Source organism: Moschus berezovskii, chromosome 22, assembly GCF_049115385.1.
Source record: "Moschus berezovskii isolate FMDL1 chromosome 22, NW_MosBer_1.0, whole genome shotgun sequence".
Taxonomy (NCBI): domain Eukaryota; kingdom Metazoa; phylum Chordata; class Mammalia; order Artiodactyla; family Moschidae; genus Moschus; species Moschus berezovskii.
In genome coordinates this window covers 4,942,592-5,013,660 of record NC_142481.1, presented here as the reverse complement: position 1 = coordinate 5,013,660, position 71,069 = coordinate 4,942,592, and the positions used below count along the sequence as shown (strand labels likewise).

Here is a 71,069-nt window from a genome sequence, read left to right as displayed (position 1 = left end):
TTCTTCTTTGGGTGGGTGTTGGGTTGGAAATGAAGCTGATAAACTTTAATGCAAGTCGTTATAGATTTGTATTTGTCTAGTGAATAATGCAGATGCTATAAAATCAGTTCTAAGACGTAATTATTTAAAGAATGAAAGACAAAGCTTCTCAGCTTTTAAAACAAAAAGTTATTTACAAATTAAAAAAAATATCATTTAAAACACAGTTCGTATTCACATTCTTCCAATTTACTCAAACACATTTTATTGGGTTTTGTTTGGTAGGTTTTTGAGCCAGGATTTAAACAAAATTCCTATATTAAAGCTACTTCTTGTAACTTATGAAGTGGTATAATCTGTCTGAAAATATCATTAAAACCAGTTATAAAATGGAAGCACACTATTCAGAAAGAAATTGTAGCCACATATAGAAATTTTTTTTCTATCAATTCCAAACAAAAGGAAAGCGATTCACAATCAATTGGAAAAAAATTGAAAAAACAACTTACAGGTTAATAAACTCATATGATGAATACTATGTTACATTGTATACAGCATTGCTAATAACAAAGTAATTGCAAATAAAAACATCACCATGATTTCATGTGCAAGTAAAAATTCAAAAGTTACCCAGTATGACTATGAAGTGGGAACTGGAGATTCTCCTCTAAAGTTAGAGTATTTTGTCTTAACCAGTTCACAGGAACTGAACCTGCAGATTCATGAAAAAGATGTTTGAGCAATTCAACTCCTCATTTTCTGTTTAATACTGCAGGGAGTGTGTTCATGGGAGCATTGATAGTGGAAGAAGTGAAGTGAAGTGAAGTCGCTCAGTCGTGTCCGACTCTTTGCGACCCCATGGACTGTAGCCTACCAGGCTCCTTCATCTATGGGATTCTCCAGGCAAGAGTATTGGAGTGGGTTACCGTTTCCTTCTCCAGGAGGTCTTCCCAACCCAGGGATCGAACCCGGGTCTCCCACATTGCAGGCAGATGCTTTACCCTCTGAGCCGCCAGGAGAAAAACATAAATGTTCAACAATAGGCTCAGAAATTAAAACCAAACAGTCTAGCGCATTGACACAAATGAATTACAAACAGTGGTTTGAATTCTGCTGTCTGAAACCCAGTGCTATGCTTTGGAACCAACAACATCTAGGACCTAATGGGTAGTATAGACTGTAAGAGATTGTCCCATAGTAAGCTTGGAAGCCTCCTTTGGTAATAACTCTGCTGAGGCACAAACTGTGCAACAAGGAACCAGGTGACTCGGGCATGAAAAGATAGGAAAGAAAGAGATTCCTGGAATCAGCTGGGTGACTCACTGTTTGGCTATTTCCTGAAACGTGGGAGGACTCTTTGGGATGACTCTGAGGCACCTCCTAGGCCACTGGAAGTCAATTCAGATTGAGGGAGTACAAATGCCCAATGATGTTCTGCTCCGGGAGTGCCTTTGAAGAGAGAGAAAGGGTAAGTTACAAAATAAATAGAATCTAATGAAAATACAATACAAACACAATCAACAGAAAAATATTGCACAGATGGCAAAAAAAATGATCATAATAGATATTAAGAGACAGAAAAGAGAATTCTGCCATAAATAGGAAAGAAACTGCCAACATATCCTATGTCTATCTGCTGTTGTTGTGTTTAGTCCCAACACTCCATCAGATCTAGAATCTACTGGTGAGCTGTCCCATAGTTTGGAAGTCTCCAAAGAGGAGAGTGAAAAGGTTGGCTTGAAGCTCAACATTCAGAAAACAAAGATCATGGCATCTGGTCCCATCACTTCATGGGAAATAGATGGAAAAACAGTGGAAACAGTTTCAGACTTTGTTTTCTTGGGCTCCAAAATCACTGCAGATGCTGATTGCAGCCAGGAAATTAAAAGACGCTTGCTCCTTGGAAGGAAAGTTATGACCAACCTTGATAGTATATTAAAAAGCAGAGACATTACTTTGCCAACCAAGGTCCGTCTAGTCAAGGCAATGGTTTTTCCTGTTGTCATGTATGGATGTGAGAGTTGGACTGTGAAGAAGGCTGACCGCCGAAGAATCGATGCTTTTGAACTGTGGTGTTGGAGAAGACTCTTTAGAGTCCCTTATACTGCAAGGAGATCCAACCAGTCCATTCTAGAGGAGATCAATCCTGGATGTTCATTGGAGGGACTGATGCTAAAGATGAAACTGCAATACTTTGGCCACCTCATGCGACGAGTTGACTCACTGGAAAAGACTCTGATGCTGGGAAAGGTTGGGGGCGGGAGGAGAAGGGGACGACGGAGAATGAGATGGCTGGATGGCATCACCGACTCTGTGGACATGAGTTTGAGTGTACTCCGGGAGTTGGTGATGGACAGGGAGGCCTGGCGTGCTGTGATTCATGGGGTCGCGGAGAGTCGGACACGACTGAGCAACTGAACTGAACTGAACTGAAGGAAAAACCCTGGGACAAGGCACAATTCCACTTGAGCAGGAAAAGAAAGGAAAGAGATTCCTGGAACCAACCCAGTGATTCACCGTTCAGTGATTCCCTGAAACTGGGAAGGACTCTTTCAGATGACTCAAAGGTCATTCCTAGGCCATCAGAAATAAAAAAAATACAGTTAGATTTCTGGAAGCTTCTGACTCAATATTTTCACACTCATGCTATACCTTCCATGTAGTTGCCCAGTAAAACACGAGCCAGACAAAAATAAAATTATATAAAAAGAAAAGTTCATGGAGACTCATTGAACATGAGTTGACTTCTTCCCATTGCCCTCTTAAGAACCCAAACAACCCCAAGATCTAGGACCACCTGAACCCCTATGAAATCTTACATGGAAGACTCATTCTGAGGACAGCTTCCTGGGTCGATCCAGAAACTCTCTATCAGGTTCAATATCTCCCAGTGTTAGAATGAACCCTAAAAAATATATGGAAATATCAAGACCAGAACCCCAAACCTGACTTGGTTTCTCAGAGACATCTGAAAGATTACTAGGTGTTAATTGGGTATATGTTACACCTCTTCCACAGGACCAGAAGCTGTTAAGCTTGACCTGGAAGTGGCCACACCAAGTCCTAGTGACCTCCCCCACGGCGGCAAAGGCCCAAGGTTTCAGCCCCTGGATTCACCCAACCAGACTGAAAAGAGCTCCTCCTCCTGAGGAACAAAACTCCAATGAAACAGAATGATCACGGGCCCCAGCATACAGCTGTGAACCCTGTAAGGCCTCTGTTTCTTTTTCAGAAAACAATCCAGTGATATCCCCTCCTTATGTTCGTAGATCTTGAAAAACTGATTTTCAGTTTTGCCATTTTCCTTGTATTTGGCTGGGTGATTTCTCTCCTGTTGGCACTTATCACCATTTCTGGTACTGTGACTTGGTCCCCTGATATTCCAGAGATCACCTCACTAGGGCATTTTGGGCATTTCAGAAGTGGCCCGGATCTGACTCCAGTAAGCTCACTTCCTACTAATAAGTGTACAGCTTAAGATGACTCCTAAAGCTGCTCTTCCGAGGCACCCCTATACACCACCTTTTCATTTCCCCTTCTGGGTTTGACTTCTATTGAGCACTCCTGTAAGACATAAATCACCTGGAACCTCAGTTACTCCTGAGGTCCCTACACTACCAGAGAAAATACATATTAGAACTAACCTGGGACAAAGTCCTCCTAGGGACTCTCAAGACTGTTCACCGCAAGAAGTCCGTCAGTTGTTGAACTTAGACCCTATAGAGTCTTAGTTCACTAGGCCTGCTGTATCTCCTGATCTTTCTCATTGTGCTTGCCCACCTTCTGTTCTGCATATTGTCACAAAATGAACTCACATCCTGCCTCTCCTTCCCCGAATGTGACATTCTTCCTTATAGTTACTGGACTCTGCTTTTTTCCTTTCATTTCTCCATATCCCCACCATCCACTGACACTCACTATAAATCAGGTTGCAAAACTAACTAGTACAACTAATGGTTGGATATCCCCCAAGGGAACTCCAGACCTAGAGGAACTCTACCTCTTAGCTGTCCCCTTCTCTGTCAAACAATTATACAATCTATCAGGCCAATATTCTGAGAAGGTTATCTTTGCTCCAGAAGTCAAAAGCAGGTGGACCCTTACTCATTTGCCTCAGGTCTAGCTGGCCATGTAGCCAAAACCTCCAAGCTCTTGGGAAAGGCACAACTTTGTTTTATAAACCTGTATGGATGGAGACATATCTTGGGCTGGTTAAATGACTCTTTTCGTAACTATACTCTCAATTTCAATCAGAATTGCCAGGAATGGGGTCCCCAGTCAGAAGGAAAGGAACGTTATGTACATAAAGGTAATTTTACTTTGTGTTAGGAAAGTTGGGGAAAATGCAACAAAATACTGTGTTTATGAGGCCCACCTCCCAATAAACAGCTCCACTCTGGGAACTAAGTATGAAGACACTGGTATGACTGCTGAATTCCTACATAGCTTATTCTCCCAAAGAGTTTCTCCCCCAAACATGATATAGTCCAATTAATATTCAGAAATCTGTCATGCCAATCCCCCATCACACTCATAATGAGTCAGAACCCAGATTCTCCCCTTTGTGTATAGATGATTGTTTCTTTGGAGTTTAGCCTTCACAATGTAATCCTAGACCCTGTGATCCCAGCCTATTTCCAGAGGAAAGCTCCCAACAAGTCAAGATCTGGCTCTGGGGACACACAAAGGGGATATCCTTAAGGGGCATGGAATTCTCATTTCTATGTGATAGTGAGGTATATATAGATCTTCCCATGTACTGGAGGGGCACCGGCAAAGATTATTCCTGGGGTCCCAAAAGCATCTATTTGTGACTCCAAAGGACTTGCCTCCTCAGGGAACATTCCCAATCTTGGATCATTCCTTGAGGAAGCCCTATGTCCTATCTAGGAGAGACAGAGAGGAGCCACTGATTGCTGGAGGCATGGTGGTGGTATATGCTCATGATAACCCTCTTCTTGAAAGGCCTGAAATAATCCATAGTTTGTCTGGTTTGCAGGCATACCCCTCTTGGAGAGGCGCATTCTCAATTTGACCATCTTGGTCCAGGAATCTTGGAAGGCCACGGAGGCAAAACAGTTGTCCCAGGCTCCCTAGTGAAGGTACAAAATAGAAGGGCCCTTGATGTTATGCCCCCAGCTGAGGCCAGGTGAGTCTGTGTGCTAGTAACTGAGACTTGCTTTTATTTTAGTACCTCCAACTCAGTTGAAGAAGATCTTCAAATTCTAAAGAAAAGCATCAGATTGAAAGAGGATTTAAACGGAGAGCAGTCAGAGCCCCAGCTGGCATTTGAGCCTCATCTCGTTTATAAGCTTAAAGCCCATGGACATGGGCAGTTGCCCTTTTTGGGACCATTAGTTCTGATAGCCTTTGTTTATTATTTGGCTCCTGCAGCATTAACACATTATCTAACTTCATCTCCCAACAGATTCAAAGGATTCATGCAGCCACATGATGCTACAAGGATACCAGCTGGTTTGCACCCGGAAGATGCTGGAACAAGCCACCTTATCATCCCGTGGACACTGTCTACCTCCCTAAACGCTCCCTGACAGAGAACGGGCGTTGGGACCCAGGCCCCCACGTTGCCCCTGCCCAGACTGAAGAAGACAGAGCGGTCACTGCCCCTTTCCCCAATGACCTGGGTCCTCATGACCCAAGATGGGGATAGTCAGTCAGTCAGATATGAGCAGGATGTTAAGGAGCAAGAAGAGAGGAGCACGTGGAGCCCTGTGCCAAGGGCAAAGATGCTGAGCCTGAACCACAGTCATCTCCGGAACTAACTGAGCCCCGCTATAACTCTTCCCAAGAGCTGTCCTGATTCATACCAGCCAGCTCCCTGACCCCATATGAAGGAAAAATAACCACCCCAGTGCTCATCCTATAGCTCCCTAACCAGTCCCCTTATGCCACCCTTTCAGGAGGAATTTTTTTTTGTCTCGAGACTATAAAAATTTTCTCTTAACCCGGGAAAAGCACCAACTCTCCCTGGTCTGACAGGAGGTCAGCCTGCTATGTTTGCAGTCCCCACATTATCTCTGCTGTTTCTTCTTAATAAACTGATTCCCTTATGAAATACTTGGTCTGGAAATCCTTTATACATCCTGCGCTCTGACCACGACATTTTAGATGTAAAATATATTGTTGAAATTACATAGTCACACACTTCCCTGGCAGTCCAGTGGTTAAGAGTCTGCCAATGCAGGGGAGGAAGGTTCCATCCGTGGCCTGGGAAGATTCCACACGCCCGGGAATGGGAATGGGGTGAGGTGGTGGTGTGGAGTGGGGTGGGGTATGGAGTAGAAAGAGTAATTAACCTGGAGCACCAAAACTACTGCAGCTCATGAGCCTAGAGGCCCTGCCAGCAACTGGAGAAGCCACCACAGTGAGAAGCACCACAACCTCAACTGGAGAAGCTGATGCAGCAATGAGAACCAAAACAGATACAATTAAATAAATAAATAAAAATCACACAGTTAAACTTGTATTGTTTTAATATCGTGTATGTGTTGTGCTACGTTGCTTCAGTCATCTCTGACTCTTTGCAACCCCATGGACTATAGTCTGCCAGCCTCCTCTGTTCATGGGATTTTCCAGGCAAGAATATTGGCATGGGTTGCCATTTCCTACTCCATGGAATCTTCCCAACCCAGGGATCGAAACTTCGGCTCTTAGGTCTCCATTATTGGCAGTCAGGTTCTGTACCACTAGTGCCACCAGGGAAGCTATGGTCTTAAATATTATAGAAATTGGCAAAACCTAATTGGAGCAGATGTATACATTTGAGAGAAAAGTATGAAGGAATGGTAAGCACCTATAAAACATTCCATCCCATCAGGGGGGCGGGATTGGTGATTAGGTTAGGATGGTGGGTTTATCTGGAGGGCCAGCGGGTCCTGAGACGGTATAAAGTCCAACAGAAGAAGGAATTCTAGTCTTCAGTTGCTTCTCCAGTCATCTTGCGGAACACTCTGTCTCCAGTGGTTTTGTGCAGTGTCCACATATTTGATCGGCTCAGGACAGAGGGCAAAGACACAGTTTAGTTCTGATTTCTCCCTGAAAACTCAGGGAATCCCTCAGAGAATTGCTGAATGGGACAAATCTATTGAGGACCAATTTGAATGTTGGGGTGAGGATTAGTTAATTGTTAAACAGCATTTCTTGACACCGTACCTGATTCACAAAATACTTCTAAAATGTTAAATTTTAGTTGGAAGTCAAACTTTTTAAAGAATGGTTACTCGTAGGCTAATTTGTGTGTGTGTATTGAGTTGGGGGTTGGATTATCAGTTATGGAGCCCTGTTGTCTTTGAGCAAGGACTTTTAAAAACTGTGAGTTATTAACTTCTCTTTAGCCAGGAAAACTAGTTTGCAGCTGATTTAAATTCAGGACCCTGAACATTTTTAATGCATAAGGTTTTTGTTTTTGTTTTCAAACAGGATCTATTTTTATAGCAGTTTTTAGCTCACACCAAAAATGAGCAGAAAGCTCAAATATTTCCATGTACCCCCTCCCCCACTCATGCAGATTGTCTCCCATTGGCAACATAGGCTTAAGTATTTTAAACAGTATATATTCTCAAAGTTGTATGGTCATATGTCTATCTTTCTAAGATCATAGGGAATGCCAAAGACTGAATTATATCATATTTCTTCATTTCTATACATTGGATATAATTTGGAGTGTGACGGAATGGTTAACAACCACTAGAACATTCCATCCAATCAGGGGAGGTGGGCGGGGCTCTGTTACCTCGTGATTAGATTAGGATGATGGAGTTACCTGAAGGGTCTGGCTAGGGGGTCCCATGGTTAAGACTCTGTGCTTCCATGCTGCTGCTAAGTCGCTTCAGTCGTGTCCGACTCTGTGAGACCCCATAGACGGCAGCCCACCAGGCTCCCCCATCCCTGGGATTCTCCAGGCAAGAACACTGGAATGGGTTGCCATTTCCTTCTCCAGGGCATGAAAGTGAAAAGTGAAAGTGAAGTCGCTCAGTCGTGTCCGACTCTTCTCTTTTTGGGAGAAGGCCAAAAAATAAAGATGTGAAATACTGAGTTACTCATTTATTTTTATCCATAGTGTTTAGCAGAACATATTTGGAGCTGGTTGAAATTCAGGACCCTGACCATAAACCCGTAAGCAAAACGGAGCCGCACATCAGGGGCTGTTGTGGAGGCCAGAGTTACTTTTTCCTTTTAGAAATTTTATTTTATATTTTTGTTTTTTTGACCTCTCCCCATGGAAGTGCAGAGTCTTAACCATTGGACTGCCAGGAAGTCCCAGAGATGAGTTATTCTAACTTAATTTGTGTTTGGGAAGTGCTTCATCAGTACTTGAAATCGGTCATTGAAAATATGAAGAGGAAAACACACTTTATTCTAGACCATCAAATATGCCAGTCCCATGATCAGATATACCATGTGCTGACCCTTTCTTTCCTGTTCCTGGCAGAACTGTCTTCTTTTTCTTAATATAATCCGTTATGGTAAATTTTATTTACTTCTTATGACAGCTTGTGGAATAAGATATTTTCCCACTGCAATCTATTTGTATTTCCGTTAGATCCTATTAATTTTTTAGTCAACCCATTCCATCTTTTCAAAGAAGTTCCCCGACTGAGGGGCTTCCAAGGAGACTCAAGGGTAAAGAATCCACCTGCAATGCAGGAGACATGGGTTTGATCCTGGGTTGGGAAGATCCCCTGAAGGAGGAAAGGGCAACCCACTCCGGTATTCTCCCCTGGAGAAACCCATGGACAGAGGAGCCTCACAGGCTACAGCCTATGGGTCAGAAGAGTCCGAGAACACTGAGAGACTAACACTTTCACTATATTGTTTAAATGAAGTAGTTATACATGTATCTTTCTAAAGTCATAGGGAATGGCAAAGACCAAATTAGACTGTATTTTTTCAGATTTATACTTCGAAATAAAGTGGGAGTGTGAAAGAATGGTAAAAACGCAATACAACATTCTATCCAATCAGGTTAGGTGGGCGGGGCTTTGTCACGTGATTAGGTAAAGGCGATAGGGTTATTGGGTAGGCGTGGTCAAGGAGGGGAGGTTTCTAAGACAGTATAAAGGCCCCCAGAAGCCACTGTGGTCAGTGGTCTCTTCTTTCGTCATCCCGGTAACCGCTCTGACTCCAGTGGTTTTGACCAGTGTCCACGTATCTGAGCGACTCTGGACAGACGGCAAAAACAGTTGAATTCTTTTCTTATTAGGGGCCTGAGTTTGTCCTCAGCAAACTAGGAGATTGGGAAAACTCTGAAGAGGTCCATTTTCAGGCATTGAGGTAAGGATTAGTTAATTCTTTGATAGAATTTCTAGCACAGTGCTGATTCACTAAATACTTCCGAAGTGTTAATTTTTAGATGAAGGTCAAAATTTCCGTGCACTGTTGTGTTAATGTCGTGTATACAGTACGATGTTTCAGTTATATAAATTTATATGCATTCTTTTTTCATATCCCTTTCCCTTACGATTTGTAATAGGATATTGAATATATTTTCCTGTACTATACAGTAGGATCTTGTTTATCCATTTTATATATAATAGTTTGCATCTGCTAACTCCAATCTGTCACTTCATCCCTCCCTCACCCCTCGTCAGCCTTGGCAACCACAATCTGTTCTTGATGTCTGTGAGTCAGTTTCATAGATAAGTTCACTTGTGTCGTATTTTAGATTCCACATATAAGTGAAATCATAAGATATTTGTCTTTCTGATTTACTTCACTTATTTATATGAGTATCTCTAGGTCCATCCATATTGCTACAAATGGCATTATTTCATTCTTTTTTGTGCTTGAGTAATACTCATAAGCCTCTTGATGAAAGTGAAAGAGGAGAGTGAAAAGGTTGGCTTGAAGCTCAACATTCAGAAAACAAAGATCATGGCATCTGGTCCCATCACTTCATGGGAAATAGATGGAAAAACAGTGGAAACAGTGTCACACTTTATTTTGGGGGGCTCCAAAATCACTGTGGATGCTGATTGCAGCAATGAAATTAAAAGACGCTTACTCCTTGGAAGGAAAGTTATGACCAACCTAGATAGCATATTAAAAAGCAGAGACATTACTTTGCCAACAAAGGTCCATCTAGTCAAGGCTATGGTTTTACCCGTGGTCATGTATGGATGTGAGAGTTGGACTGTGAAGAAGGCTGATCACCGAAGAATTGATGCTTTTGAACTATGGTGCTGGAGAAGACTCTTGAGAGTCCCTTGGACTGCAAGGAGATCCAACCAGTCCATTCTAAAGGAGATCAATCCTGGGTGTTCATTGGAAGGACTGATGCTGAAGCTGAAACTCCAATACTATGGCTACCTCATGTGAAGAGTTGACTCACTGGAAAAGACTCTGATGCTGGGAAGCATTGGGGGCGGGAGGAAAAGGGGACGACAGAGAATGAGATGGCTGTATGGCATTACCGACTCGATGGACATGAGTTTGGGTGAACTCCGGGAGTTGGTGATGGACAGGGAGGCCTGGCGTGCTGTGGTTCATGGGGTCGCAAAGAGTCAAACACGACTGAGCGACTGAACTGAACTGAATACTCATATTTACCACATCTTCTGTATCCATTCATCTGTGGATGAGCATTTAGGTTGTTTCCATGTCTTGGCTATTGTAAATAGTATCACCTTATTTTTCATTAATTGTCTGTTCCTAGTAGAAGAATCGGAGAAGGCAATGGCAAGCCACTCCAATACTCTTGCCTGGAAAATCCCATGGACCGAGGAGCCTGGTAGGCTGCAGTCCATGGGGTCGCTATGAGTCAGACATGACTGAGCGACTTCACTTTCACTTTTTACTTTCACACATTGGAGAAGGAAATGGCAACCCACTCCAGTGTTCTTGCCTGGAGAATCCCAGGGACGGGGGAGCCTGGTGGGCTGCCATCTATGGGGTCACACAGAGTTGGACACGACTGAAGTGACTTACCAGCAGCAGTAGAAGAATATGTACATATACTTTGAATAAAAGGTAGCAGGTAAGATGGTAAGCAGAGAAGAGGGATGGGACTTGACTGTCCTGTACGTGGGAGGTTCTAAGAAGGTCTAAAATTCAATGTCTAAAGTAAAATTTCGTTTTCTTTACTCCACAGAGAAAGAGAATCTCTGGGGTAAAACCAGCAGTGATGGACCCCAGCAAACTTTCCATGGAACAGGGTAAAGCATTCTTAAAGGAGATCGGGATCCCACAAAGAGATGTAAGTACTCGAGACTTCCGCTCTGGTGTCAGTGCTAAGGCAGGCTTTCCTGTGCACAGGGGTGAAATTCAGTGAAGAACATGGGTGCACATAGGAAAGGGTGCTTGGAGATTGAGCTCAATCACATGACCAATAATTCAATCAATCGAACTCAATCAAAAATCGAGTTTCAAGCTGATGGAGACAAAAGAGAACCAACATGCTACGGCTCTGGCTCTTCAGTTCTCACTTGGGGATCCTCAGTATTCCGTTAACACCCCATGTTCACCCCCTGCTGCCTGCTCCTTGGAGATAACGAGAAAACTCATGGGGTTGGAGGAAAGAACATTTACACTCAGACTAGCATTACATTAAAGACCTTAGGAAGCTGGGAGTCTTTTTCATCTTCTGTAATCTCAAGGCTTCTTCCTGGGTGCAGAACTCAGATTGTATATTGGTTCTCTTTTGTCTCCATCAGCTCGACTTGATGACAGAGAAGTGGGTAGTTGATGCTTCCGTGGAGGTTCTGCTACGGTTTCCTCTGTTGCCAGGAGAGGACCCAACTGCCCGCTGTGTCACCGATAAGAAACGTCAGCCTCCAGGACACAAGCCTCATGGAGCTCCACAGAGACCTGGAGTCCAAGAAGAGAGGTAGGTCAGACGTCAGACAGTGATGTGGGTAGAGCCTGGAGGGATTCCCAAGGGCACAGATGTAGCTGTAGATTTCTGCTTGCATAGATTTAAAAAAAAGTTTTTTTTTCTGGAGTATAGTTGCTTTACAATAGGTCAGTTTCTGCAGTACAGCAAAGTGAATCAGGCACATGTATACATATGTCCCCTCTTCCTTGGATTTCCTTCCCATTTAGGTCACCACAGAGCTTTGAGTAGAGTCCCCCGTGTTATACAGTAGGTTCTTATTAGTTACCTATTTTATACATAGTATCAATAGTGTATACGTGTCGATCTCAATTCCTCCTCCAATGACTTTAAAGCAATTATTTATTTAGTTATTGGCTGTACTGGGTCTTTGATGCTGCACGGGCTTTTCTGTAGGTGTGGTGAGCACTGTGTGTGTGGGGTAATCTTTCTAGTTGCGGCGTGTGGGCTTCTCTATGGCAGAGCACAGGCTCTAGGGCACTCCGGCTTCAATAGTTGCAGCTCTCGGGCTCCAGGCACAATAGTGGTTTAGGCACAATAGTGGTTTAGGCACAATAGCTTTGGTTTAGGCACAATAGCTTTAGTTTAGGCACAATAGTTGTGGCACACAGACTTTGCTGCTGTACAGCATGTGGGATCGTCCCAGACCGGGGATTGAACACGTATCTCCTGCCTTGGCAGGTGAATTCTTCACCACTGAGCCACCAGGGAAGCCCCTTTCCCCACCATAGACTTTTGACTTGTGTGTCCCTCAGCACAGCACAGCCTCAGCCTGGTGTGAGTCTGCACACATATGTGAGCTTGTGCAAGCACCCTCAGACTGCTTGTTCATCTGTGGCTTTGTGCAAAAGCCTCTATTGAACATTGACCTATGGGGTTGGGTCTGAAATTTCACAGGTATTCATTAATTTACATGTCACATCTTTGCAAAGCTTTGTCAGAAGAACTGGCAGGTTTTCTCAGTAAGAAGAAGTTGTTATGTGAAATTGTGAGTTTTCTGAAAATATGTGGGGAAAAATTCCATAGTTGTTGGCTTCCTCTGTTTTGGCTTTAATAAATATTGATAGATGCTTAAATGTTGGAGGGAGTACCTGGCTAAAAATCTAAAATTCAGGCCCAAGTTTATGTTGAAATTCTCAGGGAGAAATATTAGAAGTAGCCTTGATCATAGCCAAGTCATCAAAACCAGGCATTCAAGGTTGCAAATCTAATTTCCCTGTTTGTTAATAAGAGGACTCATCTCAGGCAGGGTCCTACTCTGGAACTAAGTAATGGCGGAAAAAGGACGCATTTCACAGAATGTGCTTTAGTGATCGTGAGCCCTTCGTTCATTCAGAAGTAGGAGTATGATGGGCTTCTGTCTTTATGTTCATTGTTGTTCAGTCGCTCGGTCGTGTCCGACTCTTTGTGACCCCGTGGACTGCAGCACGCCAGGCCTCCCGTCCATCACCAGCTCCCGGAGCGTGCTCAAACTCATGTCCATCGAGTCGGTGATGCCATCAACCATCTCACCCTCTGTCATCCCCTTCTCCTCCTTCCCTCAGTCTTTTCCAGCATCAGAGTCTCTGTGTTTACCTTTTATTTTTTTTCTTGTGACTAGAAAATTCAACAGTCAACTCCCAAGGAAGAATGCCCAGAAGCCCCAGGAGGTGAGTCAGATAAAAATTCGCTACATTCACCAACTGCCCCAGAGACCCACTATGGCTCAGAATGTGAAGAAGCTACTGAGGGGACCTGTGGAGTGGGGGACTACTTTCTCAGATGAGAATAACAAGGTAGGTGGAAGCTTGGATGTTTCAAGAACCAGGTTGTCTGCATGCATCCCAGAGAGTGGATTTTACTGTGGAAATGTTTGCAGGACCTTAGTTCCCCAAGTAAGAATTGAACCCCTGCTTGGGTCAATGAACGTGCTGAGTCCTAACCACTGGACCACCAGAGAACTCAGAAACATCTGTGTCTTATGACTCAGATGTTCTTACTTATCCAAGGCTGGCTTGGTTTGTAGTATCCTCACCAGGGCAACTGACCCATCAGCTCCTCTGAGAAGCAACTTTATTTAGTGTTCAGTGTCATGTCAAGCTGGGTGTTTGTCCAATGCATAAACCTGGTTCATTTTTATCACCTTTAGACACTAGATTTTTTTCTCCTTGAGCTCTCTCTCTAAAATGCTCTGTGGGCAGCACCATCAGTTCAGTTCAGTTCAGTTCAGTCACTCAGTCGTGTCTGACTCTTTGCGACCCCATGGACTGCAACACGCCAGGCTTCCCTGTCCATCACCAACTCTCAGAGTTTACTCAAACTCATGTTCATTGAGTTGGTGATGCCATCCTACCATACCAGCCTCTGTCGTCCCCTTCTCCTCCCACCTTCAATCTTTCCCAGCATCAGGGTCTTTTCCAATGAGTCAGGTTTTTCTCATCAAGTGGCCAAAGTATTGAAGTTTTAGCTTCAGCATCAATCCTTCCAATGAAAAATCAGGACTGATTTCCTTTAGGATGGACTCGTTGGATCTCCTCACATCATAGTATCTCAAATTTCCTGGCAGCTCTGGTCCATGTCTTCTATCCCAAATCAATATTCAACTTCAAAAATCTGTCCTTATGCAACTGACCCTGAAACAATGCAAGAATTAGGAGTAGCAAACCTTAGTCAGTGGAAAATCCAAATATGACATATAGTGGTCCACTATACTTGCAATTGGTTTGCCATCTGAGAATTCAGCCAACTTTGGATGTGGTCATCCTACAGTACGTATGTATGAAAAATATCTGAGTGTAAATGGATCTGCCCCGTTCAACCCATGTCTCAAAGAGTCAACTGTATTAACCTTTGAAATTTGCCTGTGGGGACTTCCCTGGTGGTCCAGTGGTTAAGATTCCATGCTTCCGAAAATGTAATGCCTGGTTTTTGAGGAAAACGTGCCCCCAAAGAAATCCCACCTTCCCACTACAGCATGATTATGCTTTAAAATTTTCTTCACCAAAATATCTAATTACTGCATCAGGAAGCAGAGTGATCCAGCTAGAATGTCATGTTGAGAAATGTGCACTTGTGAACCAGGGGGGCCAGAGAATGTTTCCCCTCAAAGCTGCATGTTTCCTTAGAAACCCCATAGGGCTCCAAACAGATTATCTTTCAAAGGACTCATTACAAGACAAGCAGAGCTTTTAAATTCCAAGTGTTTTAATAAAGTCTTTTCTATCTAATATAAAATTGTGCTGTCTCTCTCCAATTCATAAAATGATACACAATTTTTTAAATGTCAAAATACCCTTTAAAAAAAAAAAAAAAGATTCCATGCTTCCAATGCGGGGGGCATGGGTTCGACCCCTGGTCAGGGAACGAAGATCCCACATGCTACGTGGTATGGCTTTAAAAAAGTTGAAAAAAACTATAAAATAAATTAATTTTTGAAAAAAGATTGCCTGCAATACCTGCTAACTCCACACTCCTCCTCCACCCCCAGGTGAAGTGCAGAAACTGTGGTGCTTTTGGGCACCTGGCCCCCAGCAAGTGGTGCCCCATGAAGTCCTGGGCTGGGGCCGTTGCTCCACAGCCTTTGGGCTCCAAGAAGAAGGAGAATCAGGAACCGAGGAGACCCCAGGACATCCAGACGCCAACGTTCTTTGATGAGGCTGTCAGAGAGCAGGAACCAGAACTGAGGTGAGCAATCCTGGAATTCAGAATGATTTGTTGCGGGGGCTCCGCCCTCAGAGCTCACTCTAGTCCTGAGAATCACGATGGGGGACGGGCCAGCAGCTCTCTTGAAAGGATGGAGAACCACCTGAGAGTGTTCAAAGATGAGACCTCAGGAGGGGAAGAGGCGCTTCCCGGGAGAGGAAGCTGCCTCTGAAATGGTGGAAGGACTTGCCCTTGCGAGAGTCTCAGAACCTTGGCTGCCTTCCTCACCCCAAAGAGGGGCTAGGACCAGGCTCCAGGGCTGCTCTTGGTTCCTGGTCAGTGGTGAGGACAGAAAGGTGGGGGCATCCGGACACGTAACATGAACTGTTCTGCAGGCAAGAGGTGCAGCAGAGAAATGGTGTCCCCCAGACCCACCCTGTGAGTTGCCAAGGGAAGAGGCAGAGACCCTGGCAGGAGCCTGAGGATTTATGTGCCTTCATGAGGGTGAGTCTTGCCCAAGCCGCCCTGCTCTGTTCCTCCCTTCCATACCCTTGTGCTTCTGTGTGATACAGTACTCTTGCTTGGAAAATCCCATGGATGGAGGAACCTGGTGGGCTACAGTCCACAGGGTCGCCAAGGGTCGGACATGACTGAGTGACTTCACTTCACTTCACTTCATGCCTGTCATGTGTGCAAGGTCATGTTAAACCCGGGCTGGCCGCTAGGTATCCTGTTTTTTGTTTTCATTTTCTATATTTTTCGGATTCCATGTTTTTTTTTTTTTTACACTATGGATTGGGGAATCCAAAATTCTGATCCCACTTTATTTTAATTTTTTCTCTCTTTTGTGCAAGTAGGCGAGCAAAAGCTAGTGGAGGCATTTCAGCATTTTTATTGTTCAGTGGCTCAGTCATGTCTGATTCTTTGCCACCCCATGGACTGTAGCATGCCAGGATTCCCTGCCCTTCACCATCTGCTGGAGTTTGCTCACATTCAGGTCCATTGAGTTGGTAATTCTATCCAACCATCTCATCTTCTGTTGCTTCTTCTCCTCCTGCCCTCAATCTTTCCCAGCATCAGGGTTTTTTCCAATGAGTTGGCTCTTCACATCAGGTGGCCAAAGTATTGGAGCTTCAGTTTTAGCATCAGTCCTTCCAATGAATATTCAGGGATGATTTTAGCATACAAAGTGTTTTATCAGATGCCTTCTCTGACTTCAAGTCCAGATGAGGCATCTTTTAACTTGCAATTACTCCCAGTTGTCCTCAAAAAGATAGTTGCTATTGACATTCTCCACATTGCATAGGAAAATATTTCTACCGTTGACCTTAACAACAGACAATATGAGGGAAGTTTTCATGGCCATAACTGATGGGCAAAAGCCTTAGATTGGTATTGTAGTTTTTCCCCTTGACCACCTCTGAGGTGGATTTCTGTGTAAATGTGTAATGACCATTTATTTGCATGTTTTTTCTGTGAAATTTAATTTTGCATGTGTTGTCTATGTCTAATTGGGTTGTTCTTCTTCCTGTTGTAGGAAAAAACTCCTAGAATATATTTATTTTCTGTCCATTGTATTTCATTTTATTATATGTATATTACATATATATTTATATTGTATTAGTCTGCCAGCTAATACAACATTTGTCCCAAATTGCTTATCATCTTCCTGTTTTCTATTACTATATGGTTGAAACGATCAGTACCGTATTGCATTCAGTTAGATAATTCTGACTCCTGACATATCTAATGAGGTTCCCTCTCCCACAGCAACCCACCCGGCCGATGCCTGTCCAAACGTCCAAGAGGAGACCTGTCCTAGGCCCTGTCCTCATGGGTCAGCCACTGGTCCAGATCCCCAAGAAGAGATGACTCTGTCCTTGAACTGAGTGCTTGTGGACCCAAGACACGAGGTGGACGCTGATGCCTCACCCACCCGCTGTGCAGACCTTCTGCCTGGAGGCCCTTCTCATGGCCGAGTCGACAGCCAGTGGGCCTGATGGTGTCCTGTGGGATATTCCACTCCACCCGGCTTGCCCTGGGTTGTGTCTGTGACCTATGGGCACAAGGCTGATGTCCTGATGTGGGTTCAAAGCCAGCCCCCAATGTGCTGCACAACAGCGTGCCCAGAACTCAGTGCAGCATCCAGGGATGACTTGAGAGGGCTTCCTAGATCCCAATGCAGACTTGTCAGAATCTCTCACCAAAAGGCAAGACTTGGGCTGTCTTACAGCTTCCAGTCCCATTCTCAGCCACCTCAGGCTGACAGGCTCTCCCATGTCCCCTGAGTACCTGGACTTGGATCCTAAAAAGCACCCATGTGACCAGGAAGACACCAGCTGTGACGCCCAGCTTTTTTCCTGGCTGCACTCTGCGGCATGTGAGATCTTAGTTCCCTAACTGGGAACGAACCCTCACCCCCTGCATTGGGAGAGTGGAGTCTTAACCACTGGATGCCCCCAGGAAAGCCCCTTCATGCCTACAGGCTCCACCCAACTCAGTTTGCCGAGCCCTGTCAAGATCTGCAGTGTCCCCAGTGGTGGGGAGGAGACAGGAGGACGAACTGAGTAGTAGCACTGAAACATGTATATTACCATGTATAAAACAGATAGCTAGTGGGAAGTTGCTGTAGAACACAGGGAGCTCAACGCAGTGCTCTGTCATACCCTAGAGGGGTAGGGGTGGAGTGGGGAGGTGGGAGGGAGTTTCTAGAGGCAGGGTACATATGTAGACTTATGGCTGACTGTTGTGTGGCAAAATCAACACAGCCTTGTAAAGGAATTATCCTCCAGTTAAAACTAAATTAAAAAAAAAAAAAGAAAGATCTGAAGTGTCTCCAATCCCCACCATGAGTGTTCCTGGTCAGCCAGACAGAACTGTCTTTATAAGATGGGATGAGGGCTGGCCATGCTCCAATCTCAGGTGCTTCCTCCTCTCAAGAAGTCTACACTCGTTGGTCAGAACCCTCACATCAGAGAGGAATCTGAGGGACAGGTGTGTCCTTGTCTCTTTCTCCCCTGAGAGACCGTGTGACCCTCCCCCTTGCTCCCATGTAGGGAGGCTCATCTTCAAGTCTTGCGAGATTGGGTTGAGACTTGAGTGGCGGAGAGTTGGAAAGATGTAGGCATCCCTGAGTCCGGTGAATCTGCACTTGCTTGTGCAGATTCTGGAACTCCAGACATGACTGGGGACTGAGGGACAAACACTGCCTTGATGTTTTCTAAATTTATCTTGTATTTAAAATGGAGCTTGCAAAATTATCATAGGTAGTCCTTTGTAAGTTAGCTATGTGAGAAGTGGAATACAAAGAAACTGCATTATAATGTCAGTAGAACGCTATGAAATTCATCCGTGTGGATGAGTAAATGGCTAAAATATGGGTAACTGGGCAAAAGGCCTCTTTATGATTTTGGAAAATGTCTGAAGAATTTCAGTGGAAGTTCTCTTCACTTGGTTAAGGGCAATTATTTCCTTAACTTTTTACAGTTTGTTATCAAAAACCATTGTAATGTTATTTTTTTTTGTTATTTTCTTTAAGTATTAATAAAATGCTCTGAAATAGAATGTATATTGTAGGTGTTTTCATTTTTGTTTGTCACCTCAAGTTAATTTTCTTTATTTTTCTTCATCAACTTCTTTTGAGTAAAGAGGATCTTGGTACCTGCAGTGAAGTCCAGGGACTGTAGCTTGTAAGAAATACAAATCCTTAGCCACAAGCCAGCACTCTCAAACTAATATCTTAAGTCTTATTAACAATTCTATATGTCTCATATGTAGCTTCATAAGCACAAAAATAAACTGGACCTGCCTTTGCACATCAGAATCACACGGTGAGCTTTAAAAACTGTCATGACTGCTTCCTGCTCCCAGGGATATTTCTTTACTGGGTTTGGCATGGTGTGAGACAATTGGGGTTTCCCAGGTGGTGCATGGTAAAGAATCTGCCTGCCAATGCAGGAGACACCTGAGATGCGGGTCCAACCCTTGGTTTGGAAAGATGCCCTGGAGTAGGAAATGGCAAGCCACCTCCAGTATTCTTGTCTGGAAAATCCCATGGACAGAAGAGCCTGGCAGGCTACAGTCCATGGGGTCTCAAAGAGTAGGACACGACTGAGCACACACACACACACGTGAAAATATTGAAAATATGAATATTGGTCTCCTCCCCCTCGCTTCCTGGCACCGAGCTTAGTTGTGTCTGACTCTTCCTGACCCCATGGACTGCAACACGCCACGCCTCCTTGTCCATCACCAACTCCCGGAGTTTACTCAAACCCATGTCCATCGAGCCCGCAATGTCATCCAACCATCTCATCCTCAGAGCTTGTAAGACCCATGTAAATTCCTAAGTGATAAGAATACTAGTGAAATGGAACAGGACCCTCTGGCTCTTCCCCCTGTGTCCTCTGATATCCTTTTGTCTGTGGGAAAAACGTTAGCCAAAGAATAAGTTTAATCAGAGAAGTGAGAAAATGCAGACTGCACCTCAAAGAAGTGGAAACAAACTGATCTTGTGACTGAGGATTAGCTGTACTGAAAACAATCAAGATGACACTGGTCAGACCACCGAAGACCAATTTCATGATGACTGTCAGAGCTGACTGTTGTTTGTGCATGGATCCTCCTCCCTCCATCTATAAAAGCTCTTGCCTACTGGTTATGGGGGTGAGGAGTTAGCCTTCGTACAGGAGTCCATTCTTGGATGACCCCTGGTTGCCGGTATTCAAAATAAAGCAAATTTTCCTTTCCACCAACCTGGCCTGTTTATTGGCTTTTGAGCAGGTGAGCAGCTGGACCTTGTTCTCACTTACACTAGGAGCATATTTTGTCCTATTGAGGTGACTAGAGTTGGGCTCTTGGATGGAGGCTGATCACTGGAAAGATCAAGCCGTGATTTTGTTGTTGTTCAGTTGCTAAGTTGGGTCTGACTCTTTTCAGCCCCATAGACTGCAGCACGTAGGCTTTCCTATCCTTCACTATTTCCTGTAGTTTGCTCAGATTCACATCCACGGAGTCGGTGATGCTATCTAACCATCTTATCCTCTGCCACCCCCTTCTCCTTTTGCCTTCAATCTTCCCCAGCATCAGAGTCTTTTCCAATGGGTTGGCTCTTCGCATCAGGGGGACAAAGTGTTGGAGCTTCAGCTTCAGCATCAGTCGTTCCAGTGAATATTCAGGGTTGATTTCCGTGATTAGAAGCTTGGAATTTTCAGCCTGCCCTTCATCTTCCAGAGAGGGTGGAAGGGGCTAGGAATGGAATTAATTATTGATCATGCCTACATGATCTAGCCTTCATAAAATTTCAGTTCTGGGAATGTTCGGTGAATTTCCAGGTTGGCAGACACATTCACATGGGGAGGGTGAAGCAGCCCAAATCCACAAGTGCCAAAGTTCCCGCGACTGGGACCCTCCCAAGCCTTGTCCTCTGTGTCTGTTCATCAACAACATTTACCATGCTGCTGCTGCTACTGAGTCGCTTCAGTTGTGTCCGACTCTATTCGACCCTAAGTACAGCAGCCCACCAGGCTCCTCTGTCCACAGGATTCTCTAGGCAAGAATACTAGAGTTGGTTGCCATTTCCTACCCCAACCTTTACCATATCGTTTCATAAATGTTAGCTTCAATAAATATTTCTCTGAGTTCTATGATCTGTTATAGCAAAAATTATTTTGGCTGTGCCACATGGCTTGTGGGATCCTAGTTCCCCAACCAAGGATCAAACCCATACCCTCTGCAGTGGAAGCATGGCGTCTTAACAACTAGACCACCAGGGATGTCCTCATAAACACAGTTTTAAATTGGCACACCCAGGAACCTAACAAGTGCAGTTTCATTAGGCTTATCATCACACTGTATTTTACTTAATTAGTGCTTACTTATCCCAGTTGTCTTACTCCTTTTAGGATGCTATATCATAGACTGGTGGCTTAAAGACTAAACATTTACTTCTGACAGTTTTAAAATGTAATAAGTTCTAGATCAAGGCACCAGAATATTCGATGTTGAGTGAGAGCCCCTATCCTGCTTCATCAGTTCAGTTCAGTTGCTCAGTTGTTTCTGACTCTGCAACCCCACGGACTGCAGCACGCCAGGTTTCCCTGTCGATCACCAACTCCTGGAGATTGCCCAAACTCATATCTATTGAGTAGATTATGCCATCCAATTATCTCATCCTCTGTTGTCCCCTTCTCCTCCTGCCTTCAATCTTTCCCAGCATCAGGGTCTTTTCCAATGAGTCAGTTCATCACATCAAGTGGCCAAGGTATTGGAGTTTCAGCTTCATCATCAGTCCTTCCAGTGAATATTCAGGACTGATTTCCTTTAGGATGGATTGGTTTGATCTCCTTGCTGTTCAAGGGACTCTCAAGAGTCTTCTCCAACACCACAGTTCAAAAGCATCAATTCTTTGGTGCTGAGTTTTCTTTATAGTCCAACTCTCACATCCATACAATACTACTGGAAAAACCATAGCCTTGACGAGATGGACCTTTGATAGCAAAGTAATGTCTCTGCTTTTTAATATGCTTTCTAGGTTGGTCATAGCTTTTCTTCCAAGGAGCAAGCATCTTTTAATTTCATGGCTGTAGTCACCATCTGCAGTGATTTTGGAGCCCAGAAAAACAAAGTCAACCACTGTTTCCACTGTTTCCCCATCTATTTCCCATGAAGTGATAGGACTGGATGCCATAATCATAGTTTTCTGAATGTTGAGTTTTAAGCCAACTTTTTCACTCTCCTCTTTCACTTTCATTGAGAGGCTCTTTAGCTTTATGCTAAAGAGGTTCTTTGCTTTCTGCCATAAGAGCGGCGTCATCTGCATGTCTGAGGTTATTGATATTTCTCCCAGCAATCTTGATTTCAGCTTGTGCTTCATCCAGATGCTTAGGAAGCATAACTTCAAGGAAAGCTAGTGGAGGTGACGGAATTCCAGTTGAGCTGTTTCAAATCCAGCTTGTGCTTCATCCAGCCTGGCATTTCACATGATATACTGGTTCCAAATTGGGAAAGGAGTATGTCAAGGCTCTATATTGTCACCCTGCTTATTTAACTTATATGCAGAATACATCATGAGAAATGCTGGGCTGGATGAAGCACAAGCTGGAGTCAAGATTGCTGGGAGAAATGTCAATAATCTCAGATATGCAGATGACACCATCCTTATGGCAGAAAGAAAAGAAGAACTAAAGAGCCTCTTGATGAAAGTCAAAGAGGAGAGTGAAAACGTTGGCTTAAAGCTCAACATTCAGAAAACTAAGATCATGGCATCCGGTCCCATCACTTCATGGGAAATAGATGGGGAAACAATGGAACAGTGAGAGACTTTAATTTTCTGGGCTCCAAACTCACTGCAGACAGTGGCTGCAGCCATGAAATTTAAAGACACTTGCTCCTTGGAAGAAAAGTTATGACCAACCTAGAAAGCATATTAAAAAGCAGAGACATTACTTTGCCAACAAAGGTCCATCTCATCAAGGCTATGGTTTTTCCAGTAGTCTTGTATGGATGTGAGAGTTGGACTGTAAAGAAAGCTGAGCACTGAAGAATTGTTGCTTTTGAACTGTGGTGTTGGAAAAGACTCTTGAGAGTCTCTTGGACACCAAGGAGATCCAACCAGTCCATCCTAAAGGAAATCAGTTGTGAATATTCATTGATGCTGAAGCTGAAACACCAATACTTTGGCCACTTGATGCAAATAACTGACTCATTGGACAAGACCCTGATGCTGGGAAAGATTGAAGGCAGGAAGAGAAGGGGACAACAGAGGATGAGATTGTTGGATGGCATCACCGACTCAATTGTCATGAGTCTGAGTGAGCTCTGGGAGTTGGTGATGCTGGAAGCCTGGCATGCTGCAGTCCACAGGGTCGCAAAGAGTTGGACACGATTGAGCAACTGAACTGAACTGACTTTGAATAGAAGTTAAATAAGAAAGGTGACAGTATACAGCCTTGACGTACTCCTTTCCCAATTTGGAACCCGTCTGTTGTTCCACGTCAGTTCTAACTGTTGCTTTGTAGGAAATGTAGAAGAGATTAAGAACTTCCTGATGGCTCAGTTGATAAAGAATCCTCCTGCAACGTGGGAGACCTGGGTTCAATCCCTGGGTTGGAAAGATCCCCTGGAAAAGGGAAAGCCTACACATTCCAGTATTCTGGCCTGGAGACTGTATAGTCCATGGGGTCTCAAAGAGTTGAGAGTGAGTGAGTGAAGTCACTCAGTCATGTCTGACTCTTTGAGACCCCATGGACTGTAACCTATCAGGCTCCTCTGTCCATGAGATTTTCCAGGCAAGAGTACTGGAGTGGGTTGCCATTTCCTTCTCCAGGGGATATTCCCGATCAAGGGATCAAATCCGGGTCTCCCGCATTATAGGCAGACGCTTTACTGTCTAAGCCACAGGGGAAGTCCAAAGAGTTGAACACAACTGAAATTGTATTACATTAAAAGAGATTCAGTTCAGTTCAGTTCAGTTCAGTTCAGTCGCTCAGTCGTAAAATGTAGGAAATGTAGAAGAGATTAAAAAGGTCAGTAGTTGACTTGGGTTACAAAGGAGGGGCTATGAATATCTTGAGTCTAAAGATCTTTCAGGATCACGAAATTGTGTTAAACTGTCATGATGCACACAGGTTATTATACATTTGCCCAGACCCATAGAATGCACTGGAGAAGGCAATGGCAACCCACTCCAGTACTCTTGCCTGGAGAATCCCACGGATGAAGGAGCCTGGTGGGCCACAGTCCATGGGGTCGCAAAGAGTCGGACACGACTGAGCGACTTCACTTTCATAGAGTGCACATCCCTAAAGAGAAGCAAAAGGGTAAACTAGGAAAGAAAAGAAAGTGAAGATGCTCAGTTGTGTCCAACTCTTTGCAACCCCATGGACTGTAGCCCACCAGGCTCCTCTGTCCATGGAATTTTCCAGGGAAGAATACTGGAGTGGGTTGCCACTTCCTTCTCTAGAGGATCTTCTCAACCCAGGAATTGAACCTGGGTCTCCCACATTGTAGGCAGATGCTTTACCATCTGAACCACCAGGGAAGTCCATAGGGACTTTATCTATTTAATGTCCATATAGATTCATCAGTGGTAACAAATGTGTCTTCTGGTGGGGAGAGATATGTAGGGAGATTATCCACATGTGGGAACAAGAGGTATATGGGAAATTCCTGTACCTTATTCTCAATTTTGCTGTGAAACTAAATCATCTAAAAAATTGGTATCAGTGCATGCACACTGAATATTTTTTAGAATATATAACATTAGAAAAAATGGACATGCTTCTATCTTTAATTTTTCCTTAGTCATTATATTTTAAAGGTGTGAGAAAATAGAGCTCTCTAAATGGAGCAGACAACAAACTGTAGCAGATGATTCACAAATCCTAGAAAAACACACACAGGAAGTAGAGCAACGATGTTCTCAAGTCTTATTTCACAGATAAGGTCACTTATTACTGAACAAGGATCATTATTTCCTTGCTTGGTCATCAGAAAGCATTTAGAGAATCATTTTCAAAGGCATTTGTCTCTTTCCCACACACTGTTAACCCGACATCCTCTGCTGCCCTTGTTTTATGTTCAAAGAAAGCTGTGATATAAACCCCTTCAGACTCTTGGTCTCGAAGTTGGAGGGCCCCCACCTGCAGACAGGTGGTCATAATGCAAATTATTTTGTGAAAACCTGTGTCCCCAGGCTGCAGAGGGGAATGAAAGAAATGAAGGTCTCAAGATATCTTTGAGAAGAATTCTGATCTTCCTAGGTGGTGTAATGGTAAAGAATTTGCCTGGTGAGGAAGGAGCCATGAGAGAATATGGGAGAATATGGGTTCGATCCCTGGGTTGGGAAGATCCCCTGGCTTAGGAAATGGCAGCCCACTCCTGTTGCAGCCATGAAATTAAAAGACATTTACTCTTTGGGAGGAAAGTTACGACAAACTAGACAGCATATTAAAAAGCAGAGACCAAAATAAAATAAATAATAAATAAATTTAAAAAAAAAAAAAGCAGAGACATTATTTTGTCAACAAAGGTCTGTCTAGTCAAGGCTATGGTTTTTCCAGTAGTCATGTGTTGATGTGAGAGTTAGACTACAAAGAAAGCTGAGAGCCAAAGAATTGATGCTTTTGAACTGTGGTGTTGGAGAAGACTCTTGAGTCCCTTGGACTGCATGGAGATCCAACCAGTCCATCCTAAAGGAGGTCGGTCCTGGGTGTTCATTGGAAGGACTGATGTTCAAGCTGAAACTCCAATACTTTGGACACCTGATGCGAAGAGCTGACGGATTTGAAAAGACCATGATGCTGGGAAAGATTGAGGGCAGGAGGAGAAGGGGACGACAGAGGATGAGATGGTTGGATGGTATCACCAACTCAATGGACATGGGTTTGGGTAGACTCAGTGAGTTGGTGATTGACTGGGAGGCCTGGCGTGCTGTGGTTCATGGGGTCGCAAAGAGTCAGACACGACTGAGCCACTGAACTGAACTGAACCTGTTTTCTTGTGTGAAAAGTTCCGTGGACAGAGGAGCCTGGAGGGCTACAGTCCATGGGGTTGTATAGAGTTGGACACGACTGAGATACTGAGTATGCAAAGCTGAGAGCAAAGCCTTTTCAAAACTCAAGGCCCCCAGGTGATTCCCACCAAGCAGTCATCCCCTACCTCCCCTCCTCCAAGGGCACAACACAGGCCACACCCATCCTAGAAAGAGCCTCTCCCCAGGGAATCATTCTTTGTTTCTAGAAGTTCCCGCCCTAAATCCTCCCTTCCTGAGGTCTCAGGTGTGCTGAGTATGAGGCTGCAACTCCTAATGCGGGTCTTCCTCCTGCATTATTTCAGAAACCTCAGAGGCTGGGTCTGGTAGCCCAGTTGGTGGGTCCATTATTTTCTCTCGTGAATTCTTCTGCGGCCTGCTCTCTGTAACGCAAGAAGAAAGGAGAAGGACTCGAAGGGGCGGTCTGCAACGAGCGTGCAGGAAAGGTGAGCACCAAACCCAGGATGTGATTAGCATATCGGGTTAGTCTTGATTACCCACTACAGTAACACAGAAAGTCAGAAAAGAGCTCAGAAAAGGGTGAGAGAACCAAGAAAACTTTTTCTTCTTGTTCACTGCAGCAGTTGCAGGTTAAAGAGTTGTGTTGTTGCATTTGAAGGTATATTCTCAACATGTAGTTATGAGTTTGCAACATAATATCCCCAGAGAAGACACAAAGCAGGAGGAAGAAGAGGAGGAAATGGCCACTTCTCAGGTAATTGTCCTGTTCCGGGTCTGGGGCTGTGTCTGCTTTTCCTTCTGAAATGCCTGGACTGAGAATCCGCAAGCCTTTAGTTCTCTGCTTCTCATTTTTCTGCCTGGGGTGTTTGTTATCAACACCTTATTTTCTCTCTCTTTTCTTTTAATAGTGAAACCAGTCTCCTTAGACTATTTCTCCCTTGTGCCCCAGAGCCTTTTCTCCATTGTTTGTATCCCAGCTTTCTAGAGAGTGTGATGCATTCCCAACGTGAATTAGTGACTTTCAACTGGTGGATGTATTTCTTTGGTGAGAGATCAATTCGGAGAGGCACTGGTATGCGAGATTCCCACTGGGATGTAGTTCAGTGTTGGGATCTTAGAGAAGTAGGGGAAATGCAGTGATGAGATTACATCTGGATGCAATTCAGTTCTTTAGAACAGGAGTAAGAAAATGTCCTTAAAAGTAGAATGAACTCAGCAGTCCAGAATTTTTCAGAAACGAAAAAAGTAGCAGACACTATCCTCTATAAGAAAAAATTACTTTTAAACGTACTATTAGGTTACAGATCATGGGAGGTATATATGAAGTGAAATTTGCTTAAAACTGACATCTTTTCACCATAGGTTCAGATCACGGATTTCATAATATTGCCAAAATATCCGGTGGTAATAGTGCATTTTTCCTGGTACTTCTTACCCCACGACCTCAGATGTTCACTCGTTTAGGTGTCTGTCTGAGATTCCTATGCTATGAAGTTCTTTGTATTCCTGTCTGTCTTCAACAAGAGTCTTGGAAGAAAAAGTGAGGGATGTGCCAAACTATCACAGTTAGTGGGGAAACTCAGTATCTTTTTAGTTTCTCTCTGGATTGGAAAATGAACACTCTTGGCTAAAACCAATGCACAACTTGATAGTTGCGAATTAAGCTTTATCTGGGGCAAAATGAGGACTGCAACCCTGGAGATAGCACCTCAAATAGCTCTGAGAGACTGCTTTATAATGGCAGTGGGGGAAAGTCAGTCTATAAGATTTTGGTGAAGGGGTGTTTTGCCGAAAGTTTTCGCTTTTGTCCCAGGTTAAAGGGATTTGTTAACAAAATAAATCACTTGTTACATATAAGTAAATAATACAGATATTTATTGAAAAATTGCCAAACTTACTTTCAATATACTAACATTAAAAGAAAAGAGAAGTAAAAAAAAATCACCAAATTGGCTTCTGACCAACATCCAGACTTGAACAGCACTGGGAAGTCCCAGGACACAGCACATCTGGAGTCTCAATGAGGGAAGGTCCCAAGCAGAGCTTCTGTTCACTGGGTGAGACTTCAAACTTTGCATTTTGGGTCTGGTTTATAATCCCAGGAGGGATACAGACTAATGACTTCACCAATTTGTGACCAAATTGCAAGCCTGGTTCTAAGTTAAAGCTGTTTGTAAAACTTGGAAGCTAAGCCTGGGGTTCGGTTGGCCGGGCCCCCAGGGTCTCAACAATCTCAAGATTTCTCCCCCATCGTATCTCTGGTGCTGCAAGTCTTGCACTCACCGCAGGAGGCACTCAGTCGCTTTCAGTCGGGGCAGTGTCCAGGCAGGTTAGAAGCAAGGTCAGAGGCCTGCTCAGCTTTGTCTCTGAGGCCTAAACCAGACTATCCATTTAATTTCCCTAACAAGGGGGAGTTCAGTGCAGTCAAGCTCTTACTTTACAAAAGGTTTTCTGCCAGTCGTGAGGAGCTGGTGTCACCATTTAGTGATTTTCTAGATGCAAGGGTTTGGATCATGAAATCAGTTCCTGACAAGACCTGTTCCACCAGATTCCCTGGAGCTGAGTGCCTCAATCCACCCTGAACTCCCTCAGGGGAGAGTTGACAGCTGCTGGGACCATAGGGCTCGTTCTTCCCAGAGGCAGACTGCAAATGCCCTTGTTGCTGTTCAGTTGCTGGCAGTGCTCTTGGCAAGTGCCAATTTGTAGTTGACAACACTCACGTGTGTTTAGTAGAGATGCTGGTTTTGGGAGGAAGGGTTTTCATTACTCAAGTCCAGGTCTGATCATTTCCAGTACACTCCATGCTCACATCACTTATATCAGTGTGTATGTCTGCATTCTAGTCTATTTTAAAAAATTAATAATATCATCCTCAAATACTTATGCACAGTTTTAATCAGTTAAAAATTATACTGATTTTATTGACATGACAGTTTTTCTCTAAGTATATAGCCCCATTTTAGTGTATGTTTCTGTGCAAGAACATGTTGATATGATTTGATCTATTTTTTTCTTTGAAGATTCCCTCAGAAGAGAACCACGATCCACTCCAGTATTCTTGTCTGGAGAATTCCATGGGCAGAGCAGCCTGGCAGGCTACAGTCCATGGGGTTGCAAAGACTAGGACAAGACTGAGTGACTAACACTTTCTTATTTACAAATATTATCAAACATTATTTACAAATACAGAAATTTCTATAAATTTTCATTAGAGTTGTCTCTGTGTATTTTTCTGTTTTATTAAAGCCTAGAGTCCATAAATTGAAGTAAAATTTAAGCTCTGCCATTTACAGAATGTTTGTTAAAATATTTGCCAAAAGGTACGTCAGCAACATTATTGATTTTACATTATTTCTGTTGCACATTCAAGACTTCTAAAATTGTCAGAAAGATATATAATATATACTAAAATTAAAATGATTCTTACTGCCAAAGTTACTATCCTATTAGACTGTAAAATCATTAAAACACTTGAAGTTGAAAGTTAAGCGTGAATTCTTCCCTTACTTTCTATTTCATTGCTGTTCAAAAATGGTCATTAATGGAACACAATTTTCAACATTGCTAGTTAAAATAAACTTGTTAAAAATGGGCCACGTTTGTCCCACTCCAGCACTGTTGGATCAGAGTACGCTTTTTAAAAATATTTCCTGTTTCTTTGATAATTTATCCTGTGTCACATGAGTAAAACACTCAAAAATAAATATGCCAATGTTGATCTGATTATTTTACAATTTCTTTTCCAGATCAGAATAGTTTCTGTAGTGATTTGTGGATCATATCTCATCCTCTTCTCTTGGGGTTAGAAATATGGTAGAAAGTATTATATTAAATTATATTATTGTGTAATACCGGCCACTCTCCTAGATCAAAACCAGGTCTCTGAACTTGCTGTTTTCATCTTGGGTCACATTAGGAAGTCTTCCCGGAGAAGGCAATGGCACCCCACTCCAGTACTCTTGCCTGGAAAACCCCATGGACAGAGGAGCCTGGTCGGCTGCTGTCCCTAGGGTCGCTGCAAGTCGGACATGACTGAGCGGCTTCGCTTTCACTTTTCAGTTTCATGCATTGGAGGAGGAAATGGCAACCCATTCCAGTGTTCTTGCCTGAAGAATCCCAGGGACGGGGGAGCCTGATGGGCTGCCGTCTATGGGGTCGCACAGAGTGGGACACGACTGAAGCGACTTAGCAGCAGCAGCAGCAGGAAGTCTTTCCACAACCATATGACACATGTACTTTGTATTTCAGGGACGGCTGACGTTCCAGGATGTGGCCATAGGTTTCACTCTAGAGGAGTGGGAGTGCCTGGACCTCGGTCAGCGGGAATTATACAGGGACGTGATGTTAGAGAACTACGGGAACCTGGCCTCCTTGGGTGAGGACAACTGCCTTCCAGAATCCCTTATCTACCCACATGGTTTTGGTCCCTTTACTTGTGGAATGTCTCCTGGAATCTTCTGCTTCTTTAATAGAGTTTCAGATCCCTGCTTTTTTTTAGGGGAAAATGGGAATCTGTGAGTTTAGAAAGAAGACTTCATGATGATTCATTATGATTGTAACCTTTTTCTTCCTTGATGTAATCTGCCGCCTTCTAGGTTAGTGGCAATTCTGTAAGTTTTGTAGTATAAAAGGGTGTCACTTTCCTTTTCAAATCAGATTTCTGCTACTTTTACCTTAGTAGTACTTCACTAGAATCTCAGATCTGTTCTTTAATGTATTTGTTAGTGTTGTAAATGTCCTTTCAATAAAGTATTTGGGAAAATAATTCTCTAGGCTGTATTAACAGTCAACCTGGGCTTCCCTGGTGGCTCAGAGGTTAAAGCTTCTGCCTCCAATGCGGGAGACCCGGGTTCGATCCCTGGGTCGGGAAGATCCCCTGGAGAAGGAAACGGTAACCCACTCCAGTATTCTTCCCTGGAGAATCCCATGGACGGAGAAGCCTGGTAGGCTACAGTCCACGGGGTCGCATAGAGTCGGACACGACTGAGCGACGAAACGGAACGGAACGGATGCGTTCTCTTCACGCATGAATACATATTAGATTGGAAACTGATGAAACTCTAGCAAAACAAATATTCCTTTCTCTGATGAACAGGTCTCATAGTCTCTAAGCCAGACCTGGTCACCTTTCTGGAGAAAATGAAGGATCCTCAGGATGTAAGGAGAATGGAGAAAACAGCGATACACCCAGGTATGTCTGAATGGGTGGAGCAGATGATTCAGGTGAGAGGTCCAAGCATCAGAGAGGAATCTATCCTCTGTATATGGTTTCAGAAGATCTGCTTTAGTGGAAATGATTTTGGAGAAGTCTGGTTTCATTTCTGTTGCTGTCATAGACAGATATCTCCTGCCCCATTCTGTCTCTTTAATCGTTCATGAATTCATCTTCAGTGATTGCTTTTCTCATTCACAGTGAGAATTAAAATTCTCCTCTTGGCCTGTGACAACCTGCATGAGTTGGCTGCTCTTCCGTTTTTTGGGGATCCTGGGAAAACTGTGCTCATTTCTGAGTAATTCAATGATGCTCCTTTTAAAATTTGTTTCTACCTCTAGACAGAAGTATGTGAGTGGAGTTGTAGACAAACTGCTAAAATTCTAGGAATACTGGGGACAGATTTTTTTTTCTTCTGATTTATAATTTCTAAAACAAACATGAACTTATAAGTTTTAAACTCAAGTCATTTCTTCACTGCATCAGTCAAAACCTCCCTAAAATGAGAGAATGCATATCTCAGGGTTACTTCAAAGTTTCTTTTTTCTTTATATGAATTCATGTTAAATGTGTTAAGTGTATCTGTCCCAATTCCTCAATGCCGAAATACTTGAATATATTCAATTACCTCAAAGAATGTTAAAATAAATTGTAAGAGATTAGAACATTTTCCACCATATTTTTAATGGTTGTTAAACTATTAGAATTTTTAGATAATATAAGGAAATCTTTCAAAAATGATCATATTGGAGTAGAGCTGTTTTACAATGCTGTGCTACTGTACAGCAAAGAGAATCAATTATACATATATATGTATATCCACTACACATCCACTCTTTTTTGATTACCTCTCATTTAGGTCTCCACAGATCACTGAGTAGAGTTTCCTGTGTTCTCATCATATCTTTGAAGTCTTACTTCTTAATTTCTGAAGAATGACTACTTTATTAATTTATCTTGTTTGTCATCTGTTTCCCTGGACTTTATCCCACATGTCCTCACTTTCTGATGAGTTCTCTGTCAATATCAGTTATGGCTTTTAGATTCAAACATCTAATAGAACATTCTCGAGTAAAAACTTGTGTGATAAGAAGTGGAGCCCAGTGAGAACCCTTCCTAGCGCCTGACAAGGAGGGGCTGGCACAGAAGAGAGGCTGCAATGGTGGTTCTTCCCTTTGGGCATCACTCACCAATGGCGCTCCGCGCTATGGAGGTTCAGGCTTCCTCCACATGCATTCCCATGTGTAGAGCTCCTCCCTCACTCCCGTCCCCTCAGGATGTCTCCTCACAGCCCACAGCAGTCCTCTGCCTGGGTCTGCTCTCCAGACCCCACATCCCAGCACCCAGCCCTTGTCTGCAGGGGTGGACACCCTCTCAGGCTGGGTGGGCAGGGCTGGGGTCAACAGCCTGTGTGCAGGTCTCACTCTGTCCTGCTGCCACAGACTGTTGCCGTGTTCTCTTCCCACAGAGGATGAGGCTCCTCTTCTACCCCAACTGAGCTCCCATCCCACCCCAGTGACAGGCTTCCCTGGATGTCAGCCTCTCCTCTCTTCAGTTCCCCCACTGGGATTGGAGGTCCCATACCTCCTCTTCCGTTTCCTTCTTCTTTCTTTTGTCCTACCTGGCTAAGCAGGAACCTTTCTTGTCCTTTTATGTGTCCAAGATCCTCTGTTAGTGTTCAGCTGGGCTCTGTAAGAGCTGTCGCATTTGCACATGTATTCTCGATGCATCTGTAGAGAGATGAACTCCACATCTTCCTAATCCTCTGCCATTTTGATCTTTCTGTCTCATTTTATCCTTAATCTAGTGAAGGGTTCATCAATATCATGTAAATATTTAAGGATGTTCACTGAAAATACTAAGTAAAATGACCTGTTATTTGGTATCTTTCAGCTGTGTCTTAGGATATCCAGGGTTTGATGCCAAAGAATCAAGATGTATTAGAATTAGAAGATGTATTCCCAAAAGCAAATCTAGAAATAACTGAAAGATTTCACCTTGGCAACTTACATTTAATGAAAGACTGGGAATATACAAGGGCATGTGAAATACAGAGAGGGTGTTTGCAAGGACATAAGGAAATTGAGACAGTTTCACATAATACAGATATAACTGCCAAAAAAAAAAAAGTACTAGGAGTCAATTTGGGAAAAACACCAATTTCAGGCATCAGTATCTGCAGAGAGTGCATGTCTTTAATCAAAGACCCACATTGTTTTTGAAATATACGTATTCTCTGAAAGGAAATGTCTAAAATCTGGAAAGGTATCCAGTCTATACTGCAAATACTCATTCAAACTATTCTGAACATAGGCTTCGATTAAACATAAATTCAAACATGTCTGAAAAATAGATATTTAAAAATCAGGGGGAAAACTCCCAATATAAGCAGTTTGAGAGATTGGTAAGCAAGGGGTCATTAGTCTTACAACAACAGATATATTCTCTCTGTTCCAATATTTGTAATGTTGATAATAATACAAGATATTTAATCCAACCACCATAGTTCATGTGTACTAAAATAGGTCAGGCCTTAAGTAAGAGCTCCACCCCCAATAATTACAAGAGTATTTGTGATGGAGCAAGACAGTATACATTCAATGACACTGGGCATAAGGTTGAACAAGTCTTAAACCTGAACAAATGTTAGGGACCTCAGTGTTCACACAAGGTTTTTAAAAGTAATAAACATAGGGATATCTTTTATCAGTGAACACATCTTTATATAAGAACATTCATATTGGAGAGCAGACTTATAATTGTAATGAATATGATAACGTTTCTTTTTTTCCTTGTTTTTTTTTGAGATTTTAAAAATTTTAATCCAGTTCATATCAGTGTGTGTGGTTCATTTCCGCTCCTTCACTGCTGAACCTGGGGGCTGAGTCTGCTTCGGCTTTTCTGCCTTCTTGTTGTCCGTGATGACCAAGGCCTAAAGGTATCTGCTGCATCCAACTGGAAACTTTACATTATCCTTATTTTTCTTGATCTCGACAGATTTGGCATCCTTTCGGCCAGCTGTGAGTCGACTGTCCTTGATTTCCTCAGTTTTGCAAGGCATGGCGACCATGCGTGGAGATTGCAAGGGGAACAGCAAGAGAGAATCACTTGGAGCATCCCGGAAAGTTTCTGACCCATCTTCAGCTCTTACTCGACAGCAGAGGATTCAGAATCCACGGAAAGAGAACAAATGTAATATATGTGGGAAAGTCTTCACTTACTCATCCAATCTAACTAGACATAGGAAAATCCATTCGGGAAGGAAACCTTTCAAATGTACAGAGTGTGACAAAGGCTTTTTGCGTGGCACTGATCTTACACAACATCAACGAATCCATACCGGTCAGAAACCTTATAAATGTAAGGTATGTGGCAAAGCCTTTAACTGTAGCTCAAGTCTTACTCGACATCTGCGAGTTCACACTGACAAGAAGCCTTATCAATGTACAAAGTGCGGCAAAGCCTTTAAACAGAACTCAAGTCTTAATCATCATCAGCGACTTCATACTGGGAGGTCCGACCAGTTTAACAACTGCAGTGAAGTCATTACTTGCTGCTCAAGTCTTACTGAACATCAGGTAATTCATACTAGAGAAAAGCCTTTTAAATGTAAGGATTGTGGCAAAGGATTTAACAAAATTACGAGCCTTATTCCACATCGCCGAATCCATACTGGAGAGAAACCTTATAAATGTAAGGAATGTGGCAAAGCCTTTGCCCAAAGTTCAAGCCTTACTCAACATCAGCGAATTCATACTGGAGAGAAACCTTATCCATGTAAAGAATGTGGCAAAGCCTTTCGTCAGAGCTCAAGTTTTCATAAACATCAGAGAATTCATACTGAAAAGAAGCCTTACAAATGAAAGGAATGTGGCAAAGGCTTTAATCAGAGTGGTCATCTCAGCAGACATTTGAGAGTACACCCCAGTAATGAAACAAGTGATGGAAGAGATTTGTCCTAAACAGACACCAGAAAACATGAGAGTTTATACGAGAAACACATGGGAATGATGTAATAAATATGTAGAAAAGCATTTAATCAAAACTCAAATCTAAGTATCGGAGATGGCTTACTAGAAAGCATTTCATCAATCCTGTTTTCTGACGTTACTCTGAAGGAGAATAACTGCAGAGGGTAATCCATAGTTAAAACACGTAGAAAATTGATATGTTAGTATGGATCATGAGATGAACGGTTGATGTTTAGGAAGTTACAGTTATTAGCATTGTATCCTTGTTTAGACTGACATGATTTGAGATTATTTGAAAACCAAAATGAATGTAATTCAACTCTCAAATACTCCATGCTAGGCTTTGTTTCTAGTGTGTATTCAAACTTTTTCTGATGGTTGCTACCTCAAAGATGAGAGAAGACCTTCTGTATTGTGTTGGAACCATTTATATCTAATCTCCATTAGAAGATTAAAGACACGGTAATGTAAAATGTACAATGAACATCTAAATGGAGGTGTTTGTCATTGATGTCAAATATCCCTGTAGGTCACGTCATGTAAGTGACGATGGACTCTTTCCACGTGTTGGAGTAAGACAGAGGTTTGTTCTAAATTTTCAATAGTTCTATCACTTGATTTGTAAGTGTAAGGTCGGACCTCAGTGGCCATTGTTGGACTTCTCCCCCTCTTCCCTTTCCCGCAGGCAGGAAAAAGTCCTGCCGGACTCTGACTATTGTGGTCTATTCTCTCATTCCCTCCCCCACTACTGGAGTGTCCTGGTAAAAATCAGCCCTCTCCTAACCTCCCCCTCCTGTCCAGAAACAGCATTCTGCCCAGAAACAGCAAGAACTATTTCGCTGCATCAGCACAACCTTGAGCAGACCGAGCAACCAACCCAGTCTTGCCCCGGGGCTAGCTGACCTCTGAGAGACCACCACCCCAAATCTTGCCTAAAGCTATATAAGTTGCCTCTTGCCTTTGTTTGGCGCGGACTTCCCCGATCTCCTCTGTTAGGTCTGGGAATCCCGCCCCGGGGGTGCCTAGCCATTAAAGCCTGTTCCATTGTCTATTTGGCGTCTGGGTCCTTTTATTCTACATCATTGGGCTGTTTCGACCTTACAGTAAGAACTCAGTGACAGTTAACTAAAATATTGATGTATCTATAATATCAACAGAAATCATGGATATTAGTTGACAACGTTGAAATAAAAACATCTTCTGTGATAACCTAGAAATGTATGGGAAACCCTTCCTGAAAAAGTCATATAATTAGGGTTTGTCAATTTACTAAGTGTGATTCCTATCCTCTGTTTTGTAAACCATAGAAATCACAATTCTCAGATCATTGTATCAGAAAAATAAATATCTTTCTCTGCTTGTAATTTGTATTTTAATCAAGGGTCAAAAAGTTTGTAAAAGGTTTAATTTCAACTATGTGTTAAATTAATATGTGCTAATTAATAAAAGTGAATAGTTTTTAGTGTTTCAGTTGATTGTAATGAATTTAGTGTTAACCACCATTAACCTCTCCCATTTTATTTAACGTAGAGAAGAGACCATAAATTATTTGGTAGCAGAGAGAGATGCCATCTGCAGAAATTAGTTCCTTACTGGCTTTAAACCTTTGATAACTTCAGATATTTCCCACCATTTCTATGTTGTATCTCCTCTCTTATTTTGCACCTACTTGGAATGTTAGGGTCCGGAGCTGCCCTTCCTTCAAAGGAACAGAGGACACTCAGAATAATGCAAGACACACAGCGAGGTTTATTTCCAGCTAGCTGGGGTCCAAGTGTCTGCCCGACGCAGCAGGTTTCAACAAGGACCCCGAGCACTCTAAGCCAAGGGTTTATATAGCATTTTCAAACCATATTAGTTTTAAAACATCCATACATAGAAATCTTTTTACACACAGTAATTTCCCACACTCTACACACAGCTGTATATCTCACCTCCTGGTGGTTTAACGAGATAAGCCCACCCTGGCCCTTTGACCTATTTGCCTGATCTCTGTGTCACAACTGTGCACATTCTGGTGTTTAAGATTAACTTGTGTTTCAGGTTGCTGTCTTCCTAGGAATCCTCACTCATCCTTACTCAACAAACAATTCTAGGGATCTTTACTTAAAACAACCTTAACTTTGGTTCTACAAGCAGCAAGCAAAGTACAGAAGCAACAATGCATTGCAGGAGCATTAAGTTCTATATTAGGTCCTACATTTCCCTCTTCTCAAGTCCCTGAGAAGACCCAATCATGGGTCTATATTTAGTTCTATCTGGTCCCCCATATGGGAAGGTGAGTCCCCTGTTTTAAGTGCCGAGTATTGGGACCTTAAGACCATTAATTGAATGGTATCAAAGCAGTTTTTTTACAAAAGCTACCAGTCCATTTAATATGCAAGGTCCAAAAGTGAGGAGCAGAAGCAGGATGATTAAAGGTCCCATCAGAGTAGATATCAGAGGGGAAGAGTTAAACCAAGATTCAAACCAATTCTGAGACTGTTTACTTTCTTTTTCAGAAGAATAGGGCTGAAACCCAGTCTGGACCTGGCGCTTCAGGGAGACTTGTAGCCAGCTAGCCAGTTGCCTAGTTTTATAAAATAAGGTTGCAGTTACTAAGCTTCCAGCAGACATTGTTTTGAGAATGGTTGCATCTAAGTCTGACATGACTCAGAAAACTCAAGTGTTTAGCAGTACAGCGTCTAATCTGAAATTACACTCATAATATCATTTTTCAGGATATCTGGGAAATAGTTATCTCCCAGGATGTCTGAACCATAGCTACTCTATTTTGGCTTTTAATTGTAAAAAAAATTTTTTAATAGCCAAAGCAGATGTCACCATTAATGACGTCAGTGTTTTTCTAGGTATGAGAAGATACAAGAATTGGAACTCATAAAACCATTTCTGAAAATATCTGACTATCTGAAGGCCTGTTCTGCCAGTTTTTTTAGAGCACAGAGTGTCTCATTCCTGAGTTTCACCCTGAATTTCTTTCAGGGGGTGTTGAAGTTCAGCAGCTTGCAATGGTCATGATATAATCTTTGTAGAGGCAGCTGGCCTGGCAAGTACCAACTTACACTCAGCCGGGTCTCTTCGTAGCCACATATCTGACCATGTGACACCATTTCATGGCCATTGTGTCCCGCGGTGCTGGGAGGGCTCATTCCCAGGTCTAGGGAAGCGATGGGCCACTCAGTGTGCTAAAACTGGACCAGGCCTTGCAAGTAGCAAAAGTCTCTGGACCACTGTCTCACTAGCCTCCTGGTCCAGGAAAATATTCCCTCTTGTTGCTTTTTCTCATACCCAGAGTCACATTATTACAGTTATTGATCTCATATGGAACTGCATATCAGCTTTATATTGCAGGCTCAGTGAAACAAGTGACATAGAAAATAGCCATAGCTAGCAGTTATTAGTAAAATAAGAATTATAAGTCAAGAACTTTTATTAGATAAAGCCTGGTATACCCCAAGTCACCTGACTTCATTTGTTAAATGACTATAGCCTGGTGTTAATCTGGTTGTACATTATGGAGCATCTGACCTTTATCTGAAGATTGGTTACTGAGATAAGCCTTAGAAACTAACCTAGAGTGTCTTCTTTTTTTAATAACTTAATTAAATCTTTTAGCAGTATCACGTAACAAGGAACTGTAGTCTTAGTAAACACTAGACCTTAATTAACAAAACTAGAAACTTAATTTAACAATTTTACAAAACTTAATATTCCGTGATTTTTCATTATGGAGGCATTAACCCTGTAGCCAGGAAGGCTTTAACCCATAAAAAATGAGGTTTGTCAGGGAGCTGGGAAAAGCCAAGCAGCCATCTTGGATTTCTCATAGCCCTGACTCTAATTTCCAGCTATTGTTTTTAATTTTCCAATTTAAAAGATTGTTGCCATGGTTTAAGGACATTAGGATGGCACAAGTCTAACAGTTTTTGTATAAGCAGAATGAGCTTTTACATGTCTACAAACCCGACAATTGGATTAATTTCTAAAACTAGCATAGGATCAGGCCTATGGTAGAAAAGCATTTGATTTATATGCAGAGGTCTAAGAAGTCAAGAAAACGTTATAAATGATCATACGAATCAGGTCCAGCATCTTGGGCAAGCTGTCTACCTCTGATGTCGTCATCTTCTCATCCTGGTGTAGTGTAGTTTCTTCTGAAAAAAAAGTCCTTCCATCGAGGTTGGAGACAGTCCCTTAAATTATGTCTTTTTTCAGTCCTGGTTGCAGGTCATGAGGCATCTGATCTTCATCCAAAGATAGATCACTGAGACAAGCTTCAGAAACAAACCTAGGGTGCTCTTCAAGAACTCAACCAAATCCTATATTAATATCACATAACAGCAAAGATCCATTCAGGAAATGAGTCTTAGTAGATACAGACTTCTATTAACAAACTGGGATTCAACATTCATTGAAACATCTTTTTTTTCCCCCTAAAATCACTCTCATTTTTATCAAATATAATCAAATTAAGACTTGTTTACAAAATAGATCTGTTCTCAATAAACTTGACCTGATTATTTATATAACCATAGACTTCTTTTTTTTCCTTTGCTGAAACCAAACTTAACTTTAAAATAAAACCTTTCATGACTAGCAAAGTCATCCCAAAGGCTTATCACAGATTTCGCCTAACAGATCTAAGTGAATTCCTCCCTTTTATAAGATCTCCAAAACTGAGATTTCTGTACCTGTTAGTGAGATAACCTTTTTAATTTTTCTGATAAAGTTACTGGAAGCCTAAGAGTCTCCAGTCTCTGAAGGGGTCAGATAAAAATGTTAAATGCTTCAATTTGTTTATTAAATATCATTTTACCAAATTACTGTTAAGTCATAATTAGTTTGAGGGGAAGGTTTCCTAAGATCTGGAAAACACAGATTCAAACCAGTAATTTTTCAGAAACCATAAAAGTTATAAGCATATTTGCCAGTTCATTCGGTCCTTTTTTAACCTTTGTACAGTCATCAGGTTTCTCACTAGAATCTTTAAATTTCTTACCCAGTTCAGAAACTTGTATTTATCCAAAAGTCCTTTTTATAAATCTTCTGGAAGAGGAAGCATTTTTACAAGAAACTTGGTTAGTGCTGTGACAACACTTTAAGATAGTAATCAGAATTATGGCAACATTTTACCTGAATATATCAGAATTTATATACAAATTGTTTCTAGGATATCTGCATTAGTAACATTTACCATACAATATACCCGAGACTTATTATTCACTTGACAGTACTTCCCATGTAATTTAACATGGAAGTTGAACCCAATTAGTGTAATATCTCCCTTTGGATGTTTCAGGGGCCCTCTGAAGCATCCCAAAGTCAGCTAGAAGCTTCATCAGAATGATTTAGAAAGTTTTGTCAACAAATATCAGAAAGGTTTAGAGCACTCAGTCAGATGGGATTATAGGTCACTGTGAAACAATAGCTATTTACTCAGCCATAGTAACAATATAGGATTTCAGAGGCAAATATAGAACAGATCATTTAAGAGGCAAATATACTAAAATCTATTGTCAAATGCAGTTTAACATCTCAAGAAAACGTTTATTTATACACAAAACTCTTTCCTTGGGGTCCACTTTTCACAAAACCTTTTTATCACTTTTTGTACCCATTCGTTCTCCCATCCCGGAACAGCCAGCTGTAAGTTAGACCTACTACCTTTTTTCTCTATAAAATGTAACTTCATTTTTCATATCTTTTTATTGAACACACACATCTTACTTTTTTTAAGCAACCAATAATTGACCTTTATATTAGCATTCTATAGATTGGTGAACATAAATACCAGTGATAACTTAAAAAATTTTAGCAAACATCTCAGGATGGCATTAAACATTATTTATTAGTAGTCTAAAATCTTTAGTTTTTCTGTAAGTTAGTATTCAGTAGTGAATGTTTCAAAATCTTATTTTATTTGGAAATGACCTAATTATTTAGTAGACTTCCAACACTTAGCACAACCCTTAGAAATTCAAGTTATGCCAATCTGGAGAGACTATTTTAGACATATATTCCTAAAGAATAATTATTTTTAATAGAGCTTATCTAAAAGCTCATGTCTCATTTACATTTTGTAGAAGTTGTTTTTTTTTTCGCTCAAGGTAATTTCTTTGTCAACAAACTTGTGACAGATATAACAATATAACAACATTTAACTTAAACCTAGGTACAATGAGAATATGCTTAATGTTGATGACTCTTGCTGCTGCTGCTGCTAAGTCACTTCAGTCGTGTCCGACTCTGTGTGACCCCATAGACGGAAGCCCACCAGGCTCCCCCGTCCCTGGGATTCTCCAGGCAAGAACACTGGAGTGGGTTGCCATTTCCTTCTCCAACGTGTGAAAGTGGAAAGTGAAAAGTGAAAGTGAAGTCGCTCAGTCGGGTCCGACCCTTAGCGACCCCACGGACTGCAGCCTACCAGGCTCCTCCATCCATGGGATTTTCTAGGCAATAGTACTGGAGTGGCTTGCCATTGCCTTCTCCTGATGACTCTTAGACATGTCTATATTAGATAGATCAACAAACATTAATATCAGGTATTTAATACTGAATATTTTCCAGTTTACATGAACCTGGAATTTATTATTTAATTTAGAATTATTTGATTTGTAAGCACTTACCTTTTTTTAAGCCAATTAAATAGAGCTCATTAAAAATTAACTTCAAAAATATTACTCAGAGACAAAGACATACCAAGACATATTTAGACAGACACAGTGCGAGTCTTTAGTCATGAATTGGATATTACAACATAAAATTTCAGTTCAGTTCAGTTCAGTTGTTCAGTCGTGTCCGACTCTCTGCGACCCCATGAATCACAGCACGCCAGGCCTCCCTGTCCATCACCAACTCCCGGAGTTCACTCAAACTAATGTCCACAGAGTCGGTGATGCCATCCAGCCATCTCATTCTCCGTCGTCCCCTTCTCCTCCCGCCTCCAACCTTTCCCAGCATCAGAGTCTTTTCCAGTGAGTCAACTCGTCGCATGAGGTGGCTAAAGTATTGCAGCTTCAGCTTTAGCATCAGTCCCTCCAATGAACATCCAGGATTGATCTCCTCTAGAATGGACTGGTTGGATCTCCTTGCAGTCCAAGGGACTTTCAAGAGTCTTCTCCAACACCACAGTTCAAAAGCATCGATTCTTCGGTGATCAGCTTTCTTCACAGTCCAACTCTCACATCCATACATGACCACGGGAAAAACCATAACCTTGACTAGACGGATCTTTGTTGGCAAAGTAATGTCTCTGCTTTTTAATATACTACCAAGATTGGTCATAACTTTCCTTCCAAGGAGCAAGCGTCTTTTAATTTCATGGCTGCAATCAGCATCTGCAGTGATTTTGGAGCCCCAAAAAATAAAGTCTGACACTGTTTCCACTGTTTTTCCATCTATTTCCCATGAAGTGAGGGGACCAGATGCCATGATTTTTGTTTTCTGAATGTTGAGCTTCAAGCCAACCTTTTCACTCTCCTCTTTCACTTTCATCAAGAGGCTCTTGAGATCCTCTTCACTGTCTGCCATAAGGGTAGTGTCATCTGCATATCTGAGGTTATTGATATTTCTCCCAGCAATCTTGATTCCAGCTTGTGCTTCTTCCAGCCCAGCGTTCCTCATGATGTACTTTGCATATAAGTTAAATAAGCAAGGTGACAATATACAACCTTGACGTACACCTTTTCCTATTTGGAACCAGTCTGTTGTTCCATGTCCAGTTCTAACTGTTGCTTCCTGACCTGCATACAGGTTTCTCAAGAGGTAGGTCAGGTGGTCTGTGATTCCCATCTCTTTCAGAATGTTCCACAGTTTATTGTGATCGACACAGTCAAAGCTTTGGCATAGTCAATGAAGCAGAAATAGATGTTTTTCTGAAACTCTCTTGCTTTCTCCATGATCCAGCGGATGTTGGCAATTTGATCTCTGGTGCCTCTGCCTTTTCTAAAACCTGCTTGAACATCTGGGAGTTCACGGTTTACATACTGCTGAAGTCTGGCTTGGAGAATTTTGAGCATGACTTTACTATTTACTAGTTTATAAAAACAGTTGGACCTATTCTATAGGGGGTTGGCGGAGGGACCCCATAAACAATAAAAGGGCATAAGGAAGGAGAGTCACCCAGTCCCCGCCAGTCTCTATTGCCAATTTTGCCAATGTTTCAGCCAGGAGGGAGGATTTTCTGCCAAAATCTGCCATATCAAAATATAAGGATATTGGTCCGGGTGGCCCTGTAATCCGGGCCGGTTGATTACGTCTCGGACCTTTTTAATAATATCCAGGAAAAAGGTCCCCTGGGTGGCTAGCCCACGTTAAAAGTAGGCCATTCTGCTGAGCAGAGGGTACCAAACTTACCTTATTTTACTTCCACGCCGCCATGATTGCGAGCCATGGCGCGGATTTCAGGGAAGCGGTTCAGGAGCAGGGTCTTAGGCGTTACCTGAGCCTGTCCCATTATTGTCACAAAAAGAAGCCAGAAAAAGACAAGGGATACAATGCCAGCGAACACACCAATTCGAACCGAGCTTTTCAACACCCACTGGCCGGTCCGCCACACCGCATTCACAGGCGCCGTCTCATTCACACAGCACTCAGGACACTTACCTGGGGTTCCAAATGGCGTCCACTGTGGGCGTCGTTCAGGCACCCCTTCGTCAGGGACGTCTCCCACGACTTCCAGTAATGGAGCCTCTGGGGTTGTAACCCGCTCCTTCCCTTCCACGAGAATTCTCAACTGGGACCGGGCAGACCTGTTTCAGTCCTCCCCTCTAGGAGGTGGCCAAACCTCCTGCCGCGGCTTTTGTGCAAACCTCGGTATCGGAGGTTGTCTGTCTCTTTGAGGAGGGGTCTTGGGATCCCAGATGAGCCCCCAAATGTTAGGGTCCGGAGTCGCCCTTCCCTCAAAGGAACAGAGGACACTCACGATAATGCAAGACACACAGCGAGGTTTATTTCCAGCTAGCTGGGGTCCAAGTGTCTGCCCGACGCAGCAGGTTTCAACAAGGACCCCGAGCACTCTAAGCCAAGGGTTTATATAGCATTTTCAAACCATATTAGTTTTAAAACATCCACACATAGTAATCTTTTTACACACAGTAATTTCCCACACTCTACACACAGCTGTATATCTCACCTCCTGGTGGTTTAACGAGATAAGCCCACCCTGGCCTTTGACCTATTTGCCTGATCTCTGTGTCACATTCTGGTGTTTAAGATTAACTTGTTTTTCAGGTTGCTGTCTTCCTAGAAATCCTCACTCATCCTTACTCAACAAACAATTCTAGGGATCTTTACTTAAAACAACCTTAACTTTGGTTCTACAAGCAGCAAGCGGCAAGCAAAGTACAGAAGCAACAATGCATTGCAGGAGCATTAAGTTCTATATTAGGTTCTACAGGACACTGTGGTGGTTCTAATAAGAAGGATCATACAGAGGACTGCTGAGAGCTTACCTGACTGCTCCATGCTGTTGCTGCCTCAGCATCTGTCTGGGGAGCAGGCAGCCTGCAGGTCCTTGAACTCACACCCGCCGGTCCTGTGAGCACCTCCACTAGATGACCCCCTTCCTTGAGATCAGCAGTCTTGCTCAACCCCAGGGTCTACTTGCTGAACCACAGGCTCCCCTTTAATGACACCCTCAGAGCTCACCAGAATCCTGCTCCTCTTGGTTTGAATGGAACCATCCACACTCAGCCTGGGGAGCCCACAGAATTTCACTCAGGGTCACCTACAGAGGTCTGAACCGCAAGCACTGATGCTTTCTCTACTTGGTTCTCTGCTTGGCCTTCAGAAATTCCTGCCCTAAACCCTCCCCTCCTTAGAGGTCTCAGGTGTGTTGAGTGTGAGGGCTTCAGCTCACCTCCTGAACCTGGGTCCTGGGGGAGAAACATCAGAACAAACAGAACTTGCTAAAGACTCCTTTCATGGCCCCACATCAGACCTGCAGATTCATAACTTCTTAGAGTGGGGTCCTGACCTCGAGGGGTTCATATTCACTGAAATGGTTCAGAAAGAATCTTTGGCCAAGGTTTCCATCTGTTTCCCATCAGGGTCACGTGACCGGTGGTAAGCAATGACTTCACCGGTGCCCTCCCCACAGAGTTCTCTATTGTCCTGTGGGAGCATCAGTGTGCTTTGCAGGAAGTGCTCCAGGGGATTCTAAGGGGAGGTCCGGGTTAAGGACGTGGCTCCTGGTTCATTTTTGAGAACTGAGCCCCAGTGTCAGTCCAAGGAGAGGCCGCAGGGTTGCTCTAGCTGGATTTGGACCGGGGAAGTCAGTCAGCTCACATCGTCAGTGTGAGCAGAGGGTTAGGAGCTCTCTGAGGAGAGATCAAGAAATAAGTTCACAGGCTGGTCTCCAGGTAGGAAGTGATTGTTCCTGAATCTCTCCTGAGAGAGAGGACAGGAGAGGTGGGTCTTTTCAGCTTCTCAAGGTCCTTCTGTCTGTAGTTGTGGTGGTTGCAGGTTATAGAGCTGTGCGGATTCCTTTGAAGGTATTTTTCTCAAGATGCAGATGTGTGTTTGCTACATGACATCCCCAGAGAAGACACAGAGCAGGAGGAATCAGAGGAGGAAATGGCAGCTTCTAAGGTACATGTCCTGTCCCGCACCTGGGGCTGTGTCTGCTTTTCCTTCTGAAATGCCTGGACTGAGAACCTGCAAATCTTTAATTCGCTACTCATATATTTGGCTTGGGCTGTTTGTTTTCAACTATTTGTTTTTTTGTACAATAGTGAAGACCAGCTCTTTAGACCACTTCTCCCTTATGTCCCAGAGCCTTTTCTCCATTGTCTGTATCCCGACTTTCTATAGAGCAAGATGAATTCTCCGTGTGACTTAGTGACTTTCAACCGGTGAATATATTCCCTATGTGAGAGATCAACAAGAGGAGTCCCTGGTATCCAAGATTCCCCCTGGGATGTGATTTGGTGTTATTATCTCAGGGAAGTAGAGGAATTGCAGTGATGAGCATCCATCTGAATGCAACTTCAGATCTTTAGAACAGGAGTAAGAAAATACAGTTATAAATAGAACGAACTCAGTGGTCCAGAATTTTTCAGAAAATTTTGAAACAAAAAGAAATAATAGTCTAAGGTCTATAAAATAACTTGCTTGTAAAATATACTCATAGGATACAGAACAGGGGAGGTATATATGAAGTGAAATTTGCATGACTGACATTTTTCAGGGTAGATTCAGATCACCTGTTACCATTTATCCCATTACACCTCATGTTTCCTGGTTCAGGGTCTTCCGTGAGATTCCAGTACTGTGATGTTTACATTTTTCCTCTTCATCTTTAAAAAAGGTTTTGGATGATTTAGTCAGGGACATACAGAAGCCACCAGTTACAGTAGAAACCCATACCTTCTTAGTTTCTCTTTGCTTTGGATAATGAACAAACCTGTGTTTAGTGGGCATACAGGGTTTTGGAAGTGGAGGTTTTCATCACTCAAGTTGAGGTCTGAGTTTACATTGTACTCCACTGTCACATCTCAAATAATCATCACATTTATTTTCCCAAATATTTATGATAATCATATTCCTAATGTTTGTGTAACTATGTAAAATTTCTAAAATATAGCTCAGCACAATTGATACAGGTTTGGAAAGAAAGGACTCAGAACCAAGAACTCTAATTTATTTCATATTGTTATGTGTGTTCGTATGTTAGTGTATTTAAAGCATACAGATTATCATCCACAAATAAATAAGATTTAACCAGATTTTATTGACTTGAATACTTTTTCTCACTTTTCAAATGTATATAGTTCCCATTTTAGTGTGTTTGCACAAAAATTATAACATTATTTGATCAATTTTTAAGGTATATTTTTTATATTCTTCCCAGTTACCTACACTGGTATACACATTTATTAGAGCTGTATCTGTGTATTTGTCTGTGTTTCTTTTAATTTTTCTCTTTTCTTTTATATTTTTTGTGTTATGAAAGTATGATAACACATTTACAGGAGACATGTGAAATACAGAACAAAGTTACATATAGATTCTGTTATATATTTTAAAAATAGCTGAATCATGACTTTTTAAATTGGTGTTTCAATGTCAGACTCTCCAAAGTTAAAGGAATGAATATTCAGAAAAGTACAAGGATACAGTAGACCTCAAATAATCATGAACTAACCAGTTAAAAATGAGCTCGTTAAAGAAGAACTCTGGCCTGACTCCAGAACTCTTGAATTGGAATCCATTAAAAAAAAATATTCTCAGTTTGGAGAAAAATATTCAGGTTTGGTTGATAGACTATTTATTCTGTATAACACAAGAATAGCACTCTAAATAAATATGCCTCTGTTGATCACATCATAGTACAGTTTTCCTTCTATAAAAAGAATCTCTACAGTGGTTTTGTGAATCGTATACCATGTAACAGCAAATTGGGAAAACTCAGCAGTGGCCACAGGACTGGAAAAGGTCAGTTTTCATTCCAATCGCAAAGAATGCTTAAACTACCGCACAATTGCACTCATCTCACACACTAGTAAAGTCATGCTCAAAATTCTCCAAGCCAGGCTTCAGCAATATGTGAACCGTGAACTTCCAGATCTTCAAGCTGGTTTTAGAAAAGGCAGAGGAACTAGAGATCAAATTGCCAACATCCGCTGGACCATCAAAAAAACAAGAGAGTTCCAGAAAAAACATCTATTTCTGCTTTATTGACTATGCCAAACTTTTGACTGTGTGGATCACAATAAACTGTGGAAAATTCTGAAAGAAATGGAAATACCAGACCACCTGACCTGCCTGTTGAGAAACCTGTATGCAGGTCAGGAAGCAACAGTTAGAACTGGACATGGAACAACAGACTGGTTCCAAATAGGAAAAGGAGTACGTCAAGGCTGTATATCGTCACCCTGCTTATTTAACTTATATGCAGAGTACATTACGTAAAACACTGGGCTGGAAGAAGCACAAGCTGGAATCAAGATTGATGGGAGAAATATCAATAACCTCAGGTATGCAGATGTAACCATAGATTTCACTCTAGAGGAGTGGGAGTGCCTGGACCTCGGTCAGCGGGAATTGTACAGGGACGTGATGTTAGAGAACTACGGGAACCTGGCCTCCTTGGGTGAGGATAACTTCCTTCCAGAATCCCTTATCTTCCCTCAGGCTTTTGGTTTCTGCATTTCTAGAATGTCTCCTGGAAATATCTGCGTCTTATAACAGAGTTTCAGACCCCCACTTTCTAGGGAAAAAATGGAAGTTTGTGAGATTAGAAAGACTTCATGATGATTTATTACGATTCTAACCTTCCTCTTCCTTGATGTAATCTGCCTCTGTCTCTAGGAAGGAGATTACTAGGAATGTTGTAAGTTCAGTGGTATAAAATAGTTCTGTCCTCATTTCAAAATCAGATTTCCACTACTTACTTTTGCCTTGTAGTACTTGACCAGAATCTCAGGTTCTCATTTTTACATATTTGTTAGTGTTGTAAAGGTACTTTCAATAAAGTATTTGGGGAAATCATTTTCTAGGCTGTGTTAATATTCTACCACAACTTCTCTTCTCACCTGAATACACACTGGATTGGAAACTGATGAATCTCCAGTACAACTAAATTTCCTTTTTCTGATGAACAGATCTTGTTGTCTCTAAACCAGATCTGGTCATCTTTCTGGAGCAAAGGAAGCATCTCTGGGATGTAAGGAGAATGGAGACAACAGCCACATACCCAGGTAGGTGTGAATAGATGGAGCCGATGACTTAGGTGAGAGGTCCAAGGATCCATGAGGAAGTCACCCTTTGTCCTGTGGCTTGGGAAGATCTGCTTCAGTGGATATGATTTTGGAGAAGTCTGGGTTTATTTCTGTTGCTGTCATAGAGGGACATCTGCCCCATTCTGTCTCTTTAATAGTTCACAAATGATTGATTACTTTTCTCATTCACAGTGGAACTGAAATTCTCCTCTTGGTCTGTGATAACCTGCATGAGTTGGCTGCTCTTTTATTTCTTGGGGATCCTAGGAAAACTGCCCATTTCTGAGTAACTATATGATACTTTTTTTTTAAAGTTTGTTTCTACCTCTAGAGAGAAGTGTGTGAATGGAGTTGTAGATCCACTGCCAAAGTTCTAGGAAAACTGGAGACACGTTTCCCCCCTCCCAATTTATATTATCTATAACACTGCAAGCTGAAAATATGACCTTGTTAATTTTAAACTCAAGTAATGTCTTCACTGCATAAATCAAAACCTCCCTAAAATGAGAGAATGCAAATCTCAGGGTTACTTCAAAGTTTCTGTTTTCTTCATATGAACTCATGTTAAATATCTTAAGTATATTTGTTCTGATTTCTCAATGCTAAAATACTTTAATGTATTCATTTAGCTCAATGAATTTTCAAAAAAATTGGCATGGGAGATTAGACCATTTTCTGCTATATTTTTACGGTTGTTTCTCACTGTTAAGATTTTTAGATTATATGAAGACATCTTTTTAAAAAGTTCTTATTGGAGTGTAGCTATTTCACAATGTTGTGCTGCTGTACAGCAAAGAGAATCAATTATACGTATATATATCCACTCTCTTTTAGATTTCCTTCCACTTAAGTCTCCATGGAGCATTGAGCAGAGTTCCCTGTGTTCCCATCATATTTTTAAAGTTTCATTTCTTATTTAATTTCTTAAGAACTACGACTTAAGTTTATCTTGTTTGTTATCAGCTTCCCCAGACTTGTTCTATATGTTCTCACTTTCTGATTAGTTGTATGTCAATATCACTTTTGATTTTTAGATTCAAACATTGAATAGAGTATGCTCAAATAAAACAGACATGGTAAGAAGTGGATTAAAGAATTATTAGGCACCTAGTATTTGTGAAAATGTCTGGTGTCTCAATTCAAGATGACTTAAAGCAAGAAGTCATCATTAGATTGCCTATCTCCTTTTCATTTAGTGGTTCTTGTAGGTTTTTATCTTGCTCCTTCCTCTACAACATATTTCTTTGTCCTCTCATTTTGTCCAATTTTTTTGTGCTTGTGGTCTCTCTTATGCAGACTGCAGGATCCTAGTTCCTCTTGCTGTGGTGTCTGTCCCCTGGTGGGTGAGGTTGGTCCAGAGATTTGTGCCCTTATCCCCTTGATCTGGGCTTTGACTGTTGTTACTGTGACCCGAGCCTGCCCTGGGGTATTGAGGGAAGCTTCCCCTTGGCTTTGTGGGGAAGCTTCTCTGTCTGTGGTGGGGTCTGCTCCCTGGTTGGTGGAGTAGAAGCCCCCGGATCTGTTTCTTCACTGTGATTCTGATCTGTGGTCGAGGCAGGTGGGATTGGAGCACACCCACTGGGAGAGAAGCCCCTGAGGATTGCTCCTCTGGGGATGTTCACCTCAGGGAGTGCTCTGTGTGTCACTTTCACCCATTGTGTCAGTCTCATGTGACCCTGGTCGGCACTGCTCCTGGCCCCACTTTAACCGTGGGTATGCCGGCACATGGCCCTGGTATCTCTCAGATGTTGCTTTCAGCAGGTCACCAGCATAGATCTGGGCCCCAGGATGGCATTCATCATGGAGCTGGACCCACTGTGGTGCTGTGGGGCAGCTCAGACTCTGGCCTGGCCCCGCCCCCTAGTGTAGGAGCCCACAAAGTCTACAGCTGCTAAAGCTACTCCTGCTGTGACTGGGGGAGCCCTGGTTGTCTATTCAGGTTACAAAGACAGTTGTGATGGTATAGAAACAAGTTTGTGCAGCTTCCAGTAGATTTCAGCTTTAAGTCCTTAATTTCCAGACCCTGTGGCTCAGCAGTGTTTAGCCCCCTCTGTGCATGTGGACGACCCATAGGCACCTGCTCCCGAGGTTTCCCAGAGCCCACCAGTCTACCCTGGTAGGGAGGGGGCACAGAGGAGGAGGCAGCAGCCAGCATCATGCGAGCACCCACCCTGGTGGGAGCCCTTCCTAGTACCTGGTGAGGAGGGGCCGGCACAGGGGGAGAGAGGCTACAAACAATGGTGGGTCTTCACTTTGGGCATCACTCACCAGTAGTGCTCTGCTGTATGGAGGTTCAGGCTTCCACCTCAAACATCCCATTTGCAGAGCTCCTCCGTCACTCCTGTCCCCTCAGGATGTCTCCTCACAGCCAGCCATAGTCCTCTGCCTGGGTCTGCTCTCCAGACCCCACATTCCAGCACCCAGCCCTTGTCTGCAGGGGTGGACACCCTCTGAGGCTGGGCGGGCAGGGCTGGGCTCAGTACCCTGTGTGCAGGTCTCACTCTGTCCCGCTGCCACACGCTGGCTGCCATATTCTCTTCCCCGGATGTGGAGTCCAGCCCTCTCTTTCTGCTCCCCTCAGGGTCGCAGGCCCCATCTCGCTTCTTTTCCTCCTCCTCTTCATTCTTCTTCTTTTGACCTACCTGGCTCGGCAGCAATCCTTCTTGTCCTTTTAGGTGTCCCAGGCCCTCTGCTAGTTTGCTGCAGAGGCTCTGTGAGAATTGTTCCATGTGCAGATGTATTCTTGATGTGTTTCTGAAGAGAGATCAACTCCATGTCTGCCTAATCTTCTGCCATCTTGGTCCTTCTGTCTTTGTTTTATTTTCAATCTAGCTAAGGGTTTATCCATTTTATGTAAATTTTAAAGGCTATTCACTGAGACTTGTCAGTAAAATACCATGTTCTTTGGTGTCTTTCAGCTGTGTCATCTCACAACTTGCAAGGTTTGATGCCCAAAAATCCAGAGTTAGAAGATTTAATCTCCAAAGCAAAGCTAGGAATATATGAAAGAGTTCACCTTGGCAACTTACGTGTAATGAAAGACTGTGAATACACAAGGGCATGTGAAGGACAGAGAGGATGTTTACATGGACATAAAGAAATTGAGACAGTTTCCCATAATGCAAACGTTACTGCCAACAGAAATCAAGGATATGAGTCAAATTGGGAAAAACACCAATTTGAGACATCAACATCTGCAGAGAAGTGTATGTTGGTAAGAAAAAAACCCACATTGTTTGAAACATACATGTTCTCTTGAGAAAAATGTGGAAAATCTGGAAAGTCATCCAGTCTCTACTGCAAATAATCATTCACACCATTCTGAACATAGGCTTCGATTCAGTTCAGTTCAGTTCAGTCGCTCAGTCGTGTTCGACTCTCCGCGACCCCATGAATCACAGCACGCCAGGCCTCCCTGTCCATCACCAGCTCCCAGAGTTCACTCAAACTCATGTCCATCGAGTCGGTGATGCCATCCAGCCATCTCATTCTCGGTCATCCCCTTCTCCTCCCACCCCCAACCTTTCCCAGCATAAGAGTCTTTTCCAGTGAGTCAACTCGTCGCATGAGGTGGCCAAAGTATTGCAGCTTCAGCTTTAGCATCAGTCCTTCCAATGGACACCCAGGATTGATCTCCTTTAGAATGGACTGGTTGGATCTCCTTGCAGTCCAAGGGACTCTCAAGAGTCTTCTCCAACACCACAGTTCAAAAGCATCAATTCTTCGGCGATCAGCTTTCTTCACAGTCCAACTCTCACATCCATACATGACCATGGGAAAAACCATAGCCTTGACTAGACGGACCTTTATTGGCAAAGTAATATCTTTGCTTAAAAATGCCTGAAAACCAGAAATTTAAAAATGAGAGGGGAAAATTCCCAATATAATCAATTTAATGAATCCTTTAGCAAGGGTTTATTATTTCTCAACCAACAGATATTTTCTGCCCATTCCAAAATTTGTAATGTTGATAATACTGGGAAAGACCTTACTGAACCATCACTGTCCAATACATATGGAGGAATAATTAATGTGGAACAACTTTACAAGTACAGTAAAATGAGTAATGCCTTACACAAGAGCTCTACTCCCAACAATTACAAGAGTATGTATGAGGGAGTGAGAAGCTATTCATGTAATGAAACTGGGTATAACCTTGACCAAGACCCAAATGTTATGAAATGTCAGGGCCTTCAATTATTAGACAATGATTCTAAAAGTAATCAATGTAGGAATGTCTTTTATCAAAGCTCAAATCTTACTAGCTATAAGAGCATTCATTTTGGAGAGAAAAATCATAATTGTTGTGAATACGGTAAAGGTTGTAATCAGTCTTCAAAACTTATTCAGACTAAGCAGAAATGCTGCAAATGTAATAAATGTGGAAAAGTTCTTAGTAAATCATCAAGTCTAAACAGACAGACAAATTCACATAGGAAGGAAGCCTTTCAAATGTACAGAATGTGACAAAGCCTTTGACTGGCAATCAAGCCTTGCTCAACATCAGCAAATTCATAATGAGGAGAAACCATACAAATGTAAAGAGTGTGGCAAAACCTTTAGCTGCTGTTCTATCTTATTCAACATCAAGTAATTCTTACGGGGGGGAAGACTTACAGATGTACAGAGTGTGCAAATGCCTTTAATCAGAGCTCAAAACTTACTAAATATCAAAGAATTCATACTGGGGAGAAACCTTTTAAATGTAAGGAGTGTGACAAAGCCTTTACGTGGCATGCAAGCCTTACTCAACATCAGCGAATTCATACCAGGGAGAAACCATACACATGTAAAGAATGTGGCAAAACCTTTACCCATTGTTCAAATCTTATTCAACATCAGGTAGTTCATACTCGGGAGAAGCCTTATAAGTGTAAGGATTGTGGCAAAACCTTTGCCCGTTGCTCAGCTCTTACTAGACACCAGCGAATCCACACTGGAGAGAAACCTTACAAATGTAAAGAATGCAGCAAAACCTTTAATCAGAGCTCAAGTCTTACTATACATCTGCGGATTCATACTGGGGAGAAACTTTGTACAAGCACATGTGTGCGTGCTAAGTGACTTCAGTTATGTCTGAGTCTTTGAGACCCCATGGGCTGTAGCCCTCCAGGCTCCTCAGAGGTCCACGGAATTCTCCAGTCAAGAACACTGGAGTGGTTGCCATGCCCTCCTCCAGGGGGTCTTCCCAACCCAGGGGATTGAACCCAAGTTTCTTATGTCTCCTGCACTGGCAGGCAGGTTCTTTTCCACTAGTGCCACCTGGGAAGCCCCAGAAACCTTCTAAATGTAAGGAATGTGGCCAAACCTTTAACTGGTTTGGAAGCATTACTCAACATCAAGGAACTCACACTGGGGAGAAATTATGCAAATGTGAACAGTGTGAGCTTTTACCCAGATCTCAAATGCAACCCACTCCAGTACTCTTGCCTGGAAAATCCCATGGACAGAGGAGCCTGGTAGGCTACAGTCCTTGGGGTCGCAAAACGTTGGACACATCTGAGCGACTTCACTTTCACTTTTCACTTTCAAGTCTCACTAGACATGAGAGATTTCATGCTCCGAAGAAACTTTACATTTGCAAGGAATGTGGCAAAGGCTTTAATCAGAGCCATCACCTCACCTGACATCAGACAGCACATATTGGAGAAAAACTCTAGAAATCAATAAGTGATAAAAGAGGTTTGTCCTAAATATTTACGCACTTTAGAAAAAAAATGAGAGCATTTACACTGGAAAAATGTGTGAATAATGTAAAAAAAATATAGAATAGTGCTTAATTAAGAATCAAATGTAAATAAATATCAGAGAATGCATACTAGAAAACCTTGCATCTATACCTCTTTTCTAGAATGATTCTAAATTGAAAATACTGTAGAAGGTAATCCATTGTTAAAATGCATAGAAAATTGATATGTTAGTATGGAACACAAGATGAAGGGGTGGATGTTTGGAGAGGTACAGTTATTATCAATGTATCTTGGTTTATACTAACATTATTTGAGATTATTAAGAAACCAAAATGAATGTAATTCGATTCTCAGATTTCCGCATGGTAAGGTTCATTTATAGTGTGTAAATTGACTTTTGTTTTTGATGGTTGCTGCCTCAAAGATAAGAGAAGCCCTTCAAACCTAGAGAGAGATCATTCATATTTATTTTCCATTAGAAGATTAAGAACACAGTAATGTAATGTGCACACTGAACATCTAAGTGGTGTATGTCATTGACGTCAAACATCCCTATAGGTCACCATGATGGAAGCGTTCAGGAATCATTCCCTGTATTAATGTAAGACAGAGGTTTGTTCTAAAATTGTAATACTTACGTCACTTGATTTTTAAGAATAAAACTATATAGTCCATTAAAAAAATCTGACTCATTTTTATTACATCAACATGAGAAATCATGCATATTACCAGACAGACTTGAGGTAAGGACATCTTCCTTCTCCCTGAGAAAAGTGTAGAAAACCCTTCCTGGAAGAGTCATATAGTTAATGTACGTCCATGTTTACTAAATAACTAGCCTCCGTTTTGTAAAGCATAGAAACCACAATTCTCAGGTCATTTTATCATAGGAACAGGAATGTTTCTGAAAGCTTGTAATCTCTATTTAATCAAGAATCACACAGTGATCACAAAGTAAGAAGCATCTCTCATGTCTTCGGCATTGGCAGACGGGTTCTTTACCACTAGCGCCACCTCGGAAGCCCAGGGATCATAGAGTGGATTGTAAAATGTTTTATGCTGACTATGTGTGAATTAATATATGTTGATTAATAGAAGCGAATGGTTTGTAGTGTTACATTTGATGTGTAATGAAGTGTTAACCCACTGCCAACATTAACCTCTCCCACCTTCTTTAAGTTTGCAGGGAAGGTATTGTAATAATAAACTACTTCTAGCCCAGAGGGATGGCATCTGTAGAAATTAGCTTCCTTAGTGCCTTTAAACCTCAAATAATTTCCTGTATTTCCCATCATTTCTACACTGTACGTTTTTCTCTCTCTCTAACTGCTGGGACATTGTGGTGGTTCTAATAAGAAGGATCATACAGAGGACTGCTGAGAGCTTACCTGACTGCTCCATGCTGTTGCTGCCTCAGCATCTGTCTGGGGAGCAGGCAGCCTGCAGGTCCTTGAACTCACACCAGCCAGTCCTGTGAGCACGTCCACTAAATGACCCCCTTCCTTGAGATCAGAAGTCTTGCTGAACCCCAGGTTCAACTTCACAGGCCCCCGTTCAAAGACACCCTCAGAGTGCTCACTAGGATCCTGCTCCTCTGGTTTGAATGGACCCATCCACACTCAGCCTAGGGAGCCCACAGCACTTCACCCAGGGTCCTTTAGAAAGACAAGACCTAAACCCCAAGTACTGCAGCTTTCTCTGCTTAGTTCTAGCCTGACCTCTCCAAGAAATCCCTGCCCTAAACCCTCCCCTCCTGAGAGGTCTCAGGTGTGCTGAGTGTGAGGGCTGAAGCTCAGGGCTCCTGAGTGTGGGTCTTGGGGAAGAACCATCAGAACAAACAGGGAACTTGTTGAAGACTCATTTCATGGCCCCACCGCAGACCTGCAGATTCATAACCTCTCAGAGTGGGGCTCTGATCTCGTGGGATTGTATATGCTGAAATGGTTCAGAAACAATCTTTGAAGTGAAGTGAAAGTTGCTCAGTTTGTGTTCAACTCTTTGCGACCCCAGGGACTATACAGTCCATGGAATTCTCCAGACCAGAATACTGGAGTGGGCAGCCATTCCCTTCTCCAGGGAATCTTCCCAAGCCAGGGATCGAACCCAGGTCTCCCGCATTGCAGGCAGATTCTTTACCAGCTGAGCCATCAAGGAAGCCAAAACAATCTTTAGCCAAGTGGTTTCCATCTGTTTGCCATCAGGATCAAGTGACCAGTATTAAGAAATTACCTCCCCGGTGCCCTCCCCACAGAGTTCTCTCTTGGTCCTGAGATAGCATCAGTGCGGTGTGTAGGAAGTGCTCCGGGGGGTTCTTAGGGGAGGACCCCCATTAAGGACGCGGCTCCTGGTCCTTTTGTGAGAGCTGAGACCCGGCTTCAGTCCACGGAGAGGCAACAAGTTCTGCTCTGCATGGGCTTTAAAGGGGCAAGTCAGTGCAGGCCACACCTGTGTTAGCAGAATCTGGGGGAGTTATATGAAGAAAGAAGTGCACACAACAACAACAACAATTCCTAGATTGGTGTCCACGGAGGAGCTGATTGTCCTGAATCTCTCCTGAGATGAAGGACAGGAGAGGTGGGCCTTTTTTGCTTTTCAAGGTCCTTCTGCCTGTGGGGGTGTTGGGAGCAGGCGAAGGAGCTGTGCTGACGCCTCGGAAGGTGTAATCTCATGATGCTGAGGTGATTCCTCCACAGTCTTGATGAGAAAACGACCCAGGGCAGGAAGAAGAAAAGGAAATGGCAGCTTCTCAGGTAAATGTCCTGATCCAGGTGAGAGGCTGTATCTGCCTTTTCCTCCTTAAATGCCCTAATTGAAGACATACACATTTTAAATTCTGTTTCTGATATTCATGCCTGGTGAGGTGGCTTTCAACTATTAAATACTCTTTTTCCTTTTATTTTTATGGGTCACAATGAGGCTCTTCTCTTTCCATTAGCCTCTTCTCCTTGTCTGCCTCCAGGCTCCCTGCAGGCCATGAAGCATTCCCAGTGTGAATTAACAGCTTTCACTTATTCAAAATATTCCCTTTTGGAAAGATAAACAAGGGAAAGCATCAATATCCAAAATTCCCTTTGGGATGGGGTGCAGTGGGGTTTTGGGATCTTAGTGAATAAGAGGAAAGTGGAGTCATTTCCTTCTATCTGGAAACAAGTTCAGCTCTTTAGAGCAGGATGAAGAAAATTCACATATAAACAGGATGACCTTTGACTAGGTCCAGCTAGTCAAAGTTATAGTTTCTCCAGTAGTCATGTTTTGGATGTAAGAGCTGGATTGTAAAGAAAACTGAAAGCCAAAGAATTGATGTTTTTGAGCTGTGGTGTTGGAGAAAACTCTTGAGAGTCCCTTGGATTGCCAGGAAATCCAACCAGTCAATCCTAAAGGAAATCAACCCTGAACATTCATTGGATGAACTGATGCTAAAGCTGAAGTTCCAATACTTTGGCCACCTGATGTGATGAGCTGACTCATTGGAAAAGACCCTGATGCTGGGAAAGACTGAAGGCAGGAGGAGAAGAGGACCACAGAGGATAAGATGGTTGGATGGCATCACTGACTTGATGGACATGAGTTTGAGGGACCTCTGGGAGTTGGTGATGGAGAGGCAAGCCTGGCGGGCTGCAGTCCATGGGATCGCAAAGAGTTGGATACAACTGAGTGACTAAACTGTACAGTAAACCTTAGTGATCTAGAATTCCTTGGAGATTTCTCAAAAAAAAAAAAAATCAGAGTATTCTCTACATTGGTATGAAAGCATTGCTGTTTAAATGCACTATTAGGGATACAGAACAGGGAATTTACATATGGGGTAAAAATGCATAAAACTGAAATTTTTTCAAGATACTTTGAGATTTCCTTATTTTTGCCGAAAGTACTGGAGCAGTAACCATGTGTCTGCTTGAGTGTTTCTCTCACCTGATACCAGTTTATCCCATTACACCTGATGGTCACCGATTTGGGTGTTTTCTGCTAGATTCCCACACCATCAAGTTCCATTTTTTTCCTGTTTATCTTTAATAAAATCTTGGCAAGATGTAGTGAGGGAGGTGCAAAATCCAGCACAGTTAAGGTGGAAACACCATTTCCTCCTCGTGTCTCTTTGCTGCTAGTTGGCTTTGAAATTTGAACACTCAACTGTGTTCAGGAGAGATACTGAGTTTTGTAAAGAGAGGCTTTCATTAGTCAAGTCAGACACTTTTCCCTTACGGGTTATTACAAATATTGAGAATAGTTCCCTGTGCTATGCAGCAGATGCTTGTTGGTTATTTTTGTATATAATAGAATGTATATGTTAAACCCAAAGTCCTAATTAAATTCATTTTTCTAATGAGCAGGTCCCCTTTGGAGTAAAGGAAGAATCCCAGCGCTAGGTGTGAATGAATGAAGCGGATGACACAGGGGAGAGGTCCAAAGATCACAGAGGAAGCCAGACTTATTCAGATGGTTTGGGGAGGCCTGCTTCACTAGAATGAGAAGCCTGGGTTTATTTCTGCCGAAGAGGGACATGACCTGCCCCGTTCTTCTGCTCTTACATCTCCATGTGTTCTTCAGCTCCAGTGGGTTTTCCCTCACTTTCACTGAGAGCCAAAACCTTCCTCCTGGTCTGTGAGGACCTGCATATTCTTGCTGCTTTGGGGGACCTAGGAAAAGCTGCTAACAGTTCTGACAAAGTCTGCCTTAAGGCCTTTCCAAATTCCTGACTCTGCCTCAGGTCAGAAAAGTGTGAGGAGAGTTGTGGAGATCTTGGGATTAGTTGACAAAATTCCAGCAATACTGGGAACAGATATATGCTTCCTGCTTTCTAATTTCCAATGGAAACTTCAAACATGGCTCTCTGAAGTTCAGACTCAATCCCTGAAATCATAAAATGTAATCCCCAATTTCTACCTCCCAATTTTTTCTTCTATGAACAAATTTTGTGCATTTTAAATGCATTTACCCCAACTCATCAATGCTAAAACCATTTAATATATGTATTAACTCACAGAAAAAAATTTTAACTGTTTTTTTATTTTGTATCAGAGTATAGCTGATTAACAATGTTGTGATAGTTTCAGGTGGGCAGCAGGGCAACTCAGACATCCATACACATGTATCCATTCTCCCCCAGATTCCCCTCCCATCTAGGCTGCCACATGACATTGATCAAGTACAGTAGGACATTGTTGGCTATCCATTGTAAATAGAGCAGTGTGTGCATGTCAATCTCTTATGGAGAATTGATATTAGTTTTTCTTGAAATATTGCTGGAATTTTCCAGTGAATTCATCTACTCCAGGGCTTCTTAAAATTACTTTTTTAGTATTATTAATAGCTGTAGATATGTTGTAATTTTTTAATTCACTCATGCAAACATCTAAGAGGTTCTATGTTTCAAGAAATGGAATCTTTCTTTGAGGTATTCAACTTTTTGGTGTAGTATAGTTCATAGAAACCTGATAGAAACACTTCTTGTTCTATGTAACGTGTATAATGCCATTAGAAGTAAATTCTGATCTTCCTTGCATCTCACCTCTTATTATTCTAGCTAAGGGTTTGTCAATATTGCATACAATTGTAAAGCATTCACTCAAAGTGCTAAGTGGGATCTCGGTTATTTGTTATCTTTCAGCGATATCTTCTCAGGACATCCAGGGTTTGTTCCCAAAGAAGCCGTGCATAGAAGATTCATGTGTGATGTGCTGGGAAGTTCTGAGAGCTCTCAGCTTGGAAATTTGTACTTAATGAAAGACTGGGAAAGTTAAGGGGGCCTATGATGTGCAAAAAGGATATTATTTTAGATGTAGCCAAATTAGCACAATTATTCATAATGAAAACATGATTGACAAAAGAAATTGAGGATGTGCATCAAATTGGGAAAAATGCCATTTGAAGTCAGTAAGTTTGGCAGAAAAAAATATGGTTTATTAAGCAAAGACCCACATGATTAAAAAAAAAAATCACGTAGTATCTGAGGTGAAATTTGAAAAACATGGAAAGTAATTTAGTTTATGCTACAAATAATCACTCAAGCCAGTATGAAAATCAGTTCAGTTCAGTCGCTCAGTTGTGTCCGACTCTCCACGACCCCATGAATCACAGCACGCCAGGCCTCCCTGTCCATCACCAACTCCCGGAGTTCACTCAAACTCATGTCCACAGAGTCGGTGATGCCATCCAGCCATCTCATTCTCCGTCGTCCCCTTCTCCTCCAGCCCCCAACCTTTCCCAGCATCAGAGTCTTTTCCAGTGAGTCAACTCGTCGCATGAGGTGGCCAAAGTATTGCAGTTTCAGCTTTAGCATCAGTCCCTCCAATGAACATCCAGGACTGATCTCCTTTAGAATGGACTGGTTGGATCTCCTTGCAGTATAAGGGACTCTCAAGAGTCTTCTCCAACACCACAGTTCAAAAGCATTGATTCTTCAGCGATCAGCTTTCTTCACAGTCCAACTCTCACATCCATACATGACCACGGGAAAAACCATTGCCTTGACTAGATGGACCTTGGTTGGCAAAGTAATGTCTCTGCTTTTTAATATACTATCAAGGTTGGTCATAACTTTCCTTCCAAGGAGCAAGCGTCTTTTAATTTCATGGCTGCAATCAGCATCTGCAGTGATTTTGGAGCCCCAAAAAATAAAGTCTGACACTGTTTCCACTGTTTTTCCATCTATTTCCCATGAAGTGATGGGACCAGATGCCATGATCTTTGTTTTCTGAATGTTGAGCTTCAAGCCAACTTTTTCACTCTCCTCTTTCACTTTCATCAAGAGGCTTTTGAGTTCCTCTTCACTTTCTGTCATAAGGGTAGTGTCATCTGCATATCTGAGGTTATTGATATTTCTCCCAGCAATTTTGATTCCAGCTTGTGCTTCTTCCAGCCCAGCGTTCCTCATGATGTACACTGCATATAAGTTAAATAAGCAAGGTGACAATATACAACCTTGACGTACACCTTTTCCTATTTGGAACCAGTCTGTTGTTCCATGTCCAGTTCTAACTGTTGCTTCCTGACCTGCATACAGGTTTCTCAAGAGGCAGGTCAGGTGGTCTGGGATTCCCATGTCTTTCAGAATGTTCCACAGTTTATTGTGATTGACACAGTCAAAGACTTTGGCATAGTCAATGAAGCAGAAATAGATGTTTTTCAGAAACTCTCTTGCTTTCTCCATGATCCAGCGGATGTTGTCAATTTGATCTCTGGTGCCTCTGCCTTTTCTAAAACCTGCTTGAACATCTGGGAGTTCACGGTTTGAACATAGGTTTGAGTTAAACAGTCAGTCATACATGTCTGAAAGTCAGGGATTTGAAAGTGAAGGAAGAAAATCACACTATGATAGATTTGAGAGATCTTTTCAGGAGGACCCATTACTTTTCCACCAACAAACATTTTCTCCCTATTCCAATATCTGTTACGTCGATAATAACGAGAGAGTCTTTATTCAGCCACCGTCATTCAATGGGTATCATAGTACAGATAATGCGGAACAACCTTCCATGTGTAATCCAATTAGTGAGGCCTTAAGCGAGAGCTCCATCTTCAGTTATTACAATAGTATTTATGATGGAGCCAGAATCTACCCATGCCTTGAACCTGGGAATCACTTTGACCAAGACCAAGGTCTCATGAATCATCAGAGAACTCAATGTTCAGAGAACAGTGATGAAAGGGGTGAACTTAGAAATGTCTTTTATCAAAGCTCCAATATTATTACAGATAGGAATATCCATATTGTAGAAAATAACTACAGATTTAGTGAATGTGGTCAAGTTTCTAACCAGTCATCACAACTTACTCAAGATCCAAGTATTCATGCTAAGGAGGAACACTGCAAGTGGAATAAATGTGGGATAGTCTTTCCTCAGTTATCAAATCTAAACAGACACAAGGAAACCCACACTGGAGGGAAACCTAACCAATGCACAGAATGTAGCAAAACCTTTTCTCAGAGTTCAAACCTTAATCAACTTAGGCGAATCCACACTGGGGAAAAATCATATAAATGTCAGTATTGTGGGAAAGCCTTCAACCAAAGTACGACACTTATTCAACATCAGCGAATCCATACTGGGGAAAAACCATACAAGTGTGGAGAGTGTGGCAAAGCTTTTATCAGTTGCTCAAATCTTGCTCAACATCAGAGAAGTCATACTGGGGAGAAGCCTCATACATGCAGAGAATGTGGGAAAGTCTTTAAGAATTGTTCATATCTCACTGCACATCAGCAAATTCATACTGGGGAGAAGCCTTATAAGTGTACAGAATATAACAAAGCCTTTAATCAGCACTCGAACCTTACCCGTCATCAGATAATTCACACTGGGAAGAAACTATACAACTGTACAGAATGTGGCAAAGCCTTTACCAGGCATTCACATGTTACTCAACATCAGCGAATTCATACAGGAGAGAAGACTTATAAATGTATAGAATGTGGCAAAGCCTTTATCCGTTGCTCACATCTTACCAAACATCAGTGGATTCATACTGGAGAGAAGCCTTATAAATGTACAGAATGTGGCAAAGTCTTTACCAGGCGTTCATATGCTACTCAACATCAGCAAATTCATATAGGAGAGGTGCTGTGAACGAAATGGACAAAACAGACAACACAAAAGACAGACACACAAAACTCCGGCCGGAGGAGAAAAAGATCTGCACAACACAGGTTGCGGTTTATTTTATATTTTCCTTTCCGTAAGGCAGGGAGGGAGCGACAGCAATCTCTCTATTACCATACATGGATACAATTTTGCATTTCAAGCAAGCATATTGGTTACACGAGGAGCTAGTAAGCTGCTGCATCATCTGTCTAAGGAGCCTGCCCAGAAGCCCTCCCTCATCCAGCTATGCGGAAGGGCGTATTTCCCTGTTTTCAGGAGAAACACATAACAGAGAGCTTTATGGACAGGCTCCTTGGCAGAACATCTTGTTTTCAAGCATGCTCTACCCAGGCATACTGTTCTGTTTTCAGAGACATCATGCATCCCTAATCTGATTTTCCAAATATCATTGCAGCAGCTCCTTCAGAGAGAAGCTTTATAAATGTACAGAATGTGGAAAAGCCTTTAATCAGAGTTCAAACCTTAATCAACATAGGCAAATTCAAACTGGGGGGAAACCATAGAAATGTAAAGAATGGGGCAAAGCTTTTAATTGCCACTCATACCTTACTTGACATGAAATAATTCATACTGCCAAGTAGTCTTACAAATATGGATAATGTGACAAAGCCTTGAAGTGAGCCGTCACCTCATTCAGAATCAGAGAGCATGTGCTGGAGAGAGGCCCTACAAATGTAATAAGTGATGAAAGAGGTTTGTTCTAAGCATACACATTAGGAAACGCCAGAGAGTTCATACTGGTAAGAACGTTTAATGCTGTAAGAAATGTGTGAAACAAATTTAAAAACTCAGGTCTAAATAAATATCAAGAATTCATCATAGACAGCAGTCAATAACCCTTTCCTGGTATTACTTTAAATCAGGATATTATACAAAATAACCCAAAGTTAAAACACTTAGAAAAATTATTTCTTACTGTGGATCATAGGATCAAGGCAAGAGATGTTTGACAGTACAATTATCATTGTATCCTTATTTATATTGACATGTGAAAGTGAAGTATAATTGGAGTCTCAGAGTGCTACATGCTATACCTTTGTTTCTAGTGTGTATGTGAACTGATTTTCTTTTTTAAAACTAATATTCTTGATCTTTGCTGCCTCAAAGTTAAGCAAAGCCCTTCTATGTTAGGTGGAAATAGTTTTTATCTTTTCTATGGAATATTAAGGACCTTGAAATGTGAAACGTACAATGAAAGTCTAAATGGAAGTGATGATTGTCATTGTTTAAAATATCACTCTACGTCACCATTGGGTAAGTGTTCAGAGGATAATTCTTTGTATTAAAGTAAGACAGAGGGTCATTCTAAATTATAAATAGTTGTGCCAGTGGTTTTCTGTGGATATAAAGATGGCAGTTCACTAAAATCCTGATGTGTTTTTATAACAGCAGTAACCAGAAGTCATAAATTTTACTTGCCATGGTAGCAGTCAGGAAATCTTATACCTAAGAAATGTATGTGTGACGTTTCCCTGGCAGGTTATGTAATTAATGTACACATTTGTTTACTAAATAATTGCTCTCCATTTGTAAACCATAAATATCATATTTCTCTGATCATTATATCAGAAAAACAAGAATGTTTCTGAATGCCTGTAATCTGTATTTTGATCAAAGATTATAGAGTAAGTTTTGGAAAGTTTTATTTAGCTTATGTGTGAACTTCATATATGTTAATTAATAAAATGGAATGGCTTTTAACATATTAAACTTCATGTATAATTGATGAAGTGTTCTCATCAGTAACAGGCTTCTCAGGTTGTTTAACGGTAAAGAATCTACCTGCCAATGCAGGGGTCACAGAAGGTGTGGGTTCCATCCCTGGGTCAGAAAGATCCCCTGGAGAAGGAAATGACAACCAGCTTCAGTATTTTTGCCTGGAGAATCCCATGAACAGCTTGATGAGCTACAGTCCATGGTTGCAGAGTCAGACACGACTAAGCATACACACATGTATTCCACCACCAACGTAAAGATTAATACCAACATTATCATCTCCCAGGTTTTTTAAGTTGTCAATAACTGATGGTGAATATCCAGCCCAGCATTTTGCATGGTGTATTCTGCATATAAGTTAAATAAGCAGGGTGACAATATTACTCCTTTCCTGATTTGGAACCAGTCTGTTGTTCCATGACCAGTTCTAACTGCTGCTTCTTGACCTGTATACAGATTTCTCAGGAGGTAGCTAAGGTGGTCTGGTATTCCCATCTCTTTCAGAATTTTCCAGTTTGTTGTGATCCATACAGTCAAAGGCTTTGGTGTAGTCAATAAAGCAGAAGTAGATGTTTTTCTGGAATTCTCTTGCTTTTTCCATGATCCAGCAGATGTTGGCAATTTGATCTCTGGTTCCTCTGCCTTTTCTAAAACCTGCTTGAACATCTGGAAGTTCACGGTTCATGTGAACTTGAAGACTGGCTTGGAGAATTTTAAGCATTACTTTGCTAGCATGTGAGATGAGTGCAATTGTGTGGTAGTTTGAGCATTCTTTGGCATTGCCTTTCTTTGGAATTGGAATGAAAACTGACCTTTTCCAGTCCTGTGGCCACTGATGTTTTCCAAATTTGCTGGCACATTGAGTGCAGCACTTTAACAGCATCATCTTCTAAGATTTGAAATAGGTCAACAGGACTTCTATCACCTCCAATAGCTTTGTTCATAGTGAAGCTTCCTAAGCATCTGGATGAAACACAAGCTGGAATCAAGATTTCCAGAAGAAATATCAATAGCCTCAGATATGCAGATGACACCACCCTTATGGCAGAAAGTGAAGAAGAACTAAAGAGCCTCTTGATGAAAGTGAAAGACGAGAGTGAAAAGTTTGGCTTAAAACTCAACATTCAGAAAACTAAGATTGTGGCATCCAGTCCCATCACTTCATGGCAAATAGATGGGGAAACAATGGAAACAGTGAGAGACTTTATTTTGGGGGGCTCCAAAATCACTGCAGATGGTGATTGCAGCCATGAAATTAAAAGACACTTGCTCCTTGGAAGGAAAGCTATGACCAAATTAAACAGCATATTAAAAAGCAGAGATATTACGTTGACAACAAAAGTCTGTCCAGTCAAAGCTATGTTTTTTTCAGTAGTCATGTATGGATGTGAGAGTTGAACCATAAAGAAAGCTGAGACCAGGAAATTGATACTTTTGAACTGTGGTATTGGAGAAGACTCTTGAGAGTTCCTTGGACTGCAAGGAGATTCAACCACTCCATGAATATTCATTGGATATTCAAGGAAATCAGTCCTGAATATTCATTGGAAGGACTGATCCTGAAACTAAAACTCCAATACTTTGGCCACCTGATGGGAAAAACTGACTCATTGGAAAAGACCCTGATGCTGGGAAAGATTGAAGGCGGGAAGAAAGGGGACGACAGAGGATGATATGGTTGGATGGCTTCACCAACTCGATGGGCATGAGTTTGAGTAAGTTCCGGGAGTTGGTGATGGACATGGAAGCCTGGCGTGCTGCAGTTTATGGGGTAACAAGGAGTTGTACATGACTGAGCAACTGAACTGAACTGACTGATGGTGAATATAAAGTATATGTAATAACACAGTAGGGTGACATCTCATGGGGATTCCCAGGTAGTGTTAGTGGTAAAGAATCTGCCTACCAATGCAGGAGACATAAGAGATGCTGGTTTGATCCCTGAGTATAGAAAATCCCCTGGAGGAGGGCAGGACAATCAACGGCAGTATTCTTGCATGGAGAATCCCATGGACAGAGGAGCTGGGAGGGCTGCAGTCCATGGGGTTGCAGAGTCACACACAACTGAAACAACTTAGCACGCACACAGAATGACACCTCATGGTAATTTCTTTTTTTCTTATTAAATAAAAATTTTAAAAAAATTCCTTTTTTTCTACTGGCTGTAACCCTCAAATGACTTGAGATCATATTTTCCACAAATGGTACAGTGTGTTATTTCCTCATTTTTAACGACTGGGACATTATAATGGTTACAATATGGATTGCATAGGAGTATTGATGAGAGTTACCTTCACTGCTCCATGATATTGCTGCCTTGGCATCATTTGTATAGACTGGTAGCCAATGGGTGCCTTGCTTTGGCACCAGTTGTTCTCATAAGCACATGCACTAGATAACAGTCTGCAAATTCATAAGTAAATGTAAATTCCTCATAGGTCTTCCCCAGCAGCCCTGGTAACCATCAGTCTTCCTAAATCCCAGGCCCTTCTATTTTTAATTATTCATTTATTTATTTCTGGCTGTGCTGGGTCTTTGTTGCTGTGCGGGCTTTTCTCTAGTTGTGACGCAGGGGCTTAGCTGCTCCGCGGCCCATGGGATCTTCCAGGGATGGAACCCGTGTCCCCTGCATTGGCAGGAGGATTCTTAGCCACAAGGAAAGTCATTAGTTCTCGGTGAGAATACTTCATGTTCTACAGGGAGCCTTGATGAAGACAGACACCTGAGAAAAGGCTCTGGGACGTGAGGGAGAAACATTCTAAAACTCTGATCTTGACCATCATCAGAATAAAAGGGGAAAAAATTTAGCAATTGAAAAGCACGTCAACAGGCAACATCAGAGGTAGAGAATGAAAGGTTTGTAAACTGTTAATCCAGGGCATTTCAGGAGGAAAAGCAGACATAGCCTCTGACCCAGGACAGGACATTTACCCGAGAAGCTGCCATTCCCTCCTCTTTTCCTCCTGCCCTGGGTCGTTTTCTCCTCCAGGTCATGGGGAAGGATCACCTCAGCACCTTGAGATTGCACCTTCCAAGGCGTCAGCACAGTGCCTTCGCCTGCTCCCACACGCCCACAGGCAGAAGGAGCTTGAAAAGCCGAGAAGGCCCACCTCACCTGTCCTTCGTCTCAGGACAGATTCCGGACGATCAGCTCCTCCTGGAGACGCGCCGTCGAGTTCCTTGTTGTCCACACGTGTTCTCTCCCCGGATTCCGCCGACACGGGGTAGGTGGGAGGCACGGCCGTCCCCCTCTCGAGCCCGGAACAGCAGACCCCGCCGCTCCTCGCGGCCTGAAGTGGCTCCGAGCGCTCACACACGCGCCCAGCCCGGGCCTCGCCTGGAGCAGGAAGACAAGCAGCGCTGCCGCTCCTCCAGGACCAGGGGCCGGAGTTGGCGAGGAGGATCCTCATGGGACCCAGGAGGAGAACCGCTTGCCTAAAGCTTTTCTCTGCAGCTTTAAGGTGGATACAAACCCTCCCCAGTCTAAGAAGTTATGAGTTAGCGGGTTTGAGGGGAACCCTGAAATGACACGTTGAACAAGCCGCCTGTGGGCGCTGACGCTGCTCCTGTAACGCCTGTCTTCCGTGGCACTGAGCTGGAGCCATCGCACACAGCACCCCTGCGAGCCCTGAGCCGGTGAGGGCGCGGGGCTGGAACCTCTGAAAACACCGGCTCCCTCCGCCTGATGCCCCGGGGAGGGCTCCTCCTGGAGGCGGCCTTCCGTGGCCTCGAGCTGCGCTTGGGGAAGGGGAGGCGATGGACAAAGTCACATGACGCCCTTGGTGGGGTGTGAGGCGCTGCTCTCCCAAATCTTCCCAAAGTTACCCTGAGTCCTTGGCTCCTGTCTCCCCCTCCCCTCCCTGGGGCCATGTGCTTCCGTGCTCGGTAGCTCAGTCGTGTTCCACTCTTTTGAGACCCCGTGGACTGTAGCCCTCCAGGCTCCTCTGCCCTTGGGATTTCCCAGGCAGGAATACTGGCGTGGGTTGCCATTCCCTTCTTCAGGGGATCTTCCTGATCTAGGGATCGAACCCGCGTCTCCTGGGTCTTCTACATTGGCAGACAGATTCTTTACCACTGAGCCACCTGGGAAGACCCCTGGGGCCACAGGCATTCCCAAAATGATTTGCGTTGTGATCGCCTATCTGTAGGTGAGGCGGCCTCCATCTTCAGAGGCTGGGGGGCACGAAGGCGTTTACACCACAGCTTTCTTTGAAAATAAACCCTAGGCAGGCATGCAGTACGAATTAAAATGTATGTTGGGGAGGGACCAAAGCCTTTGGGAATGATGCCATAAATGCGTATCTGAAAGGGAAAGTGAAGTTGCTCAGTCGTGTCCAGCTCTTTGCAACCCCATGGACTGTGGCCTGCCAGGTTCCTCTGCCCACGCAATTTTCTAGGCAAGAACACTGAATGGGTGTCATTTCTTTGTACAGGAGGTCTTCCTAACCTACCGATGGAGCTTGCCTGGCTTGCATCTCCTGCACTGGCAGGTGGATTTTTTTTTTTTTGTAGCACTAGTGCCACCTAGGAAGTGTTAGCACGGTATGAGTCTGGGCTAATGTATAATAACATGTGTCCATCATGACAGTTTTACAGATTATTTCATGGTTCTGGAAGTACTCTAGACTCAAGATATTCATAACCTCACTTTAGCAACATTTGGGGAAAACACTATAATATTAAAAAACTCAATTTCAAACAAACAGCACAATCAAAAAATGGGCGGAAGACTTCATTTCTCCAGATATTTAGGTGGCCACCAGGTACATCAAAGATGCTCAGCATCACTAATTATTAGATAAATGCAAATCAAAACTACAGTAATATCATCCCACATCACTCAGAATGACCATTATCAAAGGGCCTGCAAATAGTATCAGAAATGCTGAGTGGTGGTGGTGGTTTAGTCACTACCACCTTGTGTCCTACCCTTGTGACCCCACGGACTGTAGCCCACCAGGCTCCTCTGTCCATGGGATTCTCCAGGCAAGAATACTGGAGTTGGTTGCCATTTCCTCCTCCAGGGGATCTTCCTGACCCAGGGATCGAACCTGGGTCTCCTGCATTGCAGACACATTCTTTATCAACTGAGCTGTGAAAAAAGCCTAGAGAGGGTGTGGAAAATAGGGAACCATTCTACACTGTTCATGGGAATGTAAACTGCTACAATCACTAAAGACAGCAGGATGGAGGTTCCCTAAAAAACTAAAACTTAAGACAGTATGGGGTTTCCTTAAAAACACAGATTCCTGAAGTTTGGGGAAAATGAACTCAATGGAAAACAGATGAAGTAGATCTAATTTAAAAGTCTGTCATTTCTCAGTTCTTAGTAAATAATCAAAAAGTTTGAAAGTACCAATTTTGATCTAACGCTTCTAAATTCTTCAAAAGACCAGGGTACAAATTAAGACATACTCGTCATTCTTAGTTTTCTCAGTGGTAATGTATACCTTCATATCTTTATATTTTGCATTCAATGTATTTCAAAGTCATGGAAAGAAGCTTCTTTAAGCATAGGCAAGAAACACGTGCTAAAAAATACATAGTGTAGAATTTTATGAATATTAGTTCAGAATATTAACAACATGGCTTTTAATTACAGTTCTTGTGAGTTTTTAAGGTTTGCACTTGTTAAAATGAGACTGTGGCAGTCTGTGGAATGTTTCAGTTCCACAAAAGACCACAAGGGCAATGAGGGAGGTGAGTTTATGACTCTAGGTCCTGAGAGAATTCACAGGCAGCCTTAAGGGCCCCCGAGGGAAGTCAGGCTGAGAAAGCTCCAGTACTTGGGGTTCAGGCTTTTATAAGGGACCCTGGGTGAGGTGCTGTGGGCTTCCCAGGCTGAGGATGGGTTGCTCAGTTCAAGCCAAGAGGAGCAGGATTCTGGTGAGCTCTGAGGATGTCATTGAAGGGGGGCCTGTGAAGTAGACCCTGGGGTTGAGCAAGACTGCTGATCTCAAGGAAGGGGGTCATCTAGTGGAGGTGCTCACAGGACTGACTGGTGTGAGTTCAAGGACCTGCAGGCTGCCTCTCCCCAGACAGATGCGGAGAGGCAGCAACAGCATGGAGTAGTTTAGGGAAACTCTCAACAATACTTTGTATGATTCTTCTTATTTGAACCAGCTGAGCTGCAGTTGGAGGAGAAGCGAGGGGAGTGACGTGGTGGAAGAGGGGGTTCCAGGAAGAGAGATTTTGCTCAGCTATTAAAATAAT

The 71,069-nt window shown here is 42.6% G+C and overlaps 3 protein-coding genes and 1 pseudogene across 3 annotated transcripts; 3 read left to right on the top strand and 1 right to left on the bottom strand.

Annotated features, from left to right (window-relative positions):
- Window positions 1–11,122: 11,122 nt before the first annotated feature.
- Window positions 11,123–17,323, top strand: LOC148774290 (protein FAM90A27P-like). The gene is made up of 6 exons (XM_088830497.1): window positions 11,123–11,194; window positions 11,652–11,824; window positions 13,431–13,605; window positions 15,297–15,493; window positions 15,847–15,955; window positions 17,222–17,323. Exons 1-6 carry the CDS (start codon window positions 11,123–11,125, stop codon window positions 17,321–17,323), a joined length of 828 nt encoding a protein of 275 aa, XP_088686623.1.
- A 12,850-nt stretch (window positions 17,324–30,173) lies between these two features.
- Window positions 30,174–32,653, top strand: LOC148774289 (KRAB domain-containing protein 5-like). Its single transcript, XM_088830712.1, has 3 exons — window positions 30,174–30,318; window positions 31,039–31,166; window positions 32,624–32,653. The coding sequence occupies exons 1-3, from the start codon at window positions 30,174–30,176 to the stop codon at window positions 32,651–32,653; spliced, it is 303 nt and encodes a 100-aa protein (XP_088686838.1).
- Window positions 32,654–34,003: 1,350 nt separating this feature from the next.
- On the bottom strand, window positions 34,004–34,216 carry LOC148774288 (large ribosomal subunit protein eL38 pseudogene; annotated as a pseudogene).
- A 10,373-nt stretch (window positions 34,217–44,589) lies between these two features.
- On the top strand, window positions 44,590–53,911 carry LOC148774287 (zinc finger protein 732-like). Its single transcript, XM_088830711.1, has 5 exons — window positions 44,590–44,663; window positions 48,104–48,219; window positions 48,731–48,826; window positions 51,766–52,061; window positions 53,498–53,911. The coding sequence occupies exons 1-5, from the start codon at window positions 44,590–44,592 to the stop codon at window positions 53,909–53,911; spliced, it is 996 nt and encodes a 331-aa protein (XP_088686837.1).
- Window positions 53,912–71,069: the final 17,158 nt, after the last annotated feature.

Bases quoted from the DNA above. Each gene is read 5' to 3' on its own strand.
- LOC148774290 (XM_088830497.1), top strand. From the start codon at position 11,123: ATGGACCCCAGCAAACTTTCCATGGAACAGGGTAAAGCATTCTTAAAG. The intron at 11,825-13,430 runs GTAGGTCAGACG...TCTTGTGACTAG, and splicing joins CCTGGAGTCCAAGAAGAGAG to AAAATTCAACAGTCAACTCC. The intron at 15,956-17,221 runs GTGAGTCTTGCC...CCTCTCCCACAG, and splicing joins ATTTATGTGCCTTCATGAGG to CAACCCACCCGGCCGATGCC.
- LOC148774289 (XM_088830712.1), top strand. From the start codon at position 30,174: ATGTACTTTGTATTTCAGGGACGGCTGACGTTCCAGGATGTGGCCATA. The intron at 30,319-31,038 runs GTGAGGACAACT...TCTGATGAACAG, and splicing joins CGGGAACCTGGCCTCCTTGG to GTCTCATAGTCTCTAAGCCA. The intron at 31,167-32,623 runs GTGAGAGGTCCA...CTCTTCCCACAG, and splicing joins GGGTGGAGCAGATGATTCAG to AGGATGAGGCTCCTCTTCTA.
- LOC148774287 (XM_088830711.1), top strand. From the start codon at position 44,590: ATGCTGTTGCTGCCTCAGCATCTGTCTGGGGAGCAGGCAGCCTGCAGG. The intron at 44,664-48,103 runs GTGAGCACCTCC...CAATAACCTCAG, and splicing joins AACTCACACCCGCCGGTCCT to GTATGCAGATGTAACCATAG. The intron at 48,220-48,730 runs GTGAGGATAACT...TCTGATGAACAG, and splicing joins CGGGAACCTGGCCTCCTTGG to ATCTTGTTGTCTCTAAACCA.